The 64,216-nt window shown below is 47.7% G+C and overlaps 2 protein-coding genes across 2 annotated transcripts; one reads left to right on the top strand and one right to left on the bottom strand.

The window, feature by feature from the left end:
- Nucleotides 1–9,116: 9,116 nt before the first annotated feature.
- Nucleotides 9,117–11,962, top strand: DLX5 (distal-less homeobox 5). Its single transcript, XM_085050780.1, has 3 exons — nt 9,117–9,695; nt 10,839–11,023; nt 11,267–11,962. The coding sequence occupies exons 1-3, from the start codon at nt 9,341–9,343 to the stop codon at nt 11,597–11,599; spliced, it is 873 nt and encodes a 290-aa protein (XP_084906906.1). The 5' UTR covers nt 9,117–9,340; the 3' UTR covers nt 11,600–11,962.
- A 7,407-nt stretch (nt 11,963–19,369) lies between these two features.
- On the bottom strand, nt 19,370–24,181 carry DLX6 (distal-less homeobox 6). Its single transcript, XM_085050779.1, has 3 exons — nt 23,382–24,181; nt 22,263–22,456; nt 19,370–20,499 (listed from the first exon to the last, which is right to left on the bottom strand). The coding sequence occupies exons 1-3, from the start codon at nt 23,740–23,742 to the stop codon at nt 20,248–20,250; spliced, it is 807 nt and encodes a 268-aa protein (XP_084906905.1). The 5' UTR covers nt 23,743–24,181; the 3' UTR covers nt 19,370–20,247.
- Nucleotides 24,182–64,216: the final 40,035 nt, after the last annotated feature.

Below are 64,216 nucleotides of genomic sequence, written 5' to 3'. Positions count from 1 at the left end.
TCATATATTTTAAAAGTATGGCTATTGCTATGTCTCACTGGAAGAGTACATTGACTTTTCCATTATATTGCTTTAATTTTCCACTGCACTTGTGTGTTGGAATACTCCAGGTAGGTGCTGTGTGTGCTTCTGATTATGTTGTGTTACACAGCAGGGAAACCTCTTATCTCAGACTGGTTGCCTGGTTGAGGGAAAAAAACCCCCACATTTAAGGTAGTAAACACAGCTGTGGAAGAATTACTTTCTATTTCCTTGCTGTTTGTTTTAATGTACTAAAAAGACATAATTACAGAAGTTTGCAAAAATGCCAAAGTGTAGAACACAATAGTAGTTTGGTCTATGGATTTCTATTCCATGTCTATATGTCTTCAGATGTAGCTTTAACAGTCAAAAAGATCTTTAGAAATATCTTCTCTACTTTACAGTTTGTTTTGCCCTCATAAATAAAGTACAGAATTTTCAGAGAAAAATAATTTAAAAGTAATCTCTTAGTTACACTGGTATTAAGAAGTGTTCGAATCATGTTCTTGCCATTTTTCATGCCAGCTTGAAGATTTGTGTTTCTATTGTTTTCTTTTTGACTCTGTGCAAACACTTTAAAGATAGGAAATTTGCAGATCTGTGGAAAAAAAAATAATAGAGGTTTTGTAAATCTAACCATCACAACTTCATTTGAAGAAAATGAAATCTGAACTCTGAAAGAGGACAATGCCTTTTTTTTTCAGCTTGCAAAGAAATAGAGTAATGCAATCCCTTTTATTTCCTATTTAAATGAGGCTGAAGCATTTTCATCTGTGGCGTGTAAAGTCTGCTTTGCAAAGAATAAAGTCAGAGCACACACATTGGAAGTATTTGCCAAGAGCACTGGGCTTATATTGGTTGAATAAACAGCACTATAATATTACAATTATAAAAACAAAATGTGCAGAAAAATGTGATTCTCACTCTTTTGTTAACACTCTATTAGTTTCTGAAATCCTAGTGAGAAAAGATTAAATGTGAAGCCCTCAGTATGGAGCTCTGCTCCATTCACGCTGCAACATCACCAATTACCTCACCAAGAAAAGAGTTAGATTTGATAGAGATCCTTAGTCCAAACCCTGTGCACAAACACCTGAAGCCATCTCCCCTGAAATCCTGTGTAAAATAACACTAATGACATCCTGGTCATTTCAGTTTGTGGAAGATTTCACCTTTTATATCACAATGTGTAAGCAAACAAAGAGCTGCATAAAGTTCTTTTGACTGTGGCTGGAAAGACTCACACTGGCACCAGTGCACCTTTGGATGACACTATACCATCCTTTCACTCCACCCACAACTATTATTTCGTTGCCCAGAATTGTTGTAATATGACTGCTTCCCTTCAAAATCTCTGCATTTTATCTAGCTTCTTTTCCAAAGCCAGAGAGGATAATTGTCATCTTTTGTAGAGCACAGCAGAAAGGCTGAGGACAGGCTTAAGGGCAGTGGCTTTCTCTGCTCTCCAGTCTGTCCCTTCCTTCTCCAGACCACAAGTTCACCAAGGCAAAGAGCAACAGCGAGTATGACGAGGTTTTCTTAGCTGCCTAAATTCAGTAACAAGTGCCAGAGGAGGAAAAGATTTTATGTCCAACCCATCACAGGGGAAACTTCCAGCAAAGTGGGATGGAGAAAGAGGACAGCTGAGAGCTTCCAAAGCACGAGTGATGCAATGAATAGGCTAAGGCAGAACCTACAGCGCTGTGGCTCCAGGTACTGAACCAGGAGAGAGAACGTGGGCACACAACACTTCCATCTACTCCACTGAAGCCAGTGGAAACCCTTTCGAGTGGTTTTGGCAGGACATAGGTCATGTTGGTGGTTTGTGTCAGGTGGGTTCCCCATGGAGATCAGGGAAAAGGGAGATGTGGCCATGCACTCCTTGTTTTAAAAAGCTATGGGGTTAACTGCTGGTCTTTCAAGTGATGAAAAGTCCCAAAGCCAGGCATCGTTATGCACACACCATTTCTAATACATAGTAACTCTGAAATCAGGGTGATGTGACATTATTTGGCAGCATGTGAGGAAAAAGAGGAACTTTTTATGAAACTGGCAAAAATATTCGAAGGCCATAAGGGAACACAGCAATAATTTGCTGTGGTTTCCTGCATTGCATGAGCCATACAGCCTCATTTGGTCATGTTTCTATCTTTCTTTCTTGTCCTGCTTGATCCAAAGGTCTCACTTGGAAAAGGAGGCATCTTCATGAAAAAGTATGGTGAGTCATGCAGAAGCCACCAAACCTTTTGTATTTTTTTCAAAGATTAATTTACCCTTTTTGAAAGAAGAAAGAAAAATTGTAAAACTTGTCTTATTTCTAATCCAAATATATTTTCACTTAAATATCTTTAATGAAAATTCTTTTCCTTCTGTGGTATCCACCCAGGTGATACTTTTCCTCAAAATATGTGCCTGCATATTCAAAATCTGTCTCTGAAGAAAACCACCTTATTTCTCATTCCCAAACCAAGGCATTTTCTTAATAATAAAAGAACTAGCAGGCTTGCAGAAGCACAAATAATACAGCCCCAAGAGCTATTTTTCAGTGACTGACTAAAGAATATTGTGATGAAGAAATCTGAGCTGAAGAAGAGAATAACCTCTATTTTTCCAATAAATTAAGATCTTCACAGGAAAGTGAAATGAATCTTAAAGCAGAGCATCTTGATGTTTCTTGAAGCAGGCCCTCTTTCAAGCACAAAGACATAATTCAAACATGGATACAAGAAAAACAAAAGTCTTTTCCTCTGTGCTTATAAATATGGTGGTGACGCTACACAGCCCCTTGAAGAGACAGAACTGACAACGCAGCCAGTGACATCCAACTTCCCTGCAGGGCTGCTCACAGCTGCAGACTGGATTGTGGAAGATGAGAGAGGAGAAGGTTGCCCTGTACTGCATAGAGAACTTTTAGGAGACCAAGTTTGAATTATGGTAGTGTATGTTTTAGTGAAGGACATAAAACCTAAGAGAGGAGATGAAATAAATAATACAGCCCTGGAATTACATGGGCAAAGCCAAGCATATATTTACCTTTAAAGTATTATTAACAAGGCAAAGCTATAACTGAAGAACTGAACATGAAGTGGGTTTTATCACAGATGGAAGTTAAGTCATTTTGTAGATATATTCTACTACTAGCTAGAGTATGTACTGTTGGTGGGTATATATTGATAAATTTTATAGGCAAGACCATGTAAACAATAAGTAATAAGGACAGAACCATATGACAAGAGAGGGCCATTTGCCACTTTGATCTTTAACCTGCAAAGTGTCCTTGTCCCTCGTTCAGTGTCCCTTCTCATATTCACTGCTCAAGCCATTTAATTGCTGTTGTTAATTTCTCCATGGATTTGTATGGTTTAACACTGCCTGACTCGAGCTGATTGCACAGGCACACTAACCTCACACTAGCATTAGCTAAGCAGGAGGTTTTGAGAGTTTTTCCTCAGGCTGCCATCATTTGCAAATCCTTCAACGTCTAAATTATAAAAGTTTGGCTGACCTCTGTCGGAAAACAATATATTAGGTCATTATTAAAAGTGCAAAAGAAAAACTGTAAGCTTAGTTCCTGAGATTTGTAAGTTAAAATCCACAAGGTCCTGGAGGCCCTGAGCCCCTCGGCCAGCAGCCCTGCCCTGCCCTGCCCTGCCCTGCCCTGCCCGGCTGAAAACATACCAAAGGGGCTGAAGAGCTGTGCCTCAAATTCTTTGACCGGTCATCTTTTAACAGGGATGTCAGAGATCTAGGAAAGCATTCCTGTGGCATTGGGATGCAAAGGGATTTATCTCACATCTGAAGTCCTGCAGAGAGGCAGCAACTCTGTTCCTATCTGAGAGGCCGACAAGTGAGTTACAGCTGAAGGAGATGTGACAGGCGAGAGAGAATAAGCAGAGTGAATGCCTGTGCTGGAGATGAATCAACCCTTCTTCCTCGAGGAGCAACTGCCTTTGGCTACCCGGAGCTAAAAGCTACAGCAATAAATTTTAAGGCCTGAAAAGATCATTACAGTCATCCAGCCCAGCTGCCCACTCATCCAGGATGCTGAATTTCCTGAAGTCGTTCATGCCTGCCCCTCCTGCTGCCACAGCTGAGGTCCTTTCCTCCTCTGCCCTTGGTTGGAGGCCCTTCCCAGTATGTCACTGCCATCACTGTCTGCCATGCCAGACGTCTGCAGTGCCCTCCCTGTGGCACCACTGCTGGGCAGCAAGGGCAGCTAGAGCAAATATTTTCCCTGTGGTGATTCTGGCAAAGAGAGATTTTGCATTCAGCTCTCCACTGGTGCTGTCTCATGCTCTGCATCAGAGCAGCAGCTCCAGCAGCAGCTTTGCCCATGCAGCTCCAGATCCATGCTCAAACATCTGTTATGGAAACTTGGGGTGACCTTGCAGGGAGCCATACTTCTGCAGCTCTCACTGCTGACCCAAACTGCAGATCTGGAGAGGGCTCCCTCTGGTTTGTGTCTTGGCTTTCTTGGAAGCCACTGGGCCTCACATCAGTTGAAGCACTACTGTTACTGGAATAACAAAACCCAGCTACCTGAGCATCAGGCAGGTAGAAGAAGAACTCTGTTGGGAGAGGTTGGATTTTCTGATGACGTTCCTCTGCTGGCCTCCACAACCTTAGAAAAAGGCCAGTGTTACATTGCAATGGAAGCACATGGACTGGAAACAGGAAAAAAAGACTAGGACAGGCTTTTCTTGAAACATCGTGCCTAGCCCAAAGCAGATCTCCACATTTGTTGAGATGGGTCACATCCATGTTGAGCCCATGAATGGAAGAATAATGGGAGTTCCCCATCTGCCTCATGAGCTCATGTGGACAGAACTCCAAAAGGTAAAGGAACGGTTGGGTTAATTGAATATTTCCCTTTCTGGAGGAGCAGACCATGACTTGACTGGGACTGTGAGGCAGTGCCCTACCTTGGGAAGATTGTGATGCATTGAGAAACAGCTAAGCAACCCTTCAGCAGCCACAGAAGGCATGTCCTGAGAAAGGAGGGAAGGGGGGATGCAGGCAGGATGTGTCTCCAGGAATCTCTTAACATCATCTTGGCCCCCACATTTGGCTCAGTCTGCTACAGCTGATCTTAACAAGAAGCCCTAGCTCCTCTCTTCACTCTGTTGGTGCAATCTGGGAGAAATAGGTGCAAGTGTAAGCTTCTCATGTCAGGATCTTTGGCAATTGAAAGAGACAGTCACAGTTTGCCCTATAAAGCAAATTTTAATTCCTAACTTTGTATGTCATGGTTTTTATGCACTGTGCAATTTATGGGCTGGACAAGCGAGGCCAGCTGAGCCTAGTCAGTGGCCAAGCCTGGCAGCGAGTCCATCAGCTATGGAAATGCCAAAGTGACAGGTTTGCTTCATTACCTGGAGGCCCAGCATCTCTTGGGCATGCACAAGAAACTGGAAGAGAAAAGGCTATTCCAGGGCTGGGAAATGACCAGAGCCTAGTGGATGCTTTTGGATGGAGGGCTAAAACAAGGCCTGCATCAGCGTTTGGGGGACCAGACAGGCTTTGATCCCAAGTTCACATGTGCATCCTTTCATCCACCACAAATAGTGACCTTCACCAGAACACAAACATCCTTTCCTTCAGGGGTGACTTAAGTTCCCCAAAGCAGAGCATGTTGTGCCTAAGTGGAGACATGCACATTTTCCTCTCCCTGAACCAGCTGTACCCAAAGCCGAAGGCTCTTCAGAAAGCTGCTGAAATATGAGCAAAAAGTCTTAGTCTTAGATGCCTTCCCTGAGTTTTCTGTCAGGTTTATTTCTCCTTCCCTGCTTCTAATTGCTGCTTTTCAAAATCCTTTCCTGCATTTCTCCCTTTATCCCTGTTGTGTGAACATCCTTCTGGGCAGTTCACTAACCCTCTCCATTGGGTCCCCAATAGCTTTTTCCCCATACTGAAAATTACAAGACCTTTTATTTTGAAGCAGATTTTTTTTGGCCTTAGGTGAGCATACAAGTACTTTCAGTCCCTTTGCCTCTGCATTCTGAAAGTATTCCCCTAGGTAAACAAGTCCTAAGCCTAACATGAGGAAAGTCCTCAGTTGTTGAAGTTTTTGAATGGCAATCACCATTTTCTGATGCTGTAAAATAAGAGTTAATCCGTGTTTCCACTGCGGAGGGCTGTTTGGGGCTTTTTTTTTAAGGAAGGGAAAAAATTTCCTTTCATTCTTTGCCAGCAATTTCCATGCAAATAAAGTTTCCAGCAAAAACTCGGTGCCCAAGCGAGAATATTTTATCCAGAAAGTAGAAGATTTTCTGCGAACAATTGCAAGATTTTATCCAAAAGTCTGAGAGGCTCATCCGAAATATTTCTCTCGTTGGCCGGAAACAAAGCGCTGCCGAGCGCGAGGGGACGGAGAGCCCGCTGCGAACCCGGGCGAAGGGTTCAGCCGGTGGGGGTCCTGCCGAGCCAGGAGCGGGGCAGGGCGGGGCGGCCGGCGGGCACCGGCCGGGACACAGCGCCCGGCCCGCCGTGGGGCTCGGTCGGGGCCCCAGCGCCGCCCCCGCGGCAGCTCCCAGGCGCGGGCGGGAACAATCGCCGCGTTGTCCTGCCGCGGCCGCCGGCCCGGCGGCTCCCGCGCCCCGGTCCCCGTGCCCTGCGGGGACAGCGCTGGCGGGGCCGCCCGGCTCCGCGCCCGCCGCGCCGCTCAGTCTGGCCCCGGCGGGGGCGGCGGCGGCGGCGGGGCGGGAGGGGCGGGCGGCGCGCAGGTAGCGCGGCGGCGCTGCGGCCCCGCGGCCACGCCGGGGCGCTCTTGCCACGGGCACGGCCGACGCGCGCCTCCGAGGCGGCCGCGGCGCCCCCGCGCCCCGCGCCGGCAGCGGCTGGGGACACACGGACAGGACACGGCCACCCGCCTCCCGCGAGGGTCAGCGGGGCTCGGGCCCGAACCGGCCGCGGGGGCCCCGGGCAGCCGCTCAGGCGACGCGGCGGGCATGTGCCGGTAAACAATGACCGTATTGTGAAATGGAAAACAGACTCCGCTCCCTCCGAACCGCCCGCTCCCACCGGATGTGTTAAATAAAAACCGCTGGGGGAAAACAGCAGAAAGGCAAGAAAATCGGGTTCGGGCTGGGAAGGACGGGGGGCAGGAAACCCGCAAACAGGCGGATTTGTGTTCCTTCAGACCGGTAATCCTCTCACGGACTGCAACGGCGGCAGATGCCTTCAGAAAAAAAATCATCTTGGGGGTTTTGCGGCTGGATCTGGTGGGCTTCTGCCTTTCTTTTTCTTTTAATATCGAAACTTCTTTTTTTTTTTTTTTTGTCCCCCGTCCTGCTAAAACAAGAGCAAACTTTCTCTGCTGCAGAAAACCGATCCAGATTTCCCCGGTGAGCTGTACAAGCAGCCAGTCGGGACGGCTTGGCCGGGACCCGCCGCGGCTCCAGAGCTGCCGGGGCTGGGTGCGAGACCGGCGCCCAGCTCCTCTCCCGTTCTCTCCCTTAAAACGGCACCTTCCTGCCCGGACGTGTTGAAGTGCAATGCCCTGGAATTTATTACACAAATGGGCTTTTCTCCCCCCTCTCCCCCTCTTCATCTGCTTAAAACCTCTACTGTCCGTTCCAACTAGATGCAAACTGGGAGCTTTAATAAACTTACTTCCCCCTTCCCCGGTCATAAACATATATCCCTCTCCAGTTTCTCCCTTTACAAAAAAAAAATAGAGGGGAGGGAGATATTTCCAATGGGTTTAAGTAAGTAATTCATATAATGAAATGCTTAGGGATTTGTTTAATGTGATTTTATATTAGCTGTGGACATTTCCAAAGCAAACAATAAGTTCAAGTACAACATGCACGGTTGTGTTACAAGTGTTACTCAGCTGGCTGGGAGATCTTCGGTGAGCAAACAGGCTAAATCTGGAGAGTAAACAACTTCAGAAAAATCTACAACTCCAGGTCACTGAAAACAGCCTTTTATTTGTTTTCCTTAGTGTCTAGTAAAATTTGATCCTTTTTTTTTTTTTGCAACACTGCTGTAAAATCACCAGGGACGGGCATCACCAGCCCGTGGCTCTCTCTGGCCCGGCCACAGAGCCCGTTGTCTGTGACCTGGGTGCGTAGATGAAGGCGAGAAAACGGGTGCAGGTGAAAGGAGGGTGCTGCTGGCCAGAGTGCTGTGGGGAGGACACCCCCGCACAGCGCCAGTCACTCTGGGGAGCTGTCACCCGGACAGCGGGCTCTTGCGACAGCCTCCAAGTGGAGAAGCCCCACGACGGCCTCACTGTGCTCCTGCCCACGCGTGAGGGTGATCTGAGCTCTCTTCGTGAGGGGCTTCTGACCCTGGGCCGGAGTGGGAGCAGAGGGTGAGCATCGGCCCGGCGGGGTGAGGAGCGCACGCTCGTGGGGCCGAGTGGTCACAAGCGCACCTGGAGGGGGCCGGAGCTGGCGACAGAGTCGGTGGCTCTCCACCCGCGGGCATCGCGCCACGGGCAGGTCGCCTTTCGCAAAATCCGCGGGGTGGGCACCCCTAGGCCGTATGGTGCCACTAGCAGCTCCCCCACGCCCCCACGGCAGGGAATCGTGCCGGGAACCTCCCGCCTGACTCCGGGCCGTGCTAGGGTCTTGGAAATGCAGGAAATGATGTAACTAAAATTCAAGATACTTGGGGGTAATAGGGTTTGCTGTATTTAGCGCGGCGGTCCCGGTCGGCGTTCCCCCGGGCAAGGAGGACGATCAGAGGGAAACAGCACGATCGGACGCTAATGGTTATTGTCACCAGATCAGAAACCGAGCTGGGAACCAGGAGCGCCCGGTGCGTTGTTCCCAAGCCATCAACGTAGCCAGGGGGGACCGGACGGCAAATCCGAGCGGCGTGGCTGCAGCCCTCCCCCAGGGCGCTGCGGGTGGAGGTGCGGGGGCACCAGGCTGTAGGGCGGCGGGGCTGGCCGAGCCCCTCGCCGGCTGCAGGGGTGGGGGTAGCCGGAAACCTCCCAATCGCGACGCTCCGAATCGGAGATTGCTGTTGGTATTCACTTAAAAAGAGCTTGAATGGGACTTTTTTTTTCCTCTTTTTTTTTTTTCCCTCTCTCTCTCTCTTTTTTTTTTTTTTTTTTAAGCCAAAGCTTTGTTGTGCTAAACTAGTTGGACGAGTTAGGGTGTCGCTGCTCCCGATTGCTCTGGCCAATGGAACCCGATCCACCCTGCTGTGCGTAAGAGCGCAATTAAGGATTTAACCAAGCCTATGCTGCGCCCCAGCCAGCAGTCTGCCGGAGACAGACACCGCGCCGCAGCCTCCTCCCCCAGACATGTCTGCTTAGACCCGAGCAGCCCCGCCGCCAGCCCCAGCCCGCCGCCGGCTCCGAGCTATGACAGGAGTATTTGACAGAAGGGTCCCCAACATCAGATCCGGCGATTTCCAAGCTCCTTTCCAGACGGCTCCAGCCATGCACCACCCGTCCCAGGAATCTCCCACTTTACCCGAGTCTTCGGCTACGGACTCCGACTACTACAGCCCGGCGGGGGGAGCCCCGCACGGCTACTGCTCGCCTACCTCGGCTTCCTACGGCAAAGCGCTCAACCCCTACCAGTATCAGTACCACGGCATGAACGGATCTGCCGGGAACTATCCTGCCAAAGCCTATGCAGACTACAGCTACGCCAGCCCCTACCACCAGTACAGCGGGGCTTACAACCGCGTCCAGAGCTCCGCCAGCCAGCCAGGTGAGAGCCGGGGGCCGGGGGTGCGCGGGGAGCTCCCGCGGCGTTGGGGAGGCTGGAGGAGTGCGCCCCGGCAGATCCCTGAGCCAAGGAACACGGGGATGCGGCTTTTCCCGAACCAGAAGGGGAACTAAAAATAATTAAATAAATAAGGAAATAGGGGGGAAGGGAAAAAAAAAAAAAAGAAAATTAGGGAAAAAAGAAGAAGAAGGCTGGTCTACTGGTCTGCTTTTTTTGACCAGCCCGCGCGATCTAAACTGCAAATCGTAGGACTAGTGCTTTAGCGCTTCTGTCAACTGCCTCCGGGCCCCCACGGCTACCTCCCTTCTCCTTCCCCCCCGCAGGAAGAGGGAGAAAATAGCCGAGCCTTGTTGCGTGTCTCAAACTCAGGTTCGCGGTGTTGAAGAAAGTTTCCTTCCCCCTGTGCTGGAGGGGCGGGGGAGGAGACTAGGAGGGGGAGCCCAGCCGTGGCGGGGCTGCGAAGCCGGGAGGGTTTTTTTCCAGAAAGCGTCGCGGGTTTAGTGTTTTACTTCTTTGTAATTTGCTGTAGGGAAAAAAAATAAAAAAAATAGAAGGGGTCAGGAAGAAAAAAAATAAAGCAATCCCTTGGTGAAGCCAAGCGGCTGGGGCTTGGCTGGGACGAGTGCGGTCGCGGCGGCGCTTGAGGACACGCCGGAGGCGGCAGGGGGAAGGCGCGGGCGTGCGGAGGAAGTGGTCGATGCCTTGGGTCCGGCTCCTCTCCGGGTCGAGCTCTTCCCAGCAGGGCCCTAACCATCCTCCCAACGCCCGCGGTGGCCGCGCATGCCCTGCGCTCCCGCCCGCGCAGCGCTGCGCGCCCGGCAGGATGCCTGGGGCGGGCGTGGGAGGAGGAGGAGGACCGGGGGTGGCCGAGGCCGCTGTGGAGAGAGAGGGTTCCCCCCCCGCCTCACCGCGGGGAGCCGGCGGAGGCTGCGCGGGGCCGCCGCCCGGCTGCGGGAGCCCCGGGGGGAGCCGCAGGGGCCCGTCGGGCCGGCGCCTCTGCCCGGCCCGGCCCGCGGGCGGGATGCCGCCCCGGCGGCACAGGCTGCGCGGCGCGGCGAGGAGAGGAGCCTGTCCCGAACTTAACGTCTGCGTCTGTGTCTCTCTCCTGCTGTTGCGCCCGTGCAGAGAAGGAGGTGGCGGAGCCCGAGGTGCGGATGGTGAACGGCAAACCAAAGAAAGTGCGCAAACCCCGGACTATTTATTCCAGCTTTCAGCTGGCGGCGTTGCAGAGGAGATTTCAGAAGACCCAGTACCTCGCCCTGCCCGAGCGGGCCGAGCTGGCAGCCTCCCTGGGACTCACTCAGACACAGGTACCGCAAGCGGCTCTGCTCGGCTCGGCTCGGCCCGGGCCGGCCCGGCGGGTCCAGAGCCCCGGGATCACCCCGGCGCGGCGGGAAGGGCTGAATCGGCCCTCGCGGAGGGGCGGGAGGGCGGCGGGGCGCGGGGCGCCGCAGCCGCGAAGCACAGGCTTGCCAAGCGGGCATTAACGGTGTCCCTTTCCCTCCCCACTCCCTCTTTCTTCACTTCTCCTCTTTCCCCCGCCCCGCTCCCAGGTGAAAATCTGGTTTCAGAATAAAAGATCCAAGATCAAGAAGATCATGAAAAACGGGGAGATGCCTCCGGAGCACAGCCCTAGCTCCAGCGACCCCATGGCCTGCAACTCTCCACAGTCACCTGCGGTTTGGGAACCTCAGGGCTCGTCCCGCTCCCTCAGCCACCATGCCCACGCACACGCTCACCCTCCAAACTCCAACCCGTCCCCTGCATCCAGCTACCTGGAGAGCTCCACTTCCTGGTACCCCGCTGCCAACTCCATCAACTCCCACCTCCAACCCCACGGCTCCCTACAGCACCCGTTAGCGCTGGCCTCTGGGACGATTTATTAGAGCCTGACCCTTATTATTATTATTTTTTTTGGTTGTTCCTTGGACTCCTGTGTTTTACTGTTAAGGAATAATAACGAAAGGAATGCATATGGGGAATTTTTAAAAGGGAAAAGAAACAAACAAAAAGATTAAAATGTGTAAAGCTTGTGCATGTAACTTATTGCATTTCAAAGGAAACCCTTTTTTATACAATACGGACATTTTTTGGCTCAGCTGTGGACACTATCATTGGTGCCTTGAAATCTATGACCTCAACTTTTCCAGAGACTTTTTTCAATGTTATTTTAACCCTGTAAATAATTGTAGATAGAGGAATTAAACTGTATATTCTGAATAAAATAAAATTATTTCGACCACGAGAAACGTTTTCAAATTACCCCTTCTTCTGTAAATAAGAGGGAAAAAACATAATATGAATTTGCTTGCAGAGAGAAAGTGAGGAAAAAGGATGGGAGCTGGGAGATCACATTCTGTTCCAGTGCCCTGCAGTGCCACCACAGTCCGGGCGTGCTGGCAGGATCTGGCCCTTGCAGGTACTCACGGGCGAGCCGAGGGCGGCGGTGCTCTCTCCCCGCTGGGAAAGGGGCTCTGGCAGACCGCGTACATCTCACCGCTCTGTGCTTTGAGCTGAAGGGAAAGCTGCCCATCCTGACGCGAGAAAGCAAATCTCTCGCCTTAAGCCGCCCCGAATCCTTTCCTGAGAGCAATTAGCGTCGAGAGCTGCACACTCCACAGCCCATCAGTCGCCCGTGTGCGCTCGGCTAATTATACAAATTACGTTTCCGTCAAAGGGAGCCACTAAATACGAGAAAAGGATGAAATGAGGGCCCCGCTCCCCTCGCTCCTGCTAAAAGCCTGCGGCGGCTCCGGCTGAAGGAGGGACGTTGCAGAGGTACTTTTATTGTTTTTGTTTTATCTCTACACGATTTAGGGAATAAAACCCCTTGCATTAGAGCAGTCGCTAGCGCTGCCCAGTGCTGGAGGCACGGCTTCGACGAGATGGCCGGAGCACTGCCCACTGGAGCAGACCACTCGCACGGAGCGTGGGCCCTTCTTCCAGTAGAAGCCCCGACCCGCGGGGCCCCCGCGACAGCGGGCGTTCCCACGGGGACCCCCATCCTAGGGGAGAGCGGTAACTCACGGCCGTGCGGGGTACGGCCACAGCAGCGAACGTGCCAAAGGCGCCTCTGGAAGGATCCCCGAGATGAAAGATGCCCCTCTGGCAGCCGAGGCTGGCGGGGAGAGTGCTGGCAGGGGGGCAGGCGAGGCCTGAAAAGGCACGCTCCTGCCCTGGGGCGCACTTACCTGTCTCCAGTCTTCCTCCCCTCTGCCCTCCCCCTCCTTTCTTCTCCCTCCGCTCCTGCCTGCCATGTTTTGTGCGTGTGCGTGAGTGTGCGTGTGCGTAGTTTTCTCCCCAAAGAAAGGAGCCCGGGTTTGCTGTTTTGTAACAGGTTTGGGGGTTGGTAAATGTCTTGCAGTACAATAGACCAGTTTGTTCGGTTGTGCTCCCTGCACGCCGGGGAGGGTGCGGGGGTGCCGGAGGCAGGGCTGCGGGGGCCGCAGCCGGCTGTCCACCCCTGCCCGCTGCCGGAGCGCGGCCGCCCTGCCGCGGTGCCCCGCCGCTCCCCATCTCTTCAGCGGTTCTGGTGACCGTCTTCTGCTCATTTCACTCGCAGGGTTTCAGGGACTTTGCGTGACTCTGGGGCTGGTGAAAAGCTCGGCTTTGTCTCTTCTGCTCCCTTCCATCCTGTGCAAGATTTTTTTTTTTTAAACTCGACCTTTTCATTTTCTTCCGTTCTTTCCTCATTTTCCTCTAGACAAGCATTCAACCTGCAGAGATTCTCCCCTCCCCGAGGTCACTTGCCTTTGCAGGAGGGTTTGGACACAAGAGGTGGAAGTCAATTTCCCAGGCCGGTCCACCCACCCCTTTCTTTGAGGAGCTGCCGCGGGGCTGTTTGGTTATGGTAACCTGCCGGGGCCGGGAGGGCCCGGGCGGACAGCGCAGGAACAGCTCCGGGAAGGCGGAATGCCGACAGGCAGCATGCCGGGCCCAGATGGGAATTCACACCGCCGTCGCTGGACTGGGCATCCCTCGGCTCTCCAAGCCAGCCGAGTCAGCTTGGCTCGGTTTCCATGCCGGTCCCTCTCACTGTTTAATTTCTCCTCCTCCCAGATCGGGTTGGTGTTGGGCAGATCGGGAAAAGGCTGGCATCCCTCCCCTAGAGAGGATAAGCCCCCTCGCAGGGGCTCCGGGTCGCCGTGGCCCCGGCCTCGATGAACACTAGGAGTCTACGGTCGCCCGCCCCTCCGGGAGAGTCCCGGGCCGAGGGGGATGCTCCTGTCCCCTCTGTCTCCGCACACACAGGCAGGCACACCCCGGCGCCTCTTCCCGCCTTGGTGCACCCCCTGGGCTCCGGCGGAGCCGGAGGGAGCCTAGCTTGGCCAGGCCTCCCCCCTTGCCTCCCCGGCAAAGGGATGGCATGAACTGTCCTTTGTCTGATGCTGGGCTTGGGCTCGGCGGATTGCTGGCTCGGGGCTTTCCCCGCCCCTCCCCCTCTTCCCCTCCCTTCTGTTTTCCTGGCGGCCACTTCCATGTGGAGCCGGGGCAGTTCGGGGAGCCGAGAGGAGCCACATTCCTGTGGGTGCCGAGCGGCTCCAGGGCTGAGCCACAGGGCCTGACACACACACATACACACACACGCAGACGGGCAGACACACAGGCACAAAAACGCAGAGCAGCCTACAGCCCCCACTGCCCCAGATCGAGAGCTCCTGACACTGCCTGCACCCCTGGGGCTCTCACACCCACAGCACATCCAGCCCTGGCTACGCTAGCCCCCGGTTGGGGCGCACATTTCCGACACCCACACCCAGACACACACAGTGCCCGCCACCCCCACCTACGGACACGGGAGGAGCACCTTCCCGCTTCCGCCCGAGCCCAGCTGTCCCTGCCCGGGCATCCCTGCACTGCCCGCCGGGCAGAGCCTTCAGCCGGGAAGCGCCTTGGTTTCCCTCCTGCTCCTTCCCGGGGAAAGAAAAAACACCCCCTCCAACCTGTCACCGCGGTAGGGCAGCCCGCTTGTCAGGCGTTCTGCCGCCCTCTTACTCCCCTCGGTCTCCCCCGTGCATTCGCTCCCCAGCGGCCGCGCAGCCCGCGCGGCCCTCCGCGCTCTGTCTGCTCCACCGCAGGCAGCGCTGTGTCCCCAGAGTGCATCCCACATGTGGCATCGATTAAAGATTTCTGCCACGCAATTTTGCGACTGACAGACTTGAGGTGTTTCGGTTGTGGATTATGGAAAGGAGATCTATTGCTTCAGGAAAATCGGGGGGGGGGACCCCTCTTCTTGGTTTCAGTCATTTAAGCGTTTGCTTGCAGTAACTCAATAACCTGTTTTATAGGTCAGATAAGAGCCGTGAAAATAGGAAACACCGAGTTTACACTAAGCCTCCCTTTCTCTCTCTTTTTTTAGGGAGAATCTGTATTGCATCAATTAAATAGTTCTGCTCTTTGTTCGGTGGCGCGTCTATTTACATGGGATTTGGGGAGGATAAGCAGTAGTTTATCTGCCTGGAATACAGACCTGATAAATCCCGCCACGCACCCACGCCCCGGCTGTCTGTTGAGAACACCTTCCACCGACACGACCTTCAAGGCCGCGGGTAAAACTCCCGGCTCCCTCACCTCCTTATTTCCCTTCAGGCGAGGGCCCAGAGCGCTGGCCCCGGCCAGAACCTGCGAAGGGTTGAGTACTTGGCTAAGAGGAGCTTGGAGGTGGCATGTCTCTCCTCTCTCGCTGCCGCCTGCCCCTCGGCACTCCCGGAGAGGCTGTCTCAGCCTCAGCCTAGGTTTTGCAGGATGGCTCAGCCAGCTTCTGGGCCGGATCCTGACCCAGCTTCGTGCTCTGCAGCGGCATCATCTGCCCGGTTGCGGAGCTGGCCCTCCATTCCAGGAGATCTTTACGGTCTCCTCGATACGCATCATATACCGCGTTTCATAGGGCTTTAGCCTCGCGCTATCCACTGAGCTTTCTCTTATTCCCCTGGTTTTTACTAATTCGCAAGGAGAAAAGGGCGCAGAGTAAGCTTAAGGGCTGCCAGGAGCGGCTGTGGCTGGGAGAGGCCAGCAAGGGCCGGGGCCACCAGCCCTCCTGCCCACGGGGCCAGCCCCGGGAGCTGCTTCTCCTCATCTGGACCCTGAGGAGACTAACCGGTCGGGCGGCAACCGCGCTTTGATGATTTAGACCATTAAAAAATGAAGCGGGTTTGTGTATTTCGTGTCCAGGGTTAATAAAAGTTAATCAGGAGTCGAAAGCCAGCTAGCCCAGCGAGTTGACCTCGCTAGCTGCAGGTAGTCCTGTTAGCCAGGCTCTTTTGGTTAATTAATTACAATTGAGTCGGTTCTGTGATAATTTCCCTAAGGACCCCTGAGGACTGGTCCAGCGGGCGCGCAGGAGCGCAAAAGGCCGCTGGCCCCGCAGCCCGCCGCGGAGAGTGCCCGGCCCCGGCATCCCGCATCCCGCACTCTCCTCCGCCCGGTTCCGAAGCTTCCGAGGCTGCTTGCCCGAAAGTGATGTTCTGTCACCTGAGAGGAGCCACAAGACAATGGCGAGCCCGCTTTTGGGGATGGGTGGGGAGCTGGGGGATGCTTCGGGTGCCGGGGAGAGGCTGCCGGGAAGAGTCGAGCCGAGAGGCGGACTGATGCAAGGCGGGAGCCGAACCAGCAGCCCCTGACTGCACATCAGGCTCGCACTCGTTGAGATTTGGACACGTAACGCTGCAGACCACTGATTTGCTATTTTCTTAATTCCCGCTCGTCTCATTCCCTATGAATCAAACAGTCTTTTGTCCTTCAGAGTTTGATTTGATCGCTACTGTTCACATTTCAGTTTTGTATTTTTCCCTCCCTATACCATTACTCATTGAGTGCCCCGTGAAATTACAATCGTACATTTTCAACTCAGCAACCCATTTGCAGTGCAAAAATAGGGTCTAAATAATGGCTGAATTAGCCCTACTGGACAGTTTCAGATGTAACACTCTGTAATAATTATATTGCAGGCTGGATTAGGATGCTATTATCATAATCTGGACGTTTACAATTATCTGTAATTTGCAAAGATGCGCCAGGTCTTGATTACAGCAGGTTTTTTTTATCAAGCTAACCATCACTAAACAGTGACAGTAATAACAGCTAATTTTGCTGGCAATATAAGAGGTGCTGGGGTGTGCAAACAATTTCACACCTGGATGTGCTCACTCAACCAAGAATATAGAGAAAGAGCTTCTGCCCTGAGACTCAGAAAAATATTCTCCACTGCTTCTGTTCAGTATAGATTTCTAGACCCCGATCCTTGCTTAGCAGATTTTCAGAGGGGTAAGTTTTGGGGCTCGCTTGGGTTTGGGGGTGGTTTGTGACTGCTCCGCGCTTTGCCCGTCGAGGCACGCTCCGTCTCTGCTCGTTCCCCCGCATCCGCGGTCATTCTCGTGCCGGTGGTTTCCCTCCCCGGGCCAGACCCCGACAGGTTCGCGCCCCCTTTGCCCCGATGCTGCAGGGGGCGGCGGGCGGCGCGGGGCGGGGATGCGGCGGGAGCCCCGACGGCTGCCGGAGGGGCGGCGCGGGTCTCGGCGGCCGGCGGAGAAACCGTGCGAGGTCCCGGCCAGCCCCGTCCGCCCGTGCCCGCAGCGGGGCGGCGGCAGCGCGCCTTTCCGCTGCTCTCCGCAGCCCCGGGGCGGTGGGGCCCGGCGGCTGGCGGGCGGTGGCGGAGCCGGCGCTGGCAGCCCGGCGGCGGCGGCAGGTTTGGCGCTGGCGTGGGGAGCTGCCGCTGCTCCATCCATAGATGACGCTGTTTCACGAGAGTCTCCCGGGGCGGTTGCCGCGCGAGTGGGAGCCGCTGCTGTCATTCGCTCCCACCCCGCTGCCGGGAAGGCCTACCTTTCCCACCTTGTCCCACGCTACTAAGCTAATGGGGCTTTTATTCTTTTATTATTATTATTGTCCTTTATTTGTTCTCTTGCTTGCTGTCTGGGCTTTTTCTAAGCCTGTTTGAGGAATCACTCGTGGGGGAGGAGGGCACGACGCATGGAGAGGCTTTCCGCACCAGCACCCACGGGTGGCGTGCAGCGGAGGATGAGTCCCCCGCAAGCCCACGAGAGGCAGCGAATCCCCCTGTCCCCCTCCCCCCGCGGGCCCCGCTGGGCCGATGCAGCGAAAGGGTTAAGGCTCCTGCGGGGGCCATGCGGGCCGGGAGCCGCCGGGCCGGGCTCGGCTGGGCCGGGCTCCCCGGGCTGCGGGACTCGCTCACCAGGGCATCCGCCGCCCTTCTGCGAGGCGAGGGTGAGCCCGCACAGGGGCCGGCGCGGGGGGGTGTAAAGCCGGGTTTTCTGAGAGATGCACACAATGCTGTTGGTTTAAATGTATGGTAGCTTTCTCTCCAGTGTCATTTGAATAATTCAGTGAGCCCCACTACCAGCTGTACTTCTGAAGCCTCTTCCATTCTTTTCAGCATTATAATTTTGGTTAATTTTCAATTTTAGGCCCTACGTCTCTGCAATTTGTGTATGAATAACAGAATAATTTTCCTCTTTTGTTTCGCCTTTCCTGTTCCTGAATCTAAATAAAGATGGCTTTTTAGTATTAAAAGTGGAAGAAAATTACAGGTAATTATCTTTGACGGTAAAAACGCTGTAATCAGCGGGCTACATGAAAAATTACTCTAATTATGGCTGCATTTAAGAGAATGGAAAAAAACCTTCTTGTGGATAAAAACCTTAAATTGTCCCCAATGTCTGCTTCAAATTGGATGGCACTGCAGCTGGAGGCTTTGTTCAGAATTGATCCTGGGGAGCTCTGAACCCAAAGTTTCACAGTGGGAAGGGGAAAAAAAGAAAAGAAAACATTTTTCCTAATGTAACAATACGAATGGTAGAAAATGACAAGACTGATCGGTTTTAAAGCACTCTGAAGACTGACTGAGCGTGGAAGTTGCTAAAAAAAAAAAACAAACCAAAAAACACCCCCCAAAAAACTGGTATATTGGTAAGTAGTCTTTGCTTTGTGTCTAATTATAGTGACTGTCCTTTTGCACGACTGTATGTAGCTGTCATTATATGGAGCACTCTGAGGATCTCTATTGACTTCTGATAAATGGCTCAGTGGTTTCAAGGTTCATAATTTGAAGGATGCCCAGGTCTCTAGCCATTAATTCTCGCAGTATGGGGCACCCAGTTTGGATGAGGAAAAGGCTTTTCATTGTCAGTGGTTGCTGTGCTTTCCACAAGCTGGTGCGGCTGGAGCTGGCTGGACAGCGTGTTGTGTGCCTGGGCACCTCTCAGGGCTTTGCAAAACATTCCTCAGCTTGCATTGTCTGCTCTTTAAAAACAAAGGAGGGCGCCTCCTTTCTTAATAATTTGGAGTCTCCAGCCTTTGGGAAGAAAGACAGGGCTCTGAGCTTTGCCTCGGCGAGAAAGCTCAGCTCTGCTAAGCAGCCGAGCAGTGAAATCGCAGCAGAAACGGCCGGGTGATTAGGAACTTCGCTTTATGGACTCGGTATCTCCTGTCTTTAAGTCGTAGCCTTAAAACCAACTAAATCACCAGCTACCCCACCCCACTTCATCTTTTCTTTCTTTGCTCGCAGATGTATGCTTTGGTAGGGGTGTCTGTGCACTCAGGCAAGCTGGGCACGGGGATCCCTCTGCCCGGACTGATCTGGGGGGGCAAGTCGGGGCAGGTGGGGATCCGCTAAGGTGAAGAGAGATAGCAGCCAGGCGGGCGTTTTGTGGCTTTTACTCTATATATGAAAGAAGACAAAAACATACAAAGTATATGTACAACTAAAATTCAACAATATATACAGAAAGGTTGCTCGGGGAAAGGTCCCTCTCGCTCAGTGGTTGAGGCTGCCGCCGGGCAGCGCTGAACCTTCCTTCCCCAGCCCGCGGCGGCGGGTCTGGCCGCGAATCCCTCGCTCTGTCTTTACTGCTCGTCTCCGGGAGTCCGTCCGGCTGTGTGCGGGTGCGGGTCTGTGCGGATGAGGGGGCTCTTCGCGTGAGAGACGGTGGTTTCTTCTGAGCCGCAGCCCATTGCATTTTGACAAAGCATGCAGATTTTGCTTCGTGGTAATGTTCTAATCTTACAGTATATTTTCAGTTTTCAACCAGTTCTCCTTTTTTTTTTCCCATCTTAATTTTTTTAAAATCACTTTTTCTGTCTTTTAATCCTTTCCCCAGTCCGGATTTGGTGAATAAAAATGAAGGAGCTTTGACTAGTCTCTCTTTCATCATGTAATGTCTTTAGCTCATTAAACAAGTAAAAACGGCTGCCATGGTAGATTCAGGTTCTTGTGGGCAAAGTCTGTAAAAAGTTTGTTTTGACGTATACTCCACAGAGAAAGAGGCTGGTGCCTTGGAGTCCAAAGGAAAATATCCTAAAGAGAAGTGTCTTCTGTGCGCCAGAATGAAAATTGTGTCTTTCTGTTCAAGATCAATCGCTGAGGTTACTTAAAAAAAAAAAAATAAAGCCACTCTGTCTCTTTGCCGCTTCTACAAGTTCACACAGAGCCTGTTAGCTGGCACGGCTTGGCAAAGCAGGGGAACTTCTTGCCATGTCGAGACGAGGCGTTCTTGGGAGGTTATTTCTCTTGGACAATTCACATCATTTGTGGTCTCTGCATTGTGTCTTGATGTGGAGAAGAATACCAGTGAGAATAGCCAGGCATGTAGCTGTTTGGAGGCATATTGACTCCCTTGGCAGAGGCTGAAACGTCCCAGACTGGAGGCAGAGCTGGAGAGCGAGGGGAGAGGGCAGCGGAGCCGGGCAGAGGGTCACTCTCGTGGGGGTTACTGCCCTGTTTCAGCAGCTTCTTGAATTTGGAGCGCTTGTTCTGAAACCAGATCTTCACCTGTAAACCAAAACGCATTAGATATTAGGCTGCCATCAGCTCCCAGGGCACAGCAGGGAAGACCTCGGGAGCCGAGGGTCTAATCTGGAGGAGGTCTTGAGGGCACACGCCAGTCGGGTGTGGAGTTGGGGATGCGAAGAGGGGAAGGAGGGGTAGCTACGGCTGCTCTCGGGCTTTGAATGCAGCTGGAGAGAACAGGGCAGGCAGAGCAGAGCTGCAAAGCGATAAAGATGCAGGTTTTAACCTGGAACCTTGTTTCCCCGGGCAGGCCAGATTGTTATAGCTAAAACAGACTACATGCTCTGAGGTCTCCTGTTTTAGCGCCTCATTCAGAATTTTGGAGGTCATTTGATCATTCGGGCAAACTGTTGTCAAACACGGGCAATCATATGATTTTGTGCCAGGAGACAAGAGCCAATAGACAAAGGGCATCTTACAAAGAATCGTGCATCCGAAATCCTCGCGATCAGATCAAGCAGTCCATGCTGATGTGGCGGGGGAGGAGGCATAATGGAACTAGGATCGTGGCTTTATATTAAAACGTATTTTAAAAGAATGAATAATTTTATTTTCTCTGTGAGTACTAGTATATCAACATTGCTTTGGGTCTCATTCTGCTCCTAACCCAGCAGAATTTCCGAAGAGGGAGCCTGCACTCGATAAGGTGTGCACGGATCAGGCCCACTGGCAGATCAGAATTAGCATAGAAATTATATATAGGTAAGACATATATACACAATGTATTTTTTTAATCAATCAAACAAAGAAAACAAATCCCCCATGTGTATTTGACCTCACAAATTTTGCAGTCATAATGCTGGGGGATAAGCAGGGGTGCTCTTCTAGCTGCAAGCTCAAGATCGGGCTCCTAAAAAATTCTATGCACGTGAGAGAGAAAGCGAGACAACAGCGAGACAACGTGCACGCTAAGGATACCAAAATCCCATTTGCAAAATCATCAGGTCCGTTTCCGTCATTAATATTTGCTGAGTATTTAAAAATCTCTGTCTGGAAGTGACTGTTACCAATGACAATGATAAAATCCTGAAGTTATTTGTTAAGCTCATAGATTCACATGATAACATTTTGCCCGAATTGATCCCATCTATCCATGCACTTCTCCACAAACCCCAGCCTGGTAAGCCTGTAATGCCTCATATGTCTTTCAAGCTTAAATTAGCAGAATGGCACAGCTACTCCAACCACACTTAACTATGGCTTAACCTGCCATAATTTTGTACACGGCTGTCTTTGATCTTCAGATCTATTATCACCTTCCGTACATTTTGCCCAAGGCTAACCACTGCATTTGCGTTAGTCATCCAGGGTGAATTAACTATTGATTTAACAGGTATTTCCTAACGCGTTCCTGCTTCCCCTCTACCTATACGTTGCCACGAGGCAGCTTTGCTTTTAGCTCTATCTCAAGGCCCAGCGATTCCTTGCCTTTGTTTTGTTCTCCTTTTCACAGCTGGGCAATTGCATCTCGGTGCTGGAATTATCCGAAAACATAGGCAATTTTAAAACCTTATGCGTGGCATCAAAAGGGAGCACTTGCTCGCAGACGGCTGAGGGAAGGGCGCTTTCAGCTCCTTCTGCGGTAGCCTGATCTCTGTCGCGCGTTAGGTAAGTCCTAGCACAGAGAGATGGGAACCGTGTGCGTTACCTTTTCTACCGTTCCCGACAGAGGCCAAAATGTTTAGGGAGCATCGTACTTTATTACTTGAGCAGGATTTCAGTGATTTGGGATTCCCAGTAATTACCTGTGTTTGGGTAAGTCCTAATGAAGCTGCCAGTTCAGCTCTCTCTGGAAGTGCCAGGTACTGAGTCTGCTGAAAGCGATGATTTAAAGCCTGGAGTTGTAGACTAGAGTAAATGGTTCGAGGCTTCCGAATCTTTTTCCCTTTTCCATTAAATCTGATTTCACCGTTTTCAATCACTGTGGTTTTTTGCTGATCTGCAAGCAAAACAACACAGCTGAAACATCACCCTCCTTTAGCTATTAAACGCGGGTATTTTGGCTGCCACGGCTCCTAAAAACACCAAAGTCTGTCCCGACGCCTGTTCAACCCCACTGCGTACACACAGGCTGCGTCTCCTTACAGGCACGCGCGGCACAGGCTACTGCTGGGGAGCTACCGGGAGAAAAAACAGCTGTCCGGGCACAGTGGGCACGCTCCCCTTCTTCCCGGGGAAAAAAAACCCAAACCAATATTTTAAAAAATTTAAAGTGCAGCGCTGGCTCTGCGAAGGGATGCCTTGTTCCAGGGCCATCCAGGTTTTACTCGGCTAATTGACTTCGCGTCGCCAGTTTGGTGGTCAGTGAATCACCAGTCCGAGACTTTTAACAATGCTCTCCCCCCCCTCCCGCCCCCCTCTCATGCCCCTCCGGATGGACATGTACGGCTCCCTGTAAAAAAAGAAATACATAAATCAGACGGCCCCCGAGCGGAATGCGACCCGCTCGCCTGGAAACTTTCACTCCTCAGGTGTTAGCAGGAATTTTGCCTAAAGCCGGTCCCGCCGTAACAAAGGAGCGCCGAGTGCAGCCCCTTGCCGCCGGCAGCGGGGCTAGCGGGGAAGGCGCCGGTGCGCAGCGCCGCGGTACCGCCAGCAGCCGCCGCTGGCGCCGAGGGAGCGCGGCGGCCCCGCTGCCGGTACCGCAGCAGTAGGCCCGCAGAGGGGCCGCGGAAACAGGCGACCCCCACACCTTTTCTCTCCGCCGTCCCGCGCACCCAGGGCCGGCGCCTGCCTCGGCGGGAGCGGGGGGCACGGCGGGGGTCGTTATGCAGGTGCCCGGAGGGGGGGCCGGGAAGAGGCCCGGGGATGGAGGGAGCGGGGGGAGAAGCTGGCAGCGGGTTCGGGAAGCGGTGCCGGCTCACCTGCGTCGTCCGCCCGCGTCTGGCTGGCCGCGCTGCTGTTGTGGTAGGACTGGAGGTAAGGGCTGTGCTGCGAGTGGCTCACGTAGGGGTAGGCGGCCAGCGAGCGGTGGTTGTAGGAGCCGGCGCTGCCGGAGTAGGGCGAGCTGTGGTGGTGATGCTGGTGGTGCGGGTGCGAGCCGGCGGCGGAGTGCAGGCAGTGCAGCGGGTAGTGGGCTCCGGCCATTGCCGGCGAGCTCTGCTGGGAGTGGGGCGGCGGCGGCGGCTGCGGCGGCGGCGGCTGCTGTTGCCCGAACTCCATGAAGGCGGATTTGGAGGAGTCTTGCGCGTCCAGCCCGTCAGCCATCGTAGTCATGGTCATCATCAAAGTTTGGGAGGGAGAGCGCGGTGCTCCCCGGCTCGCCCCCCGCGCTCTGCCTCCTCTCTGCCCAGCCACCGCCGCTCCCCTTACCCGCCGCGGCACCGCTGGAGAGGCGGCGGTGATTTAATTTAATTTCTTTTCTTTTTTTTTTTTTTTCTTTTCCGCCTTTTTTTTTTTCCTTCCCCCCCCTCCTCTCCAAGGAGCCGTTGTGCGAGGGGCCTCGTTCACTGAGGGAGGGGAGGAAGGGGAGGGCGGTGTGCGGGGTGTGTGAAGGGGGAGGGCGGGCTACTCCCGCCGCTTTTTTGCGCCGCTCTTTTCCTTCATCCCCCCGGCGCGTGGGGAGGGTGTTGTTTTTTTTTTTTTTTTTTTTTTTTTCCTGTGGGGGGGCGTGGAGGGTGGGGGCAGTTTAAGGTGGGAGCCGGGAAAGTTGGGGCTCCGGCGCTCCGACTCCAAGGGCAGGGACGCGCACAAGTCGAATGGTTCGTCTCCGGAGGGCAGCGCCTCCCTCATTGGTCACTCAGCCCCCTGACGTCATAGCCGGCAGCGCGCGCGCTGCCCGCGCCCGCCCCCCTTGCCCCCCCCTTTCCCCAGCCGCGCGCGCTGCGCGCCCCGCGCGGGTGGCGAAGCGGGGAGAGCCTGTCCCCAACCCCCCGCGCCCCTTCCCCCGAACCGCGCATTCCCGCACTACGCGACCCCCTGAATCCCCCTCCCCCCCGCCTCCTTGCGCGGCATTTTCGCCGCGGCGAAGCGACGCGCAGCGCATTTTTCCCCGCTGAACGCAGCGGCAGCAGCTCCCGTAATGGCTTTTAAATATATGCAAATGGCTACGTGCGGTTGGCGGTTTTGGCAAAAAGCTTGATTAGGATATAAACGACCCAAGGAAAAAAAAAAGTGCCTGCGCCCTAAATTTGTCTTTAGATTACAATTCCAGTTGATTTTATTTTATTGTCAACATTGTTAATGATAAAAATAGAGTCGTTTTACAGTTATTTTTACTTTCTGGAAGGAGGCAATTAGACTTCTAATCAGGAATACACAAAAATCTCCCATGATTAACTGCAGTACTTTGTTCAAATTGCTGCTATAAAATTCAGAACAATTTGCCTGTAATGATTATGGACTGGGTTTATTTTGGGAGGTGGAATAAAAGTGGATATAGCATAAATTATCCTCTAATTATACACCAGTGTCGCCTCAATTATCCTCTTATCAAAATGGTTGTCTAACTGCCGCATTTAGTTTCAATTCTCTCCTTTTTTCTATAAAAAGAACTTCATACCTTGTTATTATTAATCCATTTATTATTTGCAAGGGGATTTATATCCGAACATCCAGGTGGTATTACCACTTCTCTCTCAAAGATGGACTAGGGAAAGACATTAAGTTTGATCCAGCACGGCGGAGGATCTCTCTCTCTCCTCTCTCCTCTCTCTCCCCCCTCTCTCTCTCACCCCCTCTCTCTCTTTTTTTCCCCCCTTTCCCTCGCTTAAATCTCCTCGCGTCCAGCTAAGCATGAACTCCAGAGACAGACCCCACCGGAGAAGACTGAGGTAGGAAGGACCCTGCGGAACTCGCTAAGCCTAGAGAAATCCGAAAGTTGCTCTAGATGGGGAAAGGGGCTGGAGGCTTCGGGCTTTGAAAACCAACACCGGCACCAGTAGCCGCCGCTTCCAAAACCTCGCGTCCCCAGTCTGATCCCTGGTCCTGACACAGCCTCTCACTGGGACATTCCCTGAGGATTGGTTTTCAGATTCTGCAGATATATATATTATTTTTTTAAACGCGTCGCTTATGGAAATACTTAGGAGGGTTTCATTTTTCTTTCTGGGATTTTTTTCTCTTTTCCATTTCTTCCTTCTTTTTTTTTTTTTTTTTTTTCTTTTTTTTCGGAGTTGCGCTTCCCCACAGCCCGATCATTAGCTCTGGGAAGCCGAAGGATGCGAGCCCCCTGTTCGCATACCTTTGCGGGGGGGGGGGTGAACAACGAGGAGGAGGGCAAGTGAGGATGTGAAGCGATGCTCGATCGGTGGCAGGGCATAAGCCGTAGACTCTCGGCGCTTGTAGTTCAGATGGCTTGTTTCAGGGGGGCATGGGGAGGTATGTCTTTTTTCCCGTGTGGCTGGGATGTTCTGAGCCCCCTTAGCCACCCTCTCATCGTTGTTTCACTTCTTGAGGTCTTGGAGTCGGTTCAGTAACTCTGAATGCAGTTGTAAGTGTCTTGCCTTGTTCTCCGGCTTTTAACAAGGGTTCCACTTTAACACGCGAAAGGGTAACCCGATCCAGGCGTTTACAAATCTACAATGAATAAAAATATAGAGAAAAGGGGAAGAGAAAGGAAAGAATTCCTACTGAGACTCTTTATTCATAGGTGTAGGTAATGTACTCAACAGGAACAGGTACATTTGGCAGTTTTATTGCTTTATACCCTCCAGCTTGCTGTTAACATCATGAAGGCGTTTTTTTCGCAGGTGCACATACTAGCATTTTCTCCAGCAGCAAGAGCATGCATAACAAAAGATGTCAGAAAATAGGCTAGGGAGTGTTTGCAACACGTTGCTTTCTTGTTTCGAAATAATTCCTGCCGCATAATGGATGCTAACCTCGGAATGGGGGAAAGTTGAGCAGAAGGGAAGACCACTTTCAAATAATACCTATATGCCGCCTTAGCGAAGAGAATAAGGCGTCTGAATCAGACAAAAAGGAGAAGAACAGACAGGGAGAGTCTGTAGGAACTGCTTCCTGTGACAGCCAGCAAACGGAGTTGCATATGCATCTCTCGTTCAGCCTAACTGACGGACGAGATGCGGTGGGGCGAGCGGGACAAGCAGCGGCTCCGGATGTGGGCCGGGGGAGCGGCGGCGCCGCGGGGATGCGGAGCCCCCGCCGAGCCGTCAGTGGGCGCCGGCCGGAGGGAAGAGCTGGAAACTCGGCGCTGCTCTTCCCCCGCGGTGCTCAAACATCCTCGTCTGTCGTCAAGACAGTTGACTCCGTCCAGCCTCACACTGATAATTTTCCCCAATTTAATTAGGCCCACCGGGGGTCCCCGGGGTGCGGGGGGTGGAGAGCAATAGGGGCCTTGGTAGAGGCGTGCCCTGGTAGAGGCGGCAGGGATATTTCTTCTCCGAGGGTCAGGCAGGCCCCGGGCCCGCGCTCTGGCGGGGGATGCCGGGGCACCCGGGAGGTCCCCGCCCGCTGGGAGACCGCGCTGCCGGGCACCGGTCCTCCCTGGCTCCCACTTGCATGCAGCCGAGCTCCTTCACCGGGCTCTTTCTGGAGAAATTAGACCTAAATCAGTAGCTCTGGACGTATCAGAATAGTGGAGGGCTCGTTTCCCAGAGTGGGTGACTCGTGAAAAAGGGGTGGGGACGGACACCCCACACCTCCTAGTCCCCATACCTCTCCCTGAAGTGCCTCCGAAAGCGAGCAGGCAGAAGTCACGAGTGAGGGGCGGGAGCCCACGAGGGGAGCTGCCTTGTCTCAACTGAGCTTCTCGGGAGCTGCGCGGGACCGGACAGGCCAGGAGCCCGGCCGGATGGGGCAGCGTGCAGGTTAGGGGGAGGCTGGGGACTGCCCTGAGGCAGGAGCCCCTGAACTGCCTCCTGTGAGAACACATCCCTCCCTGGGAAGAGGCAGCAGGAATTCAGGGCATACCACCCCCCTTCCTGGCTTCCCCGCTCTTTCCAGGCCAAGCCCGAGCTCCCGGAGGACCGGGCTGCAGCCCTGGTCGAGGGTGATGGGGATGTGCCCTGTGCGTTGCTCTGCGCTCTGCTTGCTCCGGACCGCCGGTACCACTGCGCCCTGTCCGGGCATCCCTGAGCGGCCTTCTCATCTCCTCACCCCTGGTGTAATATTCCCAGGGAATGCACTCCGCAAATCACCCTCGCTCTTTTGGAGAGCAAGGAGGCCTCTGCATCCCGAGCAGGATCAGGGCCAGTCTTTCTCCACGCCCGGGCTGGCTGAGAGCCGCGGGGGCGACGTTACACTGCCTTCCCTCCTCCCCCGCCGTCCTCCCCTGCTCCGCTGACGGGCGGAGAGCGTGGCACCACGCACCGGGCTCCCTGTGCCCCAGGACTGGGTGACTTCGTGCTACCCGGCTTCGGTGTCACCTTAAACCGCGTCGTTTTAATGATGTTTGTGGGTAACACTTTCAAAGGGCCAAAGCGTGTACGTGTTGTTTAAAGTCACATTTGTGAGTCGAAAGATGTCACACAACAGACACAACAATTAGAAGGAGCTGACGAACAACAGGAAACGGGGTTCTATTTTTAGGGTGTAATAGGAAGTTAATATAAGCGGTCAGAAGCTTCCTATATGCCTCCGAGCACCTTCTGTTCCATTCATTCATTCTTTCATTCATTCATTCATTCATTCATGCGTTCAACAATAACAACAGGGGAAAACAAACATTCCCGTTCCGTTTCTCATGCCATCCTTCCAGGGAAGTCCTGCTGTGGTGTTTGCAAGGGTGGGCTCTGCAAGCGGAGTCCCACTTTCGGGTGGTTTATCTTGTTTTTTTGGTTCGTGGGGAGCGGTGCGATAGCTGACGGCGTTCCTCGGGCGAGGCTCCTCCAGGAGTGTGCAGGGGCTCAGGGCTGCTCTCTGGGATTATATATCCACTCTCCCCAATTCACACGAGAGTCCGGGAGAGTGCTTTCTGTCTCACACCGGTCAGAGCAGCTGGGAAGGTCTGAGAGAAATTTATTTCAGGAATTACGTTGGTTCGTGTGTTTTTGCACGAGAAGCCCATGTATGCGCGTGAAGCGGATCTTGAACAGGATTTTTTTAAAGTGGCAGAGAAATGCTGGGCGGGGGGCGGGGGGGAGGGAGGGGAGAAGGCAAAGATTAGTGAAGGATCTCCTGTTTTTTTTAGCAACAGTACGGAATCCACAAAGCATTCGAAAGGTGCTCGGGAGAGAGTGGAGGTGTCCGGCAGAGTGGTGTGTGGAAAATCTCGAGAAAAGCGGAATGCCAGAGAATATTCCCGCTGGCGGCGATCCGCTCCCAGATGCGTTTTTGCGGAGAGGCTCCCCCTGCGGATGCACGGGACTTTCCCCGCTGGAGCGCGGCTGTGGCGGTCGCCAAACCTGCGCCCCTGCCCCGTGCGGCCGGCGCTCCGCGGGTGTCCGCGGCCGCACGACGCTGGTGCGCGAAACAGCTGCCCGACACGGCTCGGCAGCCGCTGTCCTGCCCTGGCAGCTCTGCCCACTTTATTTAAAGCTCCCAGAAGCTCAGCAAAATATCTCTCCTTGCATCTTCCGATGACATTCTTTCCCCCGGTCTTTCACGTCTGTTTACCCCAAAACACACGTCCTCCTCTCCTGTATGCCAGTATGTCATATTGCCATCGTCTTAATAGCAGCTGAGTGGTGAGGAAAGGCACCCGCAAAAGGAGGTCACCTCCTCAAGCTGGAAGCGAGCCATTTGAAGGAGAGACTGCGGAATTTGAGCGCTGCCAGCGCGAGAGCAAGAGCGGAGCGGAGGCTCCTCTGGATTTCAACCCACTGACACTATAACAGACAGGCAGGCGTCAATGGCTTTCCATACCGCGAGTGTGAAGGAAGTGGCAGGGAAGCGGAGGGGGGGCAAACCCCAGCCCAGCCTTGCAGATGGATCGCACACGCCACTCTCTATATTGTAGCCTGGGTCAAAATAATACAAGTCAGAAGGGGAAAGATCCAGAGGGAACCAGCCACTGTCTCTTGTACAGATTTGTAGCGAAGCCTTGGCTGTGATTAAAACCTTCCAGACAGATTCATTCAATGTGTGGCTCTGCAGAGGGTCGCAGATTGGGGCTTTTTGTTTGGTTAATGTTTTGTTGTGTTGTTGTCGTTGGTTGCTGTCCCTGATGGGGGGTATGTGTGTATGTGGGGGGGGGGGGTGCATACCTGCTTTAAAATGCAATTAGGTTTCAAGCGAGTGGCTGCTCAGCTGGAGGACGGAACCCCCGCGGAGGCCCTGGCCGCCCGCCTCCCCCCGCACCTGGTCAGGTGTGCAGCCACACCGCCTTCCCCGAAATCCCGCGGACAGGTCTCTCGCCCTCTGCCCATGCGGCGAGCCTGGCCTCGGTAGACGCGATCCCCGTAAAGGCACTGAGCGGGTGGCTTTGCCTCCTTCGCCCCTCCGCTGGGAGCCTTACGTGGCAGAGGCGTGGGGGGACCTTCCCCTCCGAGGGTCAGGGGACTTCCCCGAACGCAGCCGCAGGTTTGTAGACCGCCGCCTGGGAGGCTTTCACTTGGCAGGCGTCCCCGCCTGCCCGGGTGTTGCTGAAACAGATGTTTGTTTTAGCGGGGACTTATGTTGTTTTTTGTTTTCTTTTCAAATGAAAGAAAAAAAAATAAAAAGCCTTTATCTGGCAGAAGATGAAGTTCCATTAAAAAATAAAAACAAAACAAAACAAAAAACCCCCAACCCACCGCCACTCTTAAGCGCCCATCTTGGAACGGCTCAGAGGAGAATGGAAACTCGAGGCTCTTTTAAGTCATCAGAGAGGCTGCAATTTCTCCTGCGGTAGCGGCCAGTCTCACCCCCGAGCCAAGAGCCGCGCCGAGCCCCCCTGAGCTCAGACATGCCGGGTTCAGCCCCGGCTCCCCACGGCCACTCGTGTGCTAAGTCGGTGACACCAGCGGGGAACGTGTCACCCCGGCTGTGCTCTGGAAGTCTCGGATTCCGGCGAGAGAAAGCAGAGGCTTTAATCACGGCAAACGAGCGCGGTGTCCTCTCTCTTCAGTCTCTTTGCTTTCGTTTATTTTTAGTACACTTCAAATGTCTACACATTTCCCTTGTTGAGATCAGTGCAATTATTTACTCTGCCTTTAGGGATGCATTTACCCAAGCAATGAATGGAAATGTAGTAAACACTGCGCAAAGTCAATGCAGTTATTGAGGTTTATTTATTAGGAAAAGAAGTAAATATCTCGGCTTTACTTGTTTCTTCGGCCAGACTCGTTATCTAGAGTAGATTGCAAGGAGAGTTCTTCACTTATTCCCGTGTAATGAGCTCGCTTTATGCGTTTATCTCGCATCTGTATCTAGCTACAGCCTCTTTTGTCAGGGTCTCAACGGACTATAAAAACAAATCTAAAAGTTAATTTAGAAAGATAATCCGGAGGGATGCATTATCTGATCTCTCTGTAGAAACTTAGCTAGGTGAGGTCCCATATCTGAAGGCGTAAAGAGATACATACAAACAGAGCATCGCCTCCAGCAACCTGAATTCCGCCCGCATCCACCGTCCGGAGCGGGACAGCTGTTGACACTGAGTGCGGTTTCACTGGCAGAGTGAAACTGCTTTGCCCGACTGACTGATCCTAGTGTGATCACGACGCATCTTCCATTCCGCAAGAATAATTTTTTGAGAGTTGAGATTGTCACCTTTCTCCACCTGTTTGCCCTGACCCCTCTCCCCCCGACCATCCCTCTCACGGAATAAACGCAGGAGAAGGGACGCTGGGGGACGTGGGCGGTAAGAGCACGTTAGGTATCTGCGGCGTGAGGCGCGGGAGGTATTCCGGGGTTCTGACAGCTGGATCTGAAACAAATCAGATCTGGATTAACTTGCCTGTTTTGTGAATTGTCTGCATTTGAGCAAGCAGCCCTCACCCACTCTGCTTCTGGCAGGTTTTGTTACACGTGCCTCTATAAATATATTATCCCAACCCTCTTTCCTCGTTGGAGATCTCTGTTCAACAAAACAGAAAACAGAACGAGGAGAAGCGATTCTCTTTTTAAAATGAAGACATTTATAAGTAACCTAATTTCGTATCGTGGAAGTAAATTTCATGCTAGGATATATTTTGCACAACATGTAATCTTTTAGAGCCGGAAGACATTTAATTAAAGCCATATTCGGAGAAGTACGGCTTCAAAGCAGTCCTACGACCACATACCTCATTCATATTCAGGATCCGTCTGCGAATTCATATTGTTTTAACGTGGGACATCGCCTCTACGGCATAACGCTGCAAGGCCTGGGCAGCATGAGAGATAACACAAAGGAGAGCAGGCACGGGGTGCTTTACCAGGCTGAGAGGCGTCTGTTTAACCCAAACACAACCGCTTTCTGCTTTTCAGCTCCCTACCTTCGGTCGGAGGAACTCCCAGCAATTCACATGAACTAGCTGGTGGCTGGGAGGAGAGGGAAAAACCCACCAAGGATGGGCCAGCGTTAAGCATCCCGAGTTGGGTGCTCCCACTTAATTTCCACACGCTGCTGCCCACTTCATGTCGCCTGGGGAAATACGTGTGTGGGGACAAGGTTTGATCACACCCTGTGCAATCCCCCCAGAATAAGGTCGGTGGTCCTGTGGCAGCCCCATTTCCTAGCACTTTGGGCTGGTCGGGAAGCGGTCATGCAGACCCACACACCCTAAAGGAGACTAAAGGGGAATCTCTGGAGAGAGAGGGAATGGCGCCCTGCCGGCACTGTTCACGGGCATCTGTGAACTTTTTATCGCACTCATACCGTTTGAACGACAAACACACTTTGTGTTCAAGTTTTTGCCCCATCTCCTGTTGGGTTATTCAGATGAAGATCAGGGATCCCCCAGGAAAAGGGGGTGTAGGAAAGGAGTAGTCCAGGCCCGAGGTGAGAGCGGGGCTCAGCTCGATGTCCCCCGGTCTGTGGGGCTCAGATGCCGAGTGCCCCTGTCCTCCCCGACTCCGTCGATGGGGCACTAGCTCTTTCGTTGAAATGACTGATAAAACTGCCCTGAATTCGGCGAAAGCCGAATCGGGCCTCCCCCTTGCACTATTTCTCTACGGTAACTTTTGTCTAAACGGGTGCTTGCTGCCTCCAGCCTTTCCCTTGCCGTATCCGGGGCGGCTGGTGCGAAAGGAAGGTTCTCGGGGAGCCAAGGGACTTGTGCGCTCCGGGGTCCTGTCAGCAAGCACTTTTGTTTTCTTCTCGAAAGGAATGGCAAAATACTTCCAACGAAACGGGGGAAAGAGAAGCGAAATAAACCCAAAACAAATTTTCCCCCTAAATAAATCATCTCCCTATCCAGCCCGAAGCAAAATAAACCCACAGCAAAACGAGTCGTCCCCCGCGGCCGCCCTGTCTCGAGCTGGGGCTGCTTCGTTTCAGAGGGGATAAAATTCAGCGGTGAAGTGAAATCAGAAAGGTTCTGGTTAGTTTCCTTGTAGTGGTAATTAAAAGTATTAATTGGTTGTGTCGACAGCTTAAAAAGACAGGTGTTGCTAAAAAAGCGTCATTAATCTTCCAGTCATTACCAAGCGGCGATGGGAACCGGGCTGCGAGAAGGAGCCGATTGTTTACGAGGGTCTTTCAAGGTTTAAGAATGGAGATTATAATAATACCACTGCTAAACGGACGACTTTCTCCATTCCTTTGAAAATGAAAATAAATCAAATGGCCTGCCTGCAGCCCTTAGCTGGAGCAGGGCAAGAGGTCTGTCATGGACTTCGACCCGTTTAAGATATTTTAACGTTAATTTTCTGTGCATATATATACGGTTAAAAGTGGGGACAATTATTCATTCTTTCTGCCTTCGGATTTTATTTTTTTTTTTGTCAGGTGACCTGTGGCCCGTGAATAACATAAGTTTTACACAAGTTTTCGGGACACCGATCTACACTTCAAAGGCTCTGACTAGCTGCTTTGTCCATCGGGCAAAGCAAGAGCCATTGTAGCGTTGCAGCCTAGGTGTGTAAGAGTGAGGAAAGGACTAAAGCCAGGCGCCCGGCGTGAGACCCGACCCCAGCTTTTCCAGTGGGGGATTTGGGGGGTTGTTTGTAGGTTCGTTTGTGGTTTTGGGTTGTTTGGCTGGGCCCGGCGAGCGGACAGCCGCGGGTGGCCAGACCGAGATAACTTCCCCGAGGGAAGAAGAGCTGCGGGTGCGGCGGGGGAGCGGCGCGCCCTTGTCCCTGTGCGCACGTCGAGGGCACCGGCGGCCACCGGGCAGCCCAGAGCCGCCCTGCGAAGGCGATGCCCAGAGCTTCCGCCGGGTGCCCCCGCAGAGAGAAACCCGCCCCCTGCTCCTTCCAGGAGACTCGGGGTCCGGTCCCCTCCCTCCGCTCGCGGCAGCGTGGCGGAGCCGAGAGCGGGGCTGCGGGCCGAGAGCGGGCTGCGGGCCGGGCTGCCCCGGGCACTCGGCAGGGCCCCGCGGCCTCCCGCACCGCCGGTGCCGCCGCACGTGACGCGGCGCGGAGCATGCGCGGCGCCGAGCCCTGCCGGCTCCGACGGCCGCACCCGAGGGCGGCTGCGGCGGCCCCGAGCTCCGCGCTCTGCCGGCCCGCAGCCCGCCCGCCGAGGCCTCGCGTACCCATCGCCGAGGAAGGCTCCGAGGCGGCGAAGTCGCCTGTGAAGCCATCCCGCCCGACGTGTTGCTTTCAGTCCTCCCGATGGGGCTGTCCCCACCAGCCGGCCGGCGCGGCCTCGCCCCTGCCCTCCTCTCCCAGCCCGGTGCTGCCTCCGGCACTCGGGCCGTGCCGGTTCTGTTCCGCCGTCCCCTGCCTCTCCCCGGCCTGTGGCACCTGTGGCACCTTACGGTGCGTCCGTCCGTACTGCCCACACCGCCCCCGCTCCCCGGGCAGGGCCGGGGGGCTCGGACCGCAGCTCCGTAGAGGCTAAACACCCCCGATGCCCTGCCCAAAGTACTCTCTGAACGCTGTTGCTGCAGCTGTGTTTGTTACCGAGGGACCTCTCGCAGCCGGACAGCGGCGAGTCCCGGCGCTGGCACCCAGCGGGAGCGCGCCAGTTTGCGGGGAGCTGCGGGGGGCGAGGGCTGGGGCTGAGCGGCGGCTCCGGCACGGGTGCACCGAGAGAGCCCCGCTACCCCAGAGAAGCACCCCGCTCCCACTGCAGCCCTCCTGACAGGCTTCGCACGGGTCCTGGGGCTGAACCCCTCTGGAAAGGCGAAGATACACACACACAGCCTCTGCCTACTTCGGATCGGTAATGACTTTCCCCCCCGCTTGCTCTAAAACAACAAAACACAGACTTACCTGAAGTGGTTTTTATTTTCACAACAAGGGATATTCCCTGCATTGCACACATACCCACAACGCATGCACACGCACACACACACAGACACACACACACACACACATTAACCAATAGAAAAGCCAGATATGAGGGTTTGATGCTCTGCTGTGACATGAATAATTGTTGCATCGTGTAACTTCCTACATCTTGGTTTTAATTTGCAGTGAACCAAACAAAGATATTTGCAATTTTTAAATAAGCACTCTATGTAATAAATGGGAACATTGTGCATGAATGCTGTTTCTTCCCCTTTTCTTTAGAAGACATTATTAGCTCTGACAGCATGCAGCTCAGGTTTGGAGGAGAGGATTTTGTAAAGGGATGATAGACAGGAAGGGCAGCAATCATGGGCTTCTTGGGCTAAAGCTTTTTTTCTTTTTTATCAGAATGTTCTGTTCGATGCCATTTATCCTTGATGATAGAAAATTGCTCTGTTGCCAGGACGCTGCTGCTGAAATAGAGGGCAGGAGCCACATTTCCATTTTGCAGCTTGAAAGCTATTCAAATGAATTTGCAGAAAGGGGGGGAAATCTAGAGATAAACAAATGAGAATAAATCGAGTTCCCCTCTCCTCTCTTTTCTTTTTCTTTTCCTTCCTTTCTCTGTCCTTTTTTTAAGTTTTTTTTTTTTTTTTAGGTGTGTATGTGTGTACGCGTGAGGGACCTATTCATTTTCTACATAAGGATTTTAGTTCATCAGTGTTTGCAGCACCTGGGAAGTGCTCCAAATCAGGGAATAGTTATTTTGCTGCTGTTCCAGCCACTGAACATATAAACATATTAGAGAAATTTACGTGTATGTGCAGAAATGCAAGCACTCACGATTTCCTTACACGTGTGTATATACAGGCAGACCCAGAAACGCAGTGCTGTGTATTCCTGTGTGTGGATAGCAAGGACATGCACCACAACCTTACAGAAAATGGGATTTCTCCCAACATTTGTTTGTTGATTCTCACAAAATACCTTGTCGTTTTAAAACAATTAAAATCCATGCTTAAGTTATAGCACTGTCCTTGCATCATAACTAATTGTGTGGGAAATCTTCATTTTCCCTCCTAGTCCATTTAGATATTTCCGGAGTCCCAAGGAGAAGTAATAACGCATCTGGCTATAATCCAGCACACAGCCCAAGGGCTAATATTTAATCATTATTTTTAAATTAAGCATTGAATAAAATAAAGCCAGAAACATTATTTATAAATTGGAATGAATATAATGACAAGTAATTATGCTCTTCCTTCGCTGGTGATTCAAGGCTCAGCTCAGCTCCTCAGCTGAAATCCAAATAAATGAAACGTGTGAAGCCTGTTAAACACTTTCATTTCATTTACTTGTTCCATCTGTAGACTGCTGCTGTGTCAGGCTGGAAATAGTGGACATACCTTAACTGGGGCTGTAAAAACTCTCAGAGGTCTGAGAGCTCGGTTACCACAAAATAACTTGAAGTGAATTCTAACTTCACTTCTCCTAGTAAAAGCCAGTGCCAGTGAGTCATGGGGTCGAGAAGATTATGTTGCCTCCTCTTAAACATAGGATTTTAAGCGACCATAATATGTTTGATGACATACTATGTTTGATCAGCTTGGATTTTTTTCACTATGTCACTTCAACAGTTTCACCTCCTATTAATCTATAATTAGCATGTTGGCTTCAAGCATGATGTATTTCAAAGTGGCATCTTGTTAGATGTGGGTTCCCTTTTGCAAGGAAGAAAATTCTGGAAGTGGAAAAGAAACAAACAGAACTGAAAAAGGAGGATTGATTTATTGGCCTTGGCCAACAGCTTTTCCATAAGTGTCCAAGCAGTCAGGCATGCGACTTTACTATTGATTTTTAAATCTCCCTTCAGCTGAAAAGATCAGCGAGCAAAAAATAATAAACTCTAATCACTGCGGCTATTAGATTAGGCTAAACGCGGGGATCCGAGGGTCCAGCCGTGCCCAGCTCTTCCCCCTCCCGGGGCAGCAGCCCCGCCACCCTCCTGGGCAGCGCCGTGCCCTCCGTGCCGCGGTGGCGATGCGAGGGCTCTGCGAGCCTCCCGCGGGAGCCCCGGCCGTGGTGGGACCCCTGGGGCTGCATCTCCCGGTCCGCTCCAAGCCGAGCCCGTTCCGGGCGCCAGGGCAGCGCGGGGCCCCGGGCTGCGGCCCCTCAGGGAGGGGGCAGCGAGCGGAGCGGGCGGCCCTCGGGGGATCCACGGCCTGCCTTCCCCGCGTCCCTCGCCGGGACCCGGGGGCGGCCAAGCTGCCGGGGCCGGGCGGGAGCGGCACACCTGAGGGGACTTCCCGGGCCCCGCGGGGCTGGCGCCGGGCGGGCGGCGGGAACCAGCCACGCCGGCAAAGTGCTGCGGCCCCACCCGCTGCGGCGGCCGCGCTGCGCCGCCCCGTCTGAGCGCGGCCCCGGCCCGGCCCGGCCCTGCCCTGCCCTGCCCTGTTCTGCGCGGCTTGGCTCGGCCCGGCTCGGCCCGCTGCCTGTGGCTGCAGCTGCTCCGGTCTCAGCAGCCTGCCCGGTTCCCGCGGCCCCCCGAGTTCTGTCCTGTGGGTGCGGGCGGCGGGCTAGGGCACGGGTGCCTGACAGGCCATCCCAGCAGATCCCGCGTCGCCCCGCCAGCGAAACGAGCGCTTTGCAGGGGAGCTTGGTCGGAGGAGGCCGGGCTCCCCCTGCCAGGTGCCTCACTGGCAGTAGAAAGGGATAAATTATAGTTCGAGGGACGAGATTAAAGCCGGTCTGGCCTAGTCTCCTGCTATTATCTGGGAGATGAGAGCCTCTGTCTGGGCTTCCTCCTGCCATCCTTAATACGGGGACTTGACTTGGGCTCGAGGAAGTCAATGCCTGCACGTTGAAGTGATTGTGGGTGTCAACCCAAATATCTGTAATACCCACTGCGGTTCAGAAGGTGCCAGGGCATTTTCAGACAGCAGGTGATTAGTTGTAACAATTATTTGTAGGTCTTTTATTTGAGAACACTTCAGGCCTACATGAGTCTGTGCTTGCTTACAAGATTGCGACTACTGTTGAGGGCTTAAAAAGTAAAGATGACTAGATCTAGGTGTAGAGTTTCATAGGCACAAGGCTGAACAAAGAAATATGTAGACAGATGACAAAAGCCATGGAACTGCCAGCAAATGCTAGAACCACCAAAAAACCCCAAACCAAAACAAATCACCAAAACCCCACCAAAACTCACCACAACTTTGCCAGTAGTGTACTTGTGATGTGAACCAGTTGTCACAGAAAACAAAATGGGTCGTAGACTGCAGCCAAGGAACAGCCTTGGCTTCAGTCTGCCTCTTTTCACAGTAATTTCCTTGGTGGTATGCAGCAGGCCATGCTGCTGCAGTACCAGCCTGCTACCTCCCTTGCTCCATTTCTCCTCATGTGTCTGTGCAGGGGGAGGGACATGTTGACATGGCAGCAGGGCATTTCACAGCTTCCCACCTCCAGTGCCCTGGTCAGAGCTGGGTCTCTCAACCCATTTCTTGCCATACAGACCCGGTAATTCTCTTCTGTCATGACTGTCCAACATGGTGCATAATGTTACGCTCTGCTCCTCTAAATCGTCAGGCTTACTGTCTTTGTCTTGTGGAAAAAATGTATGTGGCCATGTAATTAAAGCATGTCTAATCATGAGTTCACCTAAGGAACTGAATTTGGGTTGCATATGTAACCTCATGTCTGGCACTTTCTACCTTTTGAGTGACTAACTTCACAACCTTATTGTTGTTTTAGCTTCAAGGTATAGGTGTGTGAGAAAGATCAGCAAGCCTGACATTTTTGTAAAGTTGGCTTTTCTAATTTTTTTTTTAAATTTTTTTTAAAAAAATTGTTTTTAATATGAAGGTTGCCCACAGTTTGGTTTTGTGCCCTGAAAGCAGACGTTTGTCTTCTCTTTGAATTCTGGCCAACACAATACCTAAAAAAAACCTCTCCAATTTGGGTTCAAACCCAGTCGGAGTTTCATGAGAATGGCTTTAACTCACAGCCCAGTTATCACTTGATCTCTGGCGCCTTCTCTTCCCTAAAAGAGAATTAGAATGCTTCTTTTCTGATTACGCTCATTTAAGAGATTAGGTTTTGGAACATTAAAGAGATAAACATTTGAATATGCATCTGTCTCCTTATTACCACTTTCAAATGGCTAGGTCTTAATGGTACATTCCATCAGTAAACCATTAACTTCAGTTTAAAACCGTAAAGTTTTTGCTATATAAGAATCTTCTTAACAGACTTACATTGTTAATTAAGGGCTTAGAAATCCATTAAATCTTCAATTTACAGATCCACAAACTGTGTGAGACTTCTGTCACTGAGAAAACCGCAGACCTGATTTGGTTCTTCAAAGTAACACTGGTTTGAACAAACCAGATTTTAATTTCTCAGCGAGCTCTTTTGCATTTTCAAATGCCAAATAATTCTAGATTCAGGCTGGTCAGATTCAATACTAGTATACTAGTTTATTCCAGCTCCTTCTGGGCATTTTTGCACTTTCCCTGGGGAATCCTCTTCTCCAAGCAGCAGAAGTGCTTAGGGCATCAACTCAGCCAGGTATGGCATCAGAGTAAGGACGGGGCATATGAAATCAGACTTCTGAGCTTGAAGAACATCCCAGATCCATCAAATGTATGGTTTTTTTACTTCCCGTTGAAGCAGATTCAGAAGGTCAGCTTTGCCGAGGCCTGTTGTATGATTTTGCTACTGTTACACGAATGGTAAAGCTTCCAGGCTGTAAATGTATCTATTCTATACTGAGTGATTCCGGAGAACTCTCTAAGATGCTTTAATGACCCCCCATCACATAACTTTACAAACATAGCTCTGTGGTAATCAGCTATATGTGAAGACTGATGTTTTACCATCAAGCCATGTACGTCTCAGATGAACCTAAAGCAAGGTCAGACAGCAAAGAAAAATGCACAGTAGTTTTATTTGAAAGCCATGGCAGAAGGTAGACAGATTGCCCACTTCCAGACAGTCCAAGATCATGCACATGTTTCTTACGCGTTTAAAAACCATGGAGTTTTTAAGTGAAAAACCAAGGAAAATTAACCTAGAGTTTGTAATGAAAACTTTTTTTTCTCTCTGAGTTACTCAGTAAACGACATAATTTTTCCTAGGCTGCTAATGAAGATCTCCCCCCAATCACCACATGAAAGAAACTTGACCAATTTTAATAATATTTCATATAAAAAAGGTGGATGCCTATGGTTATGTTTTGCAATGGTAGTTGCAACACTGAACAGTTACTGTACCAGCTACACAGAAGTGAGAGCTCCTCATGAGGTTAAAAACCTGAAGATTTTTATCATCTGCTGAAGACAGTAGGAAAACTTAATGTTGTCTGCACAGGTATTTTCACAGGCTTTCAAATGACTGAGCAGTTCCTTCCCCACTGCTGAATATTCCCACCCCTTGGGGAAGATACATTTGCTCACCATCCACAGTGTCCTTTTTGTGTTGCAAATGTGAGTGGAAGTGTGAGCTGGCTTTGCTTAAACCAAGCACTGTTGACTACTGGAGGATGAATTACATCTGTTCATTCTCCCAATATTATAAATTAGATACAAATTGTAATAATTATGCTTAATTGCTACTTAATTACTGATTAAAAGAAACGTTTTTATGATTCTTTATTACAATCCCATGCATTTTTTTCTGAGGATGTTTAATCAGGCAGATGTTCTGAAGAACAGCCACAAATCATATTTTAGTGGTAGGATTAGAAAGACGGTGTTGCACACACCATTTTGAATTAGAGCATTTGCATATGAGCTAAACTTCAATATAGTTGGATCCTTCTGGTCCAAGTGTTGCCAAAAAATGTGCAGCTTTTCAGAACAAAGATATTTCAGCTATCCAGAGCATGCTAGGACACTAAATTATCAATGGATTCCCTCCTCTCCCCTCCCCCCCGCCCAGTATCATAGCCCATTTTTAAGCAGAAGGACTTGCAGGCAGCAGTGAGAGAGAAGAAAATAACTTTTTAAATACACCTGGGATTTTTGCTCTTACCAGTGAAGTCCTCAGTTCAGTGAATCAAGAGGAAGAGGGGGAGGATTTTTTTGTGTTTGGTTGTAGAACAGGGAAAATAGATGGAGATTTTTCTGCTTGAATCCAAAGAAGAGCCAGGTGAGTCATTAATCAAGATCACGTATAGATAATTGGCTGAAGAGCAACAGCAGGGTTGACCCTATATTTATAGCTTTGAGAGAACAGCTCACGGATATCAAAATGATTCTGACGGTTCAGCAAGTGCTGGTTTGGGCCCATTCTTCTATATGTATGAATTGACTATCCTTTTTAAAGTCAGCACAGACATGCTGCTAACAACTGCTGATATTGGACTCTAGGTATTTACAATCTAAAAAATTCTATTCTGTAGATATGAACTCCATTTAAAATATTTTTCCAAGCATTAGAGAGACCAACTGCTGCTAGTGGTTTAGAGGGCTGGATTAATTATGCCCATTGCACTGCACAATATAAAGCACTTATGATTTCTATATGGATTGTTTTATGGGGGGCAGGGTCTTGTCATTTGGAAAGGAAAAAAATAATCACCTGTTTTCTTATGTCTTTGCTTGTCACAAAGCCCATTGAAGTCAATGGGAGTGTTGCCATTTATTTGTGCGGGCTTTCATCAGGTCCTGTATATGCTACTGTGAACCGGAGGGGGAAAGAAGTACAGTTAAAGGCAAGAGAAGCATGAGGGGAGGAGTTAAACACAGGCAAAGAATAGAGCTCTTTGTCTATTAATTAGGGTTTACATGCCTGGTGGAAAGCAGCGTTCCTCCAACACTGGATCCGTCTGCCCCACTGTTTCATTTTTACATCTCCCATGCTAGTTGCTCTTCAGAGCAATATAGTTCTAATAAATTATGCACTAAGCACTAACCATAACACTCTACTGCTCCGGTGCATAGGAAAGGAAGGCATTGAACTGAGCAAGCTTTTCTAGGGTCAAAAGTGGTTTTTATTTCTGCAGCTGATGCCCACTCTCCATGAAACATATTGTCCAGCACAACACCTACACATGTCATAATAACTTTTCTCTGAATTACTCAACAGTATCTAATCACTTATTGACTATGGAGAAACAAGACCTGGTGAAGCCATGGAGTTCTCACGACAAAGTCTTGCCAACATTCTTCAGCTGGAACTGGAAGAGCTCACTGGACAGTCCTAGTTCATTCCCATGTCCATTTTTTCCTGGTTACACCCACCAGAAGACAGTGAAAATTGGTTGCAATTAGAGAGGAAAAGTGCCATTGTGTTTGACACTAGGCTGGACTCTGGGGATGTTCTGTTGCTGGGTGTGTCTCAAACTGCTGGGTGACCTCGGGTAAGACATTTGGGACTCAGACTTATGATCAGTTTATAACAATTTAACAAGCTATTGTGTCTCAGTTGAACAGCAGTGACTGTCCTTGTGTGCACTCTCACCCAGAGCAAATAGGCTGATGTGACTCAAAGTGTAGTTATATGAGCAAATTAAATCAGTGCAACCAGCTCTGCTGCCATGAAGTTGCATACCTGAGAAGGCAACTAATCCAATTTAAAATTTGTGAGGTTTTCAGGTTTTTTTAAATCTTCACCAGTTCTCCAGTGCGTGTCACTGGAAGGATAGGTTTTTTTTGGTAACAATATTGGGAATACAGTGGCAGTGCTGATTTAACCTGTAGCGAAACAGGTCTGGTTACCTTGCCATTGCTATGGTGTAAGAGGTTGTGCATGAAGTGAGCAGATTAATTGGTGCTTGGAGATATTTCAATGTTGTTGAGGGTCTGACCTATTAGATCCCAATCAGCAAAGCACTTAAATGTCTCTATGAATCAGACTATTTGTTCCTCATGTAAGAAGGAAGGAGCTTTTACCTCTCTCTTCTCCCTTCTCTGTCCAAATTGTAAATTTTATAGTGGAAATGTTCTTACTCCATGTTGGTATGGAGTCCAACATAGGGATGGACTGTTCTTATCAGAGATCTGCATACAAGTACAAATAAATCACAGGAGTAACAGAGGGAGAGGTGTGCTCACCTGTCAGTGGAGAAAAGCAGAAGGCAACAATCAACCTCTGATTTCGTAAGCTTGGTTGTCTGCCAATTAGCACTAACCTCAGAGTAGTGATAAAGGTATGTCTTGAGCCTCCTTTCACTAGGTAATTTCCCTCAGTAAGATTTTTAATTATTATCTGAAGTGCTTTATTTATAAGGTAATTATTTTGGTAGAGAAACATTATCTTAATAGTACAGTAACATGTAAGTTACTGTTTCACACACACACACACAGATTTCCTATTCTTAGGGCAATATTTTTCCTCTTTTGGTGGTCAGGCAAAATAATGTGTATTTGTGTAAGTTCAGGATGACATAGAACCTACTTGAGAGCACTACTTGAAGAAGGATGAAGTCAAAAAAGAGCTCACAGAGCAGGACAGGTATATTACCACAAAGGAACCTGCTCCTCAGGCGCTGCAAGGTTATGTCTCAGAATAAGAAAGATGAAGTCACTGGGTTGTGAAAATAAACTACTTCTTGCAGAAAAGGCTGCACGTAAATTTTATTGTATCTAATTAATTTCATATCTGTAAGTCTACTGAATTGATATGTACTAGTTCCAAATAAATTGTTCTTTGCTTAACTGGTTTGCACTCAAAAGCAGAGTATTTACAGTTTGTTCTTAGGTGCTGAGTAATGACGATGATGTGTTGGTTCTTATAATTATGGTCACATTTTACCATGACAGTAAATACTGAACTTAGAAAGAATGTGCAAAGAGAGGGATCTGGATGGGTCACAGTGAGGCTGCCACCCATCTCCTCTGACAAGGGTTCACACCAGCATGTCCCAAGTCTCTTGAGATGATTTCTCTTCTAATGTAGTAGTTGCTAGCTAGCAATTACATTTTTGTCTATAGAAAATGAGTCCAGCTGGCTTTGCTTCCTCTTCCCTTGAGAAATTCTTCAAAGTTCTAGGTTCCCACAGCAAGGCTTCCATGGCTTCAAAGGCATAATTTGGCACATGCCCACTGGGCATGCGTTTGTCAAAGTACACACACAAAATTTCACTGTTGAAGATCTGTGCCCCAGGGAAGCTTCCACTCTGAGGTGAAATTACTTCTTTCCAAATGCCATACTTGAACTATGAAAGGATACACCCTTTAACATAATAATAGTGACTTCCAAATGCAAAGACATAGCCTCTGATTTACAGCAAGCATACCCACTGCAGATTAGCTCTTGAGATATCTGAAGGCAAAGTATTATAGCAAGAGCTATTTATCCTAGATTCTGCCTCATTACAAATCATCCTTGTACATTACACTGAAGGAATAATAAAACAACTGCCTATTATCCCTTACAGAGTGGCAGACAGATCAAAATGCTCTCATCTCTCGCTAGTCCTAATTCAGACAACTGTGGCTCTCAAGTCTAACCTGAATAAGCCACGCCTTTTCAAGACAACACAAGTGCTCTTGTTTTTTCCCACCACACACAACTTTTTATGAGAGAGGAATACTGAATGACAAGTAGTGCTCCTTCATGGAAAGGAGCCATGTGAGGTTTGTTCCTCATACCCCCCAGGCAGCCTGTCTAATGGCTCTCTTCTCTGAGAGCTCTTGATGGATCTCCTATTCTCATGAGCTTGCTCCATTTGACAATGTCTTTTTTGACACACCCAAGAAAGGTTACATGAGTAACCACAGATGCCCTTGAGAAAGATTTTGAAGTGTATCATGGCCCCGTACAAAAACTTGTGTAGCTCTTGTCTGCTACTGTCCCAAAGTGGTGTTTCTAGACTGACTAGCTGTCTAGGCTCCCATTTCAGTCAATGGAAAAAGACATCCTGTACTATTTTTCAGAGACATCTAACTTTAAATTCTCTGTTAGGGTATGGTGACATGTTTCTGGAAGTGAGCATCTACCTCCATAAGTAAAAAGGAGGCATAGACAACTGCTTTATCCTAGATGCCAAATTCTTAGACAGCTGTATCTAAGGAGATAGATATCATCCAAGTGGATCAAATGATGCCCGGAGGGAAAGTAAAGATGTGTATAAAAATCCAACTGTGACTAGATGTTTGCTGTCCTACAGATTTTGTTCTGTGCCTAGTTTGTGAAGGATCAGAATAGCTTCCAATCAGACCAATTTTGTTTTTCAGTTACAGCTGTGGAAGTGCAGTATGGTTTTAGTACCAGAGATCCAAATTAACTGCTCATCACAAGGGTGATGTTTACTACTTGGTACCACAGGAAGAACAGAGCAGGTACAATTCAGGTTACTGCAGAGGTCATTTCTGTGCTCATCTCTCCAACTGGTTTTCATCTCCTCCAATGGCTTCAGCAGAAACTTGTGCAGGCAGGATTGAAACCAGCAACATGGTAGACCCCTCTCTGCCATTTTATTCACCATTTGGTACGTAACATCTGGTCTCACTGACTATTTCAGGGGAAGGAGTCGATGGGACCTTAAGAACCCAATTAGGGCTTAGTTGTCTAAGCCAGCTTTGAGTATGAGGCCTAAGCACCTGTATAGTGAGGGACTTTGTTCTCACAGAAAAACATTGCCCTGGAACTTGCCTCCCACTTTTGTCTCACTGAGCTGGAACCTCTTGTCCTGCAGAACAATAACACCTTTTCAGTCTAGTTTTTGAGGGCTGGTTTAAGCTTCGGGGGAGTTTCTTCCAGTTAAAAATTGAGAATGTCAGTGTTTCTATCTGTTAAAGTGTTTTGCATTAGCAATAATTTCTGTACGTGTGACTTTGATTCATTACAAGAAGATTTAATTCATTATAATATCCTCTCCTTTCTCAGTACAGCATAGGTTTTCCTGTAGTCTTTCCTTTAATCTGCTTTGTTATCTATAATATTCCTTTCTTTGACACAGATGGTCACACATCAGCTCTTTTCCTGGTTAGGAAGCTAAACCATTGATGGAGTCAGGCCCTTTTTTGGCTTCAGTCCCACCTATTCACAAGGAACATGCCAACTTCCCTTTCTCTGTCTGCAGATGCAATCAAACCACCAAAGACAGTATCTTTGCTTACAGCATCACATTTTTTTGTGTTCAGTAGCCCCAGTAAGTTCTCCCTTTAGGCTTTATGCCCAGATAATTTCCTTTTAGCTGCTGTCTTTAGAGCTTATTTCTCTTTCACCTACCTTGTTTTCTTGTACATGCATACACACAAAAACACCCTTACCCAAAGCAAAACCCATCAGTACCATCTGCCTACATTATTCAAGATTTAGGGTGTACTTTTGCCTTGTCTCAGAAACGTGTATTACCTCATCAAAGAACTACTTGGCTCTGTTATCTCAGATGAAGGGTGGTGGTTACTGCCATCAGCTTCAATGCCTCTTCTCCCAGTCTTGAACAATAGTACCTCATGTTCACCCTGTCTTTGCCCTTACAGGATTTTCTACTTCCTTATCTTCCATTTATCTCTGTATTGCTTTACTTGGCACTAAAATACAGAATGGACGTGCTGGGACTAAATTCCCCTCTCACTGACAGGTCTACTATCTTCTATGTCCACAGATAATAGATAGTGGAAATACTTTTGATGTGCATCCATAAATGAAAGAGGAGATAGAGCTTTGTTTTTTCATTACTTTTGTCAAGTCCTGCTAGGGTTTTGTTTGTTTGTTTGTTCTCTTTTTCATTTTTCTGATACCTCAGCTTTTTTCAGCTGACTTTTAAAGAGACCTTGTAACTTTATGCAACACTAAGGGATAAGACTGTCTGAGGACTGCAAGGAAATTACATTTGAATTAAGAGAATAGAGGTTAAAGCCAGTTTTTTGTCTATCAAACAACCATCTCTGGAATTAGGCAAATAATGCTCTTACAGTTAGGAAGCTATTAGCTGTTAAAGCTTTTAGATGTTTCCCTTGTCAAACAACATCTGATGGCCAAAAGCCATGCTGACAGGGATTCACTTATGTCATAGGTTTTCCTTGGGGAGAAATACAAAGAAACATATGGGTCATTATGGCCCACCCCTTCATTACAGCTGTGGAAATGCAGCTTTTTTACAACAGAATAACATCTCTGCAATACCTTGGTTGTCAAAAACCACAATTATAGTCATTGTTTATGCATTAGGGAAACCTCATCCTAAATCTGGCACCATATGGGGGTGAAAAGAGCAGCTGCTGACATTTCAGGATAATCATTATGATCTAGCTGCAGATATGACTCAGCATGATGAGCATAACAACAAGAACAGGAAAAAAAGCAAAGCAGCATGGACAGGTTTCAAATGTCCCTTCAAGGCACCAGCCCAAAAGCTTTTCTATGGGGAGAAGCTTTCAACATGCATCAAGTGGGACAGCTCCTTAGGAACTCCACATGGAAAGCCTGAGCAGGACTCCAGGCCAACATAGCCAAAAGGGTTGTTCATGTTTATGTGTGTTGTAATCCAAGGGAGAAAAATAATTAATAACTGCCCAGAAAGAGTTTTGGAATATTGTTTTTTTCCCCTTATTTTTGTGAACAATGAAACCATGCCAAGCAAAACTATGCAAACAGCCCCACCTCCCTGTTTTCAACCCCTCTCTGAAGCACTAGCTCATCACTTTTCAGTCAGTTTGGAGTTCAACTGATTCCTTTTCAGCATAAAATAACAGAAACACTTGGCTTCTTCCATGCAGTCTCATTGCTATTATTCAGCATCCCTGAATTCTTTCACCAGGCCACTACCTTCTCCACATTCAGTCTACCTATTCTCTTGCTATGATGTCTGCAGGAAATGTCACTGTTGATGATTTTCTGAATGTTTTACTCCCTGGGCCTTTTTTAGCCCTTCTGTTCTTGGAGTGTTATTTCCCAAGGCAGGGATGCTCCTTTTCTGCATGCATCTGAAATATGGAGGAAACATTGTGACAGAAAGGCACTATACACAGCTTCAGGAAAATGTTAGACTGTTGATATATATGGCCAAAGCCAAGTTCTGGTACATTAGATCTGGCAACAAATAATAGTTGTGTTTACTCCATAAATATATGCTCCACATTCCTTGGGTCAATCTCAGCCTTTTGGTTTGGAAGACTGCGTCATTTTTAAGGAAGAAATATATGCTGCTCTAACATCTAACTCGATGAGAGGCATATCCATCAGAAAACTGAAATACAAGTCCATTCTCCAGAAAATGCTTATTTTGGTAATGGATGAGGAGTTCAAGTAGTGCCTGTATCAAGGCTGAGATTCACTCATACTTTTGTCACAGGGCTGTGGCAAATCACATCATCTATTCATCATGTGGTGGGGATGTGCCTGAGTTAGAATGGATGCAATTCCTGGTTTGTAATGGTGTAGGGGCCAGAGGGCCTTGGGCAAAAGCAATGCTAAGACCAAACTTCTGGCTGTTTTTTTGTCAATTTAACAGCTTGAAATTCATCTCTTCCCTCTGACTGAAGGCCTGAGTAAAAGACAGGACACCAAAATGTAGCTATTGGTTGGATAAGTTATTCTTTCCTTTGGAAGCTGGCCTGGAGGACATAGGTTGGTCATTTATGCTTTCTTCTTAAAAAATCTACAGGCAAACAAAAACCAACCAAACCCACCAAACCTGAAAAAACCAAACAAATAAAAAAACTGATACAGAACCAGAAAGTCATGTATAGAATCAATAGAATAATAATCCGAGGCCCCCAACTGATTTATAGGTAGATGCTAACTTTTTCAAAATGTTGTAGGGAATTTAGATTTTTCACAATCTGTCCCGCACAACTTTGAAAGAAAGTGTCCGCTGTTATTTCTGGAGATTCTTCTACAGCTCAAATATTCTGTTTGCTTCTAATATTATATAATTTTTCAGATACACATTAGCAGCCTGATTCTCCAAATTTCTGCCACACCAATTTGAAAAGATACTGTTTACCAGCTAATAAATATATTTCAATATTTTTTCTGCCTACTTTTGGATGTGTGGGAGGGAAATGAAGCCAAAGAGTCTATGACCTGTGCTCTCACAATAGACAACTGAATATTTATGTGTTTATAATGGATACATGTTTAAGGTTCATCATTGCTATCTGTACCTATTATTACTGTTGTGGTAACATCATCATTATTTTGCACTGTGGCAGAGATCCCCAAAGATCAAAGTCCCTTTGTATTATGCTCTGCATGAGGAAAATGAGAGGCCCTGCTCCCAGGCTAATCACCTCTGCTCATGCTTCAGCTGCACAAATGTTATACTTGTGAAGTAGCTTCTGAGTGTATAGTGTTGGACATCAGGGGTGGAAAACACATACCATATGAACTACTTCTGCCGTACTGTTCTCCCAGTTCTTCAGAGAATGTGACTATGGCTACATCTTTACAGATGCGTGGCTACATCTGGTTTTGTACAATCTGACTTGTTTACATACTCTATGCACCGCTACACCAATGGCTCTTTAATAATTTGGTCTTTTTTTTCTGATGTATTCTTGCACAACATTGATATCTTGTCTCTGTGAAGTCTAAGTATCATGTGATTTGATTTTTTTGAGCATTCTCTGCAGTTCAGGACAAGAACTGTCGTTGTCTGATTAGTGTTGAAAGTTTAGAGGTGTGTGAATCAGGAGAGTTTTCGTACGTTTAGTGTACTTCAATGAGGAGATGTTTCGCTGTTCTGGGAACCTGCTCCCTCTCCCATGGTGCTAACAGTTTTGGTGCATAACTACAGCAAATGTAATCTTTCTTGCAGAGAAGAAATATGTGATTCTAATTTAACGTGGACCATGTAGATAATTCTTCTCTTCTTGTTATTGGAAACCTGGTATGTTTCCTTCACAGTACAATGATATCCATTGTGCAAATGACTGTTGCTTACTGGGAAGGCCATTTAGAGAAAGCTGTGGCATATGCTGTAGAACTGTAACTTGGGACAGAAACACGTTTATGACTGAGGTGTCAGGTATAACTGCTGAGTTTCATTGTCTGCTCATGAGTTCTGTTGCTTCAGATTTTTTTGTTTTGTTAGTGTGATCTGGTATAATTACAGCACTTTGTTTAAAACCCCAATATATTTATATCACAGGTGGGATCTTGCATTGTAGCAGGATAACATGCTTTGTCAGACCTGTGAAACTGATGTGAGTAACTCATAAGGTTTTTGCTAACCTTCAACAACGTCTTCTAAACTGTTGCAATATCTTAACTTAAGCTTCATTCTCAACAAGCTGTTGACTCCATAGCCTACAGTTGGAGAGCTGTGTTTGTGGCAGCCCTGGTTAGAAAAGACAGCTGCTTTTCCAGCTGTGATGTTGAAATCCTGATTTAGATGCCAAAGTAGAAAAAGTTGTTTTTTAAAAACAACAATGGTAGCAAAAACTGTCCTTCTAACAAATGTATGGTATTATTCCTCAATTCATTTTTAAGACATGTTGTTTCACTTCCCACTTAACAGTATACAGAAGAAAACAATAAAACTTGCATCACAGATCTGAAGAGTAGCTCTTGGGCTGGTCTAGAAGAAAATAAGGAGCATGAGGCTAAGCCAAGAACATGTGTGGAGATTGGCACCATGAAAATGCTCCAAATTCCTGCTCTGATGCCCTCTGCTTTTTGTATGCCTGTTCTAGGCAATGTGACAATGTGTTTTCTTACTGGGTACATCACCACTGGAGACAGAATGTCCTCTGGGGCTCCTCCAATGGGAAGATGATTTGTTGGTTTAGCAATCATTAACTCATCCCTATTTTTTGAAACGCAAATTAAAGCTGGCAGCAAAGTAACCTCATGCTGCGCAGTGGCAGCTCCTTGGCAGCTCCTTACTCTCCCTGGTTAGGTCCTGTATGCCAACCAAGCCGTGGACTTCAGCAATTGTTTGGAGTGCTTCAGCTGGCTTGCAATCAGACATATGTTCCCAGATCTCTACTGGCAGGTAACTGAAAGACGTCTCAGAAAAAATCTAGGGTTTCCGTTAAAACCACGAATGCATGTATGAGCTAAGTTATTTACAACTGGAAGTAAGGAGCTGGACACCATGTACAAGTATCTAATAATCTAGTTAAAGAAGAATTTTAGGTTACCAAACAGTTAGAATTAAGGTATTTAGGTTCATGCAAATAATTTCGGGTTAGGATGAGGTCAGCAGTCTCCACTGATTTCTTAGGCATTGATGGGAAGGTATCTGTAGCATTCAAAAGGCTGCTGACAACATCAATCAAAACCTATTATGTGACATGTTATTTGCTTGGAGATCTGCTGTATTAAGATGCCATGTGGTTGGAATCAGATAATTTTAATTGTTATCACATGTAATTGTCAGCCACATAATCATGTCTTACCGATCTTTAACAGTGTTTGTTTTTCAGACTTCTTTCCTAAGGCCTGAACTCTTTGTGGATTACTTCAGTGGTCTTTTTAATATCAAAAGGAAAACTAAAGTTTTCAGAGACCGGACATCACAGTGATCCTACATCTAAACAATGGACTGTCTGATGTTAAACCAACATTGTAATCCGACTTACCCAAAAATTTCAGAGCTCATTATAAAATGCTCTTTAGCTGTAAAAGCTGCAATGGAGCTTTTTGTTCTAACCATGCAAAAGCAAACAGACAGATTCTGCTTTTACTCACATTGTTTGGAATGGATTTACTCTCTGTTTTCACTAATGTCACTGGCCTAGCAAATTTCTGGAAGATATAATATGCTACAAAATGGAAGAAAAGAGGATGCTAACAGCTATTAATTGTTATTTGATAGAAGCAGAAAGTATCTGAAGATATATTAAGAGCCTCATTATTTTAAAAATAGCACTGGGGCACACATGTAATTTAAAGCATATATTTTCCTGATCAGTCTATTAAGATTTGTGAAACTGAGCTGAATTCCATTTCTTCACTCTATTTTACCTCAGGTTTTTATCTAAAAAATAAGGACTGCTTTCTCCAGCAATTTTCAGTGTTGCAAGACAAGCTGTATTTTAGACTGTACTAAACTTTCTATTTCATAATATCCCTTAAGATTAAACAATGATAATCCATCTCTTTAGAAGACAGTTCTTAATAAGTAATTTTCTTAATGAGACATACCACAGGCAGATCAGAAAATGCTGGCTCTGGTAAATTTGCATATATTTATTCTCATTAAATATGATAAATTTTCTTATACATTTGTACACTATATTATTTCTTCTTATGTTAATTTTAAAAATCTAGTTTTGGCTAAAGCATATATTCCTCTTGGCCTTAAGAGGTCATAAAATGTATCTGGTATTTCTTTTTTTCCAACTCATAATCACCTTTATTCTTAGAAAGACACCTTACTTCCAGTCTGTCTGGCTTAAGTTTCCAGCCCTAGGTGCTCCTGCTAGATGGAAGAATTCCTTTTCCCTGCTGTGAATGTCTTCTGTGAACAAATAATGTCTTCCCATCTTCCTTCTGACAAAATCAACATGGAATGCTTTATTTTCTAGTTTGATTTTTGTTTACTGCAAGGAATTCTTCCTTGACTAACTTTGTGGTTCTTTCCTTTACCATTCCTGGTTTCTGTTTGACTGCCCAGTTTTAATCATTGTATACCATCCTGCCAAACTCGTGTCATTCAGAGGTTGCATTTCAGGATATGTTTACAAGGCCATTGGTGAAGTTACTAAAGGACATGAAACCTTGTACAGAGTTCAAAGGAACACTGGGAATATCCATTCACCTGCAAATTCCAGCTGATGCCTATTTTTTTTGATCTGTCAGACAGTTTTTAAATCCATCTGATGTGTGTTTAATTGCTATTATGAAATGCTACAATCATAATAGTATGTCAGTTCCTGTGGATATGAATTTAACCCTGCCTTTTCTCCTCGTTCCTTCTGTGCTACTGTAGTAGCAGCGTGCCTTCCACATAGAAAAGCTACCACTAAAGAAGTCCCATTGAGGAGACTTGGTTGTACACCTGGCACTTTCTCTGCATCAGGATTTAGCAGCAAATACTTTGTTTGGCTATTGTGCATGTTTTGTTACTGGTTGAATAACTACTTGACTAAGCTGATAGCAATAAAGAATTTGATGGTGTAGATGCTTAACTGCTTATATCCATTGTGAGTTACCTTCCAGTCTTCACTTTGATTTGTGCTGAATATTATAGTATATATCCAGGAAGCAGAAAAAGAAAAGCCATTAATGACACACACACAAAGACAGTATTACATTTGAAATTGTGACTCCGAAATTCAAAGCATGATGATTTTAGTGTCTCGTGCTAAAAGCTGATCCATTGTAGGCGCTAAAACAAGCATATGCACTATTGAAATCAGGAATCAGTGTTGTTGGTATTCTTCAAGTTGCATAATTGAATGAGACGTGCGCAACCAATTTAGCTATAATGCAGTGACAGAGAAATTAGCTTCTACAAGCTCTGACTATTCAGTATGTTTAATGTACCTAGGGCCCCAAAATATACGTATTTATTACCAAACCCTGTGGATAAACAGATGTAAATCGCCCTGAGAAAACCTGCTGCTAACAGTATTCTGTGGTTGGCATTCAAGTTAAATTGTTTTCAATGCAACTACTGTGGAGCATTTGTACCTAAAGTCTGAAAGACATTAAATACAAGACTAAGTAATGTCCTATAGCTAATATACATTAATACTAACAGCATGTACAAAATAAACATGCCTAAGTAATTGCTGTAACAGTGCAAAAGGAGCTGAGAGGAGTTAGATGTTCACAAAGTAAAGATCTGTGTATCTTCATGACCTTGCCATGGTCTTTATAGGTTTTCTGACCTCCAGATTCAGCAGAAGTAAGGAATCATTATCCCTGAGTGCAAGACTTCTTCATTTGCAACAGATTTGATTGTTGTGGTTTGAGTTTTTTCATGTATATCTCTGGCACCTCTTCTTTAGTTACTCAGCTGAAGAAGACATGTGACTTTGTCAAAAATACCAGGGTAAATTAGGACAAAGTCTACAAAAATGGTGGTTTAACTTAGAAGGAATTTCAGCTGTGGACAAAAATCTTCATTTTGTCCAAAAAGAAATTTTTTTTTTGACTGCAGCAACCTTAGATGTGATTATCAGACAGATCAAACGACTCTTGAAGTCTAGAGGGAATTAATGGTCTTCATCTTTAAAAATACACAGAGATATAGTTGCAATAACTTGGGGTATTGACTGCACATCAGAGGATGGTCCTTGATAATTTTCTTCTAGATCACTACTATGAAAGGGATTCCTAAAACAGAAACCTCTCCACCTCCCTCAAGCAGTAATTAAAAAACCCCAGCAAACCAAACAAGCAGTTGGCTAAATTCAGCGTTCACATGCATGTGCCATTTCCCGTTTGCAATCAATGAGTAACTTCTGCATACACCCCAGGGCAAGTTTGGCTCATCATAGTAACACTTTAACATTAATTTAGGATGATTAATGATCAAGTCAGTAGCTGTGTAGTATTTGTGACTTCTATCCTAACACTGCTTAACTTTATATTATTTTTTAATTTACAGCTGCTGTGGAAAATGACCAGAAATCTACTATCTGAGAAAACCCATCCATCATCTTCAGGCAATCTTCCAATCTGTTAACTTTAGCTGCTACTAATAAGTGTCTCAGTCCAGGAAAAGCAATTATTATGATGTTTCACAGAACAGCTTCCAGATAACATATGATGTAAACTGCTCTTGGGCAATATTTCTTCTAAGGAAACTAGGGGGTTTTTTTTGCCTCGCTCAGTAAGCAACTTTACTAATGCAAGTGTGTTCAAAACTGAGGTAAAGAGGAAGAGCTGCTGGAAATTGGGTTTGACCATAGCTACTGTGCCCATTTACACCTCCCAAAGATTTGAATCACAATGCTTTATAAAGCCCTCGCTATGGGTTTGATCAGATTGCAGACTCTGTCAGTAAGGTTGAGAGATCTTACATGTGACTGAGATATGGTCATTGATATGTTACATCACACAGAGCCAAACCAGGCAACCTGGTTTGATGGCAGGTTCACATCCAGAGAGTGATATCTCACCTAGTATCTAACATACGTAACCAGCAACGCAAAACAAGCCAAACTCAGTGTGTTGGCATCTCTGTTTTGATTCTTGCTATTTTGGGGCTCTTGATGAAATTGCAGCCTCCTAGAGGGCTGGTGCCTGCAGTCAGGACCTTGCTGAGTGTGCTTGCAGGTGGAGTCCTTTGCATTTCTCTCAGTCCTCAGTCTCCACAGCACGTGGGAAGGCTGCTGTGGCAGGGGGAGGTGCCGCTGGGAGGCATTGCCATGAGGGTGGTGTTCACTGGCTTGGAGAGATGGAGGCCTCTCCAAGGTAATCACAGACCATTATTAGGTGGCTTAGGTGGATATCCTGCTAGAGGATGAACTCACCTGGGCTCCCAGTACAGAGGGCTTCCTATTAGAAAAGGGGAAACCAAAGCAGGAGAGGGGCAAAAGAGCAGTATATGGTTTATCTATGACTAGTTTCACTGTAGCCTGATTTCTGTAATGAGGGACCTCTGTCAAGGGATTGAGGAAGAAAATTTGAAACTCCCCTATGACAAAAAACAAATTGGCAAAGCTCTGCTTTCAAATCCTAGAGCCAATACACTTAGGTTCAGTCAGATAATAATATGGTGGCATCTCACCAGGCCTCTCTGATTATTTCTGGGGGCTGGTTAATATCACACATCTTTTTAGAAATTTCCTCATGACTAATACCTGTCTGTTCTTCACATGCCCTTGTAAGCAGATGTTACCATGTGACTAACTTTCAGTCTGCCCTTGCCAGACCCTTGATCTTGAAGGCTGTTTATAGCAGACAAAATTCAGCATGATTCCAGACAACCATCCACCTCATCAGACTGAATGACTTGTCTTTTCAATTTCACTTCTCTAGGATATTATAGATGCTCTTGGTGTGTTTAGATTTCTGGTTGCAGACTTGCTTTCTGATCCTTAAATAATTAGGTACTAAAAGGAAAGCATTATCTAGATTCCTTCTGAAAATTTCAGATTAATGTGCTAGATCTTTCTGTGTTATGTGTAATCCAAACTTAGATACCTATTTACTTTCTGAGCAAAAGTTTGGTCTTGAACACCATCATTGAACTGTTTGCCTTTAATTGTTGAAGACAGGTAGATGCCAGCAAACAATTTGGTTTTGATGTCTAACAAGAGGGTAAGATACATTGCTGAAAGGTCAACAGTCAGTGTTTGGGAGTTCCTGGCCCCTTTGACACCTTGCCAATAAGTGCCTGAAAGGCTGATTTTGCCATAAAGTGTGCAAGTTGGTCAGAGCTTGGTTATAGGAAAGTCTACATTCTTCATGCCATTCATAGGTGGCTTAAAATATTCACCAACCTAGTTAAGTGTCCTATGTTTGTTCTCCTGGGCAGTAGTTCTATTGTAGTAAGATGGAAAGTGTTAAAATTACTTTCCCTGGGATAGGGCATATTGAGAGTCTCTGCCTTGTCAATTTTTTTCTTCATGTGAATAGTTTTTGGGCATCAGTGGTGTAACATATTAAAATGTGATCATGAAATAGTGAGCAGGAAACATTTAATGGTACCTGCTTAATTCCTGACAGCATTATGCTGTCTGTAATGATGAGAAAAGTAAAAATAAAAATGACATTTACAATTTGGCTGATGTTCTGTAGCATTAACAGGGAGTCCAACAGTCAGAGGATTTCAAGGATAGACATTCTTATAGGCCTAGTGAACTGAAGAAGTGCTACCTCTTTCTGTATATTATAGGAGAAGATTCTTTTAAATAAATATGTAAATTAAGATACCAAATCTAAAGTCATTCTTTGCTGCCAGTTTGAAATCATCACTTCTTTCCTAGAGACATTCATTTCCACTGAGAGTGACTCTGATCTTTCTGATATTACTCTGTTATGTTGTTTCTCAGCTATGTGCTCAGCCTCTGCAGTACAAACCATTAATGGATATATTTCTTTCATCCAAATATCAGTTTTCTTGTATAAGACAGTCTTGTTCCCTAAATCTTTTCAGACCTACCACTTAGATTATGTGCACAACAGGTCTTTGACAGTTCTGTATTTCTTCCTAAAGCAAAAAGTCAAGAGGAAATAAAAATTAATTCTTATGCCTCAGTATTTGAAAATTACTCTGGTTTAGATGCCACTAAGGCACAAATGTAACAGTACACTTTTAAAAAGAAATCACCAGTTGCAGAATACAACATTCCAGGCACACCAGATTGTATTCAAATTCATATGAGCCTCTTGTCTGAGTAATTTACTCTCCTGAGAGTTAAGGGAAATTGGGTGGCATTTTTTCAGTTTTGTACTTTGCAACTTATTGAGGTCCCCAAATTCATATTTCCTTGTACTCTTCCTTTGTACTCACTGTGTTTGTCAGAAGGCATCTGTGAATGAAAATAGATCTGCAATCTGCATTGCTTTTGGGGCTTTGTTCAAACAGGGTTAGCGGCCACAGAAGGATCTCACCAAAGGTTTCCATGACTTCCAGTTGCATCATTAATGAAGACCTTTTGAACATTTTGGTCTTCTGCCTTCTATATGAAGAGAAATAATGATCCTGCATTTGAAAAACATTTTGAAGTTGCCAGGGATGTAGACAGTAATCACTGTTATACCTCTTTACAAAGAGTAAGAAATAAAATACCGTTTCAAAGAAAGACCATGCTTTATTATATTTGCAACAATGGAACTGGAATATAACATTTTTATTTAAAAATCAGGCCACAGATTAAGTTTTGATTGCAGTATTTTGTACTGAAAATAAGAATAAGAAAGCAATTAAGTATTCATAGTCATGCTCTCACACAAACACCTTCCATGGTGAGCCTGTTTATGCAACTGAGTATGCCATACAATTGCTTTTATTACCTTCTTATAAAACAGCCTGTATAAAACACTTTTTTTTGATTGTTTCTTTGTGTATTGTTAGCGTGTTTGCATTCTAAAGGGCTTTGCCTCATTAAAGCAATTACCATAAACTTGCTGTAGTTTGTTTTTTTTTTTCCCTTCTCCCTCTGAGCACTAGAAATATCCATAAAGAGCTCTTGCCCAGCCGGGATGTTCTGTGTCTCCCAAGGCTAGCAGTGGGAAGCTTCATTCTGAGGACAAAAGAAATCTGCAGAGATTTTCTTTAGCTGGAGCATCAAAACAGCAGTGAGCCTGGGCAGGGAGGGGTGAATGTGGCTGAGCTCTGCTGACTCTAGCAGGGCTCCTGCCCTCCCTCTTTAACACAAGCACAAGAAGAACAGAGACTTCCAAATACCAGTTTTGCCACGTGAGGTGAGGAAATAAAGGAAAGGTGGATGGGTTTGTTATAGGGTAAGATTTGGATTGATTCTCTTTGAGTTTTTGTCATTTTTAAGGGGGCAGGATCATCGTTCACCTCTGCCCATGGTAGTCCCTACCCTCTGCATGCACTTAATCCAATGGCAAGGGACCTCCAGTTTCTCCTTAATACCTGAGGTACAACTGCTCAGCTGGTGAGATGTAACATATGTGTAACTCCTGTCAAGGATTTTAGCAATTTGTTTCCTACCAGTGGTGGGGGACGAAGAGAGAGAACTCTCTAGGGTTGTCCCTGGGTGAGCATACATGCAAGTTGACCGAAAGCATGGTGAAAACAAAGGCAGAGCCTATGCTACAGAAAGGCTGATGAAGTAGTCTTCAACAATTTTCCTTGAATCAGCTTAACCAAAACTTCTTAGCAAAATGAAGACTTGCAGATAGAGGAACCTGCTGAAGATCTATCTACAGGTAAAGATGACAGGGAACACAGATGACTAGGATCTCTTTGAAATAAAATCCTCAAATCAGAAAATGCTGATTTGTCAAACTCAGAACTTTCAAGGGGAAGATGGTTATAAGTTCAATGAGGGTTTGGTTCAAGTACGAGACTTTAATTTGCTGCCTCAGGGCAGCCAGAACTCTTGGGATAGGATATTCAGATTCAAAACAGCAGACCACATGTAGGACTATAATTTCCTTAAGATGACCCAGGGACATGGAAGTCAGCACCCCGTAGTCTGGGTAAGTTCTGGGCTGCTATCTGCTTCAAAAGGAGAGCTTCTCCTGTTGGAGATGCTCCAGTTTGCACAGATGCCAAGACAATAATTAGGCAAGAGAGTGAAAGAACCTGAGTTGGTAGTCCAAGAATTACACCACCATGCTGGGAGGAGCAGATGGAAGTCCCAGTCTCTTCCCGGGCTGACATGTCATTACTTGCATATAGTGAAACTGCTTCAGCCAGAGAAATGAGCAAAAGTATCCCACCCTCTTCTACTACACTGAGCTGACCCTGGACAACAGCAGATTTTATTCTGTTTTTTCTTTATAGAAATATTTTTCACCCAGTTCTTCAATAGGTCCAGTGAGAGTCTTAATCTCTGGCTATTGACTGCTCAGAGCAGGCCCTGTTTGAAAGGACTTAGTAGCATGCTGAAGTAGAACAGCAGCAAGACCATCTCGAAACTGTGAGATCTTTCACTCTGCAGGGAAACCATTTTTCTACCCAGCTCTAATAAGGAACAAGTCAATGAAAAATAAGAAAGATTTTAAGGCCAGGGAAGTGTATATCACTATAGCACTATAGCACTCAATAAAGAGGTCCCTTATTTTCAGGAGTACACAGAAGTAACTAGCATGAGTCTCTTGATATCTATAGAAATCCTAAACAGAGCTGCAGAGGCAGTCCTGCAGTGTGCTCAGGGACATCCCCCGGTGAGGAAAGCCATGATAATTACTGCTGTCAAAAAATATGCAGCGCTATACCCACAGAGGTTTTTCCTTTCAGATTGCAAACAGAGGCAGTTGGAGATGCTAAGGCTTTTCCCTCACCATTCCATAGTCTCTTCAGTCCTTCACTTCTGCATAAAGGAGTTTTAAAGGCTCAGTTGTGCAAGTATTTTCCTGACCATGCTGGCTGTTCTGTCTACCATGGTGCTGTGATGAAATACATGAGAGACAGGGTCACATCAAAACCTGATGAGTCCTGTTAGGAAGCCAGTAGGAAACCATCTGTGCCTGATTGTAGGAAAATGAGTTTAATCCTGCTTTCCTGTTTCGCACAAACTCCCATTTAACTGGAATGTTACCATATTACATTGTCTTGTATCACCACAAACAGTAGGTTAACACTGCTTACAAACCAGATATTCCAGTGGTGATTGCAAAGGATTAGTCCAGAAATCAGTAATCTCTCCTTTCCTGGTGAGTAGTTGCTGGTGCTGTTGGCTGTAATCCTTGTGAGGTGCTGAACACCTGCCTTTCAGCATCTGAGTCCAAATCTCTATTCTTTGAATAAACCCAAACCGTAAACCCATGAAAAGTTATTTTCTTTATGATCATGTAACTTCTTACCCAACAGAATTCCCTCCAAGTGCCCATCCCAGTTCTGGGTCTTCCTTAGCATTGTTACTTATTGCAGTTACATTGCTCCAATGCAAATTGTTCAAAACATCTGCATTGTTATCAGACCTGCTATGATTTACATGTCAGCAACAGTAAGTATGTCCTACAGCTTTGAAAGTACTCACATCAGCCTCACCTCTTCTTATCTTGACACCATCACTCTGCTTCGGTACATCTAATTCTAAAGATGTGGCTTGTATTTATTTGTTGGTTGTCTCAATGATTTTGGAAGCTGCCAGTGACTTTCCTAATTCAATAATGTTGCTACTACAGCATTAATCATTCATCATCTCCTGAAAGCAAAAGTGGAGTGATTTAAGAACAAAAGGATTTAAATAAAAATAAACACATGAGCCACTGTGGCTGCTTTGGGGAAAGTAGCAATATATGCATGGCAAAGGCAGTAATGAATAGCATCTGCTTTATCTGTGGAAGAGCAAACAGTGTAGACATTGATCATTTCTCAAAAAGAGTGGCTTTGACCAAAAACATGGAGGAAAGCCATCCAGAAGCTATTTTGTGCAAATGAAGTGCAGATTTGTGTATATGAGTCGATACACCATTTGCTGTTTCCTTTCATTAAAACCACAACATTAGCGCTGGAAAATTATTATAATGGTTACAGTCAAAGCCACTGTAATGTTCAATTCTCAGAGAACTCAGCGAGTGAAAGGGAGGAAAAAAATCCTTCCGATCTCAAAGAAGTGTACTTTCATGTAATGAAGCTCTAGTGGAAGTGGCTCAGGTATCTTTTCATGCTCTTAGCAGCTTATTGTGTAAGTCATTCATTGCATCCTCAGGGCCATGCAATGGCACAACGGGATTTCTCAAAGCACTCTATTACCACCTTGGTTTCCTCACTGTATTGAAGCCAAATCCTGTTCCTTGCAGGATGAGCAGGCTCTGAGTGGGCCAGAGTAATTAATGATGTGTCTTGGTTGGCTTTCTCTTGAGGGTGGTTTTAGCCCCCTGGCTCCTAGAGACAGAGTTCTGCAACCTTCCCAGCAGCTACACCAACGTGGAGTCTGACCAGAGCTTCACACTAACCTTGTTCCATGCCCCTATCCACTCACAAGCAGATGAAGGCATGTGAGTTGTGCCAATGAATACTAGAGGGAATGTCTTTGCTTTACATCCTGATGTATCCACACACAAAGGGGATCTGCTCAGGCATAAGCATGTGAAATGGCTGTGCATTATTCAGTGCCTGTGAGGGAAATGCTCTGGTGAGATGCTCACAGGAGGAGGGATGTGGGGTTCTACCCCATGACAGTGATGTTCAGCCTCAGAGCAGCTTACTAAGGAGTTCTTTTTTCTCTATTTAGTGTTGTCTTGTTGCTCACTTTCCTTGCTAAGAGGCAACTCCTCCCAAGATTGCACAAGCTTTCTGTTTTGGGCAGGAACTTTTCTCTCAACAAAGCCAGGAGCAAAACCTCCACTCCATGGTGATGGACAGGGAGCCCAGGCTCCACTGCGCTTACAGCTGTCCAGTGAAATCCTCCTCAAATTGCCCTTACAAGCCATTCCTTTCCCTGGAGGTGCTCAGGACCAGATCCTGCTTGCTTCTTAGAACCAAGCAAACCCCCTACCCAAGCCAACATAGTCCTTGTTATCTGGAGCAGCAACTGCAGTACAGTATCCCCTCGTAACAGGGGACTTTTCACACACACAAACTTTGATGATACTTTCAAAGCTGCAGTGTGAGAAGACTATTAGCCAGTTTGTAACTCAAGTTGTCCACCTCCTCCCTTGTAAGATGACTATAAAGGGAAAAGGGCAAGTGACGTTTCTTGGCATCACTTTTAGACCTAAGTTGGGTGAATGACTGGTCCCATGATCTGACTCCCTTCTTGCCTCCTGTAAAGCTGCAGCCCTGTGCCTGAGCATAGCTGGGGTTTGGCACACTAACGCTCCACTTCTGCATCGCTGAGAGAGGCCACTGAAAATATACAATCCCCAGACGGGAGCGATTTAGTGAAATTAAAAACAGACAGGGGGCACTGAAACAAGGAGGTGTCAAATGTTCCCCCTGCCCCACCAAGATTTTGATGTGGCTGCAATGTATACCTGTCTGTCTCCTCTTCACCGCTGTCTAAGTTTGAAAGTTAAAATGCACAGAAGGAGTGGAATTAGAGCAAAGTAACACACCCCCTCACACACACACACATGCGCTTTTAATTGTGTGTTATTACCAGTTAATTTCAGCTTGTCCAGAGGCAGGAAGAAAACAGCCTATAGTGGGGCTTGGGCCTCCAGAGGTATTGTAAAACATAACATCCAAAGGCCTTCCTTGACTCCATTGCTTCCTCCAGCCCACAAAGAATGTATTAATTCACATCTTTTGATTTTTCCAGATGCCGCTGCTTTCCCACTGTAGTCCTTCTATTATTTTTTTCTTTGTTAAAAAATGTTCTCTAATGCATGAGTGAGTGATAACTGTGCTGCCTTTTGGCAGAGAACAAGCAAGAGGAAAATTAAGAAGTCAAGATAGCTTTTTAGAGTCCCAAGTAGCTGCACGTCTCAAACAGAATAAGAATGCCTTATTTGAATATATCACAAACTTGAAGGCTTCAAGGGAATCACAGCATTTCCTAGGCTCACAGGAATTAAAGGGGGAGCTAAGGAAGACTTCTATTACATAAGGTTTTTGAAAGTTATATATTCTTCATGTCCTCTTGTCTAGTAGTGGTAATGGTACAGAATGTGAAACAAAGGTGTCACTGAAGCAAAGCAGTAAATTAAAAGCAAATTACTACCATACAGTATAAATCTACCACTGCTAAGTAGATTTGCATTTCCTTATTACTGATGGGAATAGGAAAAATTCTAGGAGATAGAAGACATAATATTTAAAGCATTAGGAGTGTGCTTAGACTACCAGTATTTAAAAATACAGGGATAATTTGGGATTTGTGAACCAGTGGGAATCTTATCTGCACCCATTAAATTCATCAAATGGCAAGTAAAAATAAAATAGTAACAGGAGTATGTGAGCAGGAATATGTGAGCAGACAAAGTTTGGTTCAGATTTTGTCAAATCTCTCTTTGCCTCCCCAGTCTCTCTGAATCTTTGCTCATGTCCACAGAAGGATGGACAGAGGTGAACCAGAAGTCCATTTCTCTAGAATTCCACTAACCTCTAAAAAAATACACACATGAAGCTAAGGAAGAAATCTCCCACAGCATCATGCAAGTTAGGCTGAATATTTCTATCAATCAAAACCGTCTGGAGCATAGAAAGCAAGGTACTCTTTATAGCTAGTGAATAAAAATCACTCACATAGAAATTAAATGGCCAACTTTTGCCAAAGTAAGAGGTTTACCATTGACATTCTCCATTTATTCAGATCAGTGTCATTGCTTACTGTACTGCTATTACTATATTGCTATTACTAATGTGTTTACTATACAGCTGAGAAGTATGATGAAAAATATGAGGATGTAGCCTTATTTTTATCTGCTGTGTGAAAAGGGCATTTTGAAGAGGTTCATGTGGTTGCAAATGGATCAATAATTTAATAAATTGAATAAACAGAAAAAAATGGCAGCTAAAATTCAATGTAGATAAAATATTTATATAGCTATAAAGGAAAAAGCCACCCACCTTTTTTCAGAGACTTCTTAATTTAATCTGATTTAGAGGGGAATACTAGTTGGCAGTTCATTGAGGTGCTCTACTAATATGAAGATGTGGGTTAAAACCCTTGATGGGATATGATAGGATAAGGAGCAGAACAGCAGAATGCTTTTACGTAAATCGTTATCACCACTTCACCCAGCACTGCATAGGTGGGACTGGCTGTTCTGTCTGCAGAAAGAGAGAGCATTTGGAAATGAACTCAGAAATTACTCTGACTCATTGGTGGAGAAATTGGAAAGCTGGGATTTGTTTCTCTTTGAAATGGAGAGAAAAAGAAAGGGACATGATAAAAGTAGAGAAAATAATCAGTGTTCCTTGTAACACACAGCAAAAAGTGGGCACTTGATGAAAATGAAAGGCAGCAAAATCCAGACCACTAGCAGGCAAGTTTCCTGCTTCCTGAGGGCTCACACTGACTCTGGCTTTGCCAGAGGATATCAGAATTCAACAACAGGAATTCAACAAAGTCTGAAGAAACACTGAGCTTTCTTTTGGGTAATAATGCTA

This window comes from Lichenostomus cassidix, chromosome 2 (genome assembly GCF_008360975.1).
Source record: "Lichenostomus cassidix isolate B80296 chromosome 2, HeHo_3.0, whole genome shotgun sequence".
Classification (NCBI taxonomy): domain Eukaryota; kingdom Metazoa; phylum Chordata; class Aves; order Passeriformes; family Meliphagidae; genus Lichenostomus; species Lichenostomus cassidix.
This window is presented reverse-complemented; position numbering and strand designations above follow the sequence as displayed.

Bases quoted from the DNA above. Each gene is read 5' to 3' on its own strand.
- DLX5 (XM_085050780.1), top strand. From the start codon at position 9,341: ATGACAGGAGTATTTGACAGAAGGGTCCCCAACATCAGATCCGGCGAT. The intron at 9,696-10,838 runs GTGAGAGCCGGG...GCGCCCGTGCAG, and splicing joins GAGCTCCGCCAGCCAGCCAG to AGAAGGAGGTGGCGGAGCCC. The intron at 11,024-11,266 runs GTACCGCAAGCG...CCCCGCTCCCAG, and splicing joins TGGGACTCACTCAGACACAG to GTGAAAATCTGGTTTCAGAA.
- DLX6 (XM_085050779.1), bottom strand. From the start codon at position 23,742: ATGATGACCATGACTACGATGGCTGACGGGCTGGACGCGCAAGACTCC. The intron at 22,457-23,381 runs GTGAGCCGGCAC...TTTTGCTTGCAG, and splicing joins GACGCGGGCGGACGACGCAG to ATCAGCAAAAAACCACAGTG. The intron at 20,500-22,262 runs GTAATTACTGGG...TTTGGTTTACAG, and splicing joins TAGGACTTACCCAAACACAG to GTGAAGATCTGGTTTCAGAA.